General features: G+C 42.9%; 3 protein-coding genes across 6 annotated transcripts; 2 read left to right on the top strand and 1 right to left on the bottom strand.

The window, feature by feature from the left end:
* Positions 1 to 21,122: 21,122 nt before the first annotated feature.
* LOC118228901 (lipoprotein lipase-like) lies at positions 21,123 to 28,763 on the bottom strand. Of its 2 annotated transcripts, XM_035420474.1 has the most exons (7): positions 28,673 to 28,763; positions 26,294 to 26,469; positions 25,320 to 25,499; positions 24,784 to 24,895; positions 23,151 to 23,384; positions 22,041 to 22,283; positions 21,123 to 21,651 (listed from the first exon to the last, which is right to left on the bottom strand). In XM_035420474.1, the coding sequence occupies exons 1-7, from the start codon at positions 28,716 to 28,718 to the stop codon at positions 21,518 to 21,520; spliced, it is 1,125 nt and encodes a 374-aa protein (XP_035276365.1). In that variant the 5' UTR covers positions 28,719 to 28,763; the 3' UTR covers positions 21,123 to 21,517. The 2 variants fall into 2 exon arrangements, with proteins under 2 accessions (XP_035276365.1, XP_035276363.1); XM_035420472.1 differs by lacking the exon at positions 28,673 to 28,763 and having other exon boundaries at positions 26,294 to 26,926.
* Positions 28,764 to 33,218: 4,455 nt separating this feature from the next.
* LOC118228904 lies at positions 33,219 to 45,193 on the top strand. Of its 3 annotated transcripts, XM_035420479.1 has the most exons (9): positions 33,219 to 33,487; positions 37,842 to 37,988; positions 38,146 to 38,256; positions 38,808 to 38,918; positions 39,296 to 39,406; positions 39,958 to 40,068; positions 40,446 to 40,556; positions 41,156 to 41,225; positions 44,461 to 45,193. In XM_035420479.1, exons 2-9 carry the CDS (start codon positions 37,930 to 37,932, stop codon positions 44,836 to 44,838), a joined length of 1,062 nt encoding a protein of 353 aa, XP_035276370.1. In that variant the 5' UTR covers positions 33,219 to 33,487; positions 37,842 to 37,929; the 3' UTR covers positions 44,839 to 45,193. The 3 variants fall into 3 exon arrangements, with proteins under 3 accessions (XP_035276370.1, XP_035276372.1, XP_035276371.1); XM_035420481.1 differs by lacking the exon at positions 38,808 to 38,918 and having other exon boundaries at positions 33,220 to 33,487; positions 44,461 to 45,192; XM_035420480.1 differs by lacking the exon at positions 39,958 to 40,068 and having other exon boundaries at positions 33,220 to 33,487; positions 44,461 to 45,192.
* Positions 45,186 to 63,490, top strand: LOC118229520 (protein NLRC3-like; the record flags this gene model as incomplete). Its single annotated transcript, XM_035421551.1, has 4 exons — positions 45,186 to 45,192; positions 46,871 to 48,737; positions 50,712 to 50,885; positions 63,379 to 63,490. Coding segments are annotated over exons 1-4 (2,160 nt in total), but the record flags the coding sequence as incomplete, so codon positions are not given.
* Between the last annotated feature and the right edge of the window lie 8,599 nt (positions 63,491 to 72,089).

Below are 72,089 nucleotides of genomic sequence, written 5' to 3'. Positions count from 1 at the left end.
CCTGCCAACTTGCTGCCTGGTGACTGTTTCAGTGCAGTGAGCTCCAGATTTGCTGTTTCCAATGCATCCAGCATGCCATTCACAGTCAGGTATTCCCTCTGAACAGCAAGACTGAGATTTGAGATGACATGCAGCAGGTCTCTGAGGAAATGGAGAAAATGTACAATTCTGTAGTCTCTCAGGAATGCTGTTCTTCCACGAACTTCAGCTGTTGCCTGGCCAGGACTGGCTTCTGCCACATGCTCAGAATGAGCCAGAAGTACCTCATATGATGTGGCAAGGACTTCCAAAGCACGTTGCATATGAGGAGTCCAGCGTGTGCCATCCACCCTGTTTGGTTTTAAGACTTTTGTCTCCAGTGAAGTGGCATCTCTGTCCCCTCCCTCCGAGCTTTCAGCGAGTACTGGTAATGTTTGTGGATCTTCTTCAGGATATCTTTCAGATCATCCAGAAGACGGTTGTCTTTGATAGTCTGATTGACCTCCAGGCGATGTGCCACACAGTGTACACTCACACACATTCTGCGTTTTCCTTAATTCGGGTGGCCACACTGTTTTTCCATCCTAGGTTTACTGCTGCTCCATCACAGGCCATTCCCACAAGCTTCTCTTTCCAGTTATCAATTTTGTGGTCCACGAAGGCCTGTTCTATGGCTTCATAAATTCCTTGGGCATGCGCGTGTTTGACAGGTTGGAGGCTGAAGTACACTGTCTTGGGTTCCCCATCACTAACATATCTTACATAAACCACCTCTACCTCCTGGACACTTATCCGTTGCCCCATCAAATAAAACTGACATTGCTGTTGGATTTTCTAGGCAGGTGATGATTGATTGCCGGATGTGTTCCACAATGTATGGAGTAAGCCTGCAGAAATCACATATGAAACAATGTAAAGATTAATCCTACACAATAAATTACTGTTTAAAAGTGAACTAGGTGTGCATATCTCTTTTAGCTACAATACAACGCAGTTCCTGTATCAGTGCACCTTATCTTTTCATAGGCTATTGCTACAAAACATATCGATTCCAAATCTCACTCACGCACTCACTCTCACACACACACAGCAGGTAGACTCATTAATGAAAAAAAACTTTTAACAATACACTAACGTTACAGCATTAAGATTGCACATTTATTTGCAAGGTTATACATTTAGTAGATTAAATTCTAATAAATACCTTCTGCAAGCCTGATCAGATTTGTAGCTTGTCAGTCGCGTCAGATCAGAGCCGATCTTGATTTGGAGATCCAGCAGACGAGGTAAAGAGCTAAAGGGGTCTTTGCTTTTGAGAACGTAGTAAACTGTGTTGGAAAGTTTGATCAGGATTGCCCGATTTGCGGCGTTCATCTTCCGAATGGCGGTGTCCATGGAATGCAAAGAGAAAATTTCATAACATGTATGAAGGATTTTTTAACAGCCGTTCGGGTTCGGCTGTGTCAGTATCAGCAGGCCTGCGGTCATCCTGTGGATTATTTTGTGATGTTGACGGGTTATCGTTTGACTTATTTACTCCACAGGAAAACAATTTCATTTGTTTCGCCATTGCAACAGGCTGGCCGTGCGCGTGTGTGGAAGGTGGCCGTGCGCGTGTGTGGAAGGTGGCCGCGCGCGCGTGTGTGGAAGGTGGCCGCGCGCGTGTGTGGAAGGTGGCCGCGCGCGTGTGTGGAAGGTGGCCGCGCGCGTGTGTGGAAGGTGGCCGCGCGCGTGTGTGGAAGGTGGCCGCGCGTGTGTGTGGAAGGTGGCCGCTCGCGCGCGCGTGTGTGGGGAAGGTGGCCGCGCGCGTGTGTGGAAGGTGGCCGCGCGCGTGTGTGGAAGGTGGCCGCGCGCGTGTGTGGAAAGGGGCCGCGCGCGTGTGTGGAAAGGGGCCGCACGCGCGTGTGTGTGGAAAGTGCCCGCACGCGTGTGTAGAAGGTGGCCGTGCGCGTGTGTGGAAAGTGGCCGCGCGCGTGTGTGGAAGGTGGCCGCGCGCGTGTGTGGAAGGTGGCCGCGCGCGTGTGTGGAAGGTGGCCGCGCGCGTGTGTGGGAAGTGGCCGCGTGTGTGTGTGGAAGGTGGCCGCGTGTGTGTGTGGAAGGTGGCCGCGCGCGCGTGTGTGGAAGGTGGCCGCGCGCGTGTGTGGAAGGTGGCCGCACAATGGCTGAAATGTCGTGTTGCGCACGAACGTAATGTTAGCGCAGTAGAAACTTTACGGAGGCAACCAAATAAATGTTGACTTCTTTTGAAATGAGATTTTCCAGTTTTGTAGGTTTTTATTCATTGTTATATATTAAACAATAAAAGAACTGAACAGGTGGTTGCCAAAAGGGGGAACCAGAGGCCACGAAATGGCTGCCAATTGACTCAATCTGGTTGCCGAGGGCAACCGGGCAATCGTTTCCGTCGAGCCCTGATTATTTGATAACAGAATAGTTTTAAGATTCTGAAGAAAATAGTTAGATAACAGTATTGTATTTAGCTAATGGGTTTTACGTTGACAGTTTTATTAATCAATTCATAGTGATGGATATTGAATGTGTTTAAAATGTATAGGTGATTGTGGCACGAAGAACATGTCAGGTGAGGTAAAGTGCCCACAAAAATTCTGTCTCTTGTGTTTGCAGATTAAATTAATGTTTGAAAATCGTCATATGGAAAGGGTCTGGCAATGAAATCCTAGCAGTAGGCACCCAACCTTGATTTTTAGTTATTTTTGTTGGTTAATGGAGCCCAGCAATGGCCTTAGACTTTTGTGGAATAGTTGGAATACTTTATGAGCCTGATTTACACAATCCCCTCTCTGTTTTTGTGTACATCTCAGGAATGCATAAGCAATTGAGAAATTACATAGTGACTGCCACTGTGCACAGTGTCACAATCAGCAGTGAATTTCAGCTGTGTGTGTGTACGGCTGTGTGTGTGCCTGTGTGTTGTGCGTCCGTGTATTTGTGTGTGTGTGTGGTCTCTCCACAGGCTGGGTTGGTGTAATCTCACAGAGGGCTGCTGTGATGTTCTGGCCTCAGTCCTGCATTCTCCTCACTCAGAGCTGAGAGATCTGGAGCTCAGAGACAACGAGCTGCAGGATTCAGGAGTGAGAGCGCTCTCTGCTGGACTGGAGGACCCACACTGTAAACTGCAGAGACTGGGGTGAGTACAAGATATATAGATCGATAGATAGATAGGTACTTTATTAATCCCGAGGGAAACTCAGGTGTCCAAGAGCTCACGCTACAAAGCATAGTGCAGCAATGCACAAGGAAGTAAGAAATAAAAGAGTAACAGGGCTCCAGACTAACATTTTACATTTACCATTACCAAAATGGTCGCACTCTGGAGCCTTGAGTAAGTAAGTAAAATTCAAAAACAAAATCATTCTTGGAGGTAAAGATACAAAATAAATAAAATAAAAATAAAAAGGCAAAAATAAAAAGGCACTGTAGAACCAAGCCATAAACATAAACAGAGCCCTAGGAAAAACAAAAACTGGTGTTATGTACAGTATGAACAGTCTTGACATAAATAAGTAAATATTGACAGATGTACAGCTAAATTAATAATGGGTAAGGGATATAAAAGTTACAGAAGTTAAAAATGGTATGAGTTAAGCAGTTAAACCAGTAGGATAAACAGTATGTACACATGCAAAGTACAGCATATAAGTACAGCGAATAAGTACCAAAAATAAAGTGTGCAAGAAATATCAGCATGCAAACAGTGAGTGACCTTGGCCACTCAGTCATACCCCTTTTCCACCAACGTGAACCTAGTTCTGGTTCTGGGCTGGTGCTAGTTCTGGTTCTGGGCTGGTGCTAGTTCTGGTTCTGGGCTGGTGCTAGTGCCGGTTCTGGGCTGGTGCTAGTGCCGGTTCTGGGCTGGTGCTAGTTCTGGTTCTGGGCTGGTGCTAGTTCTGGTTCTGGGCTCGTGCTAGTTCTGGTTCTGGGCTGGTGCTAGTGCCGGTTCGCAGTTGGTTCAACTTGCGAACCTTCTAAGAAACGCTTTGCTTTTCCACGGGCTAGAGAACCACGTCATTACGATACGATACGATATACTTTATTGTCCCCTTAGGGAAATTTTTCTTGGGCTCAGTATCGCTGCATTTAACAAATGTCATTCTACACTTTACATTATTCATGTGTACATACATTCAAGTGCCGTTAATAAATAAATGAATAAATGTAAAAAATAAAATAAAAATAATAAAAAACTTTAAAACAACATATTGCACAACCTGTCCATACTAACAAAGTCCCTTTGGGGACTATGGCCTCTATGGCTCATACTATGTCCTTACTGTTTAAGATGTTAATGGAAGAAGGCACAAATGAGTTTTTAAAATTGAGTCTCCACTTGGGTAGTCTGTATCGTCTGCCAGAGGGTAAAAGCTTGTACTCAGAGTGGAACCAGTGGATCAGCCAGTGTTCTCTGTGCTCCTTTGAGCACAGACTGCTCGTATACAGATTGAAGGGACTGGTGTTCTCCCTGTGACCTTCATGGCGGTCTGAACAAGATGGGCAAGCCTAGATTTTAACTGTACTGAGAGGTTACCATACCATGCCTGTATTCCATACCTGATTAGACTCTCCAAGACTGTCTGGTAGAACAGATACATATGTTTCTGGTCAACCCCACACTCTGAGCCTTCTCAAAAAGTACAACCTCTGCTGTAGCCTGGAGCATGGGCTGTCAACATGGGCTTGCCAGGTAAACATGTTGTAAATATGGACACCAAGGTACTTATGAGAGCATACCTGATTAATGGGAGTGTTGTGGACGTCACTGTATACGTCTGTATACGTCTCCGCTTTCCCAGCAACATCGTTACCTATTAAAATGTATGTCCTGCAAAAATACAGATGATAAACTGTCTAAATGTAAAAAAACAACTTCATACATATACATTTAGTTATGTTACTACAACCTTATTTTAGTGTTGTCACAGTACCAAAATTTTGACTTCAATACCGATACCAGGTTTAGTATCACAATACTGGACACTGAAATGATACCTGAAACTTAAATGATACTGATTCGATACTCGGTACCTAACAATACTGAAATCACCTTAAAGAGCATCTTGCAGGTTAATTTTTTTAACGAAATGTATACTTAACCTTTCCTGAAAATGACCATTTGAAAAGTTAATGCAGGATTTAATTATTTTTACAAGACATAAGGGCACAAATTCAGAGGAGCTAGTGGCCGTTTTGAGCAAAGCTCCTAAAAACTCAATTTTTCCCCCAACATCGCGTCATATTACGTAACAGAAGGGCGTGGCTCACTGCCTCTGCCTTAGCCCAATGTGCAGTAGTGGTAGTGAGTCTGAGCGGTCGTGATATAGCTAGTGTGTTGGTCTTTTTTCAGTAGTTTTATATTGCATTTCACCGTGTATCATCATGGTAAATTACTGTGTTCTTGCAGGTTGCACAAACTCCAGCCTGTCAGGACATTGAGTACACAATTTTCCTAACAGGAAAAGGAACGGTGCTAGCTTTCGTGCCTGGGTGCGTTTTGTGCAGGTGAAGAGACGGGACTTTGCTGCTGCATCTGTTACAAAAAATGCGGTTGTGTGGGGCGCTCATTTTAGACCCCCACCCATGACATAATGGACAATATTGTCTATCTGGGCATTCATAAAAAATATTCTTTCACCACTCAAAAATCGTATTCTGTCATAGCAACAAGATAAACCCGACAACAGCCCTAATATACCAATACAGCAGTGAAAACGCTGCTCACTGAATAATGAACAATTTTAAAACATTTTACAAAATGATACCATGTCATTCTGCAGTCAATATTTGTGACTAAATGTTGAATAAATATACAACCTTACCATTGGTTTTACGCGTAGAGATGTCGCTTTTGAGACTGAGTGGTCATATATTGTCTTGGACAATCCGTTTGTGAAATATACGCGCATGTGTGATGCGTGGGTACCTTTCAAATTAGCTGTGCGTAATACCACACCTGTTTTTACGGCGTCGTCGCCCTTTTTAGTACGGTCTGGCTTGAATGACAATTCATGTATTCAGTAGGTGAGAGTATTATCTTTCTAACGATGTATAACATGTCTATTTTTGCTTTTGGAATAGCGTTTTATAGGTCAGCGTAACCAAAGTTTTTCACATCATCGCATTCACCTACGCATAGGCTACTCTGTAGCAGTAAAAGACGCTGCACTTAAAGAAACGTTGTCAATGATTTCTCATAATTTCTTGGAAAATACTATTATTATTGAGGTCACGAAAAACTAGTAGCGTCCTAGAAATGCGGTCCTGAAACTGCAGCCTCCGCTACTGCAGGAACATGCTACTCTCTCAATCAGTAATGCGGGAGACAAATTTCCCTGGCTTTTACATTTGACCTAAAAGTCGGAAAATTCTATTACCGAACCGTTTTTTTCTTTTAAGTACCGAAAAAGTACCGAAGTTTCGGTATACCGTGTAACACTATCTTATTTACTATATCAGCTTTAAGACGAGCAGCACGCTCGGAATGACCTCATCGTGACCCATGAAATCCAATGGCGCAGACGTTGCTCCATAATTTCAAACTTTAAAGCCTGCTGATCTGACATGAATTAGACAAAACATCTTTTTGAGAAGCATCAAATCAAATAGTTTAAATTTATACATTCCTCAAAATGAAGTGAATTAAATACATTGTCCTTTTGGGTTATCTTTACCTGTGTAAGGTGTGTAACACACTGCTATGTGTTTGACACACACAGCCCTGTTAGTTTATATTAATGTGTGTAAGGTGTGTAACACACTGCTATTTGTTCAATACACTCAGCCCTGTTAGTTTATATTAATGTGTGTAAGGTGTGTAACTTTCTGCGATGTGTTTGACACACAGCCCTGTTAGTTTATATTAATGTGTGTAAGGTGTGTATCTCACTGCTATGTGTTTGACACACACAGCCTTGTTAGTTTATATTAATGTGCTGTACGGTGTGTAACACACTGCTATGTGTTTGACACAAACAGGCCTGTTTATATTAATGTGTGTAAGGTGTGTAACACACTGCTATGTGTTTGACACACCGCCCTGTTAGTTTATATTAAAGTGTGTAAGGTGTGTAACACACTGCTATGTGTTTGACACACCGCCCTGTTAGTTTATATTAAAGTGTGTAAGGTGTGTAACACACTGCTATGTGTTTGACACACACAGTCCCGTTAGTTTATATTAATGTGTGTAAGGTGTGTAACACACTGCTATGTGTCTAACACACACAGCCCTGTTAGTTTATATTAATGTGTGTAAGGTGTGTAACTTTCTGCGATGTGTTTGACACACAGCCCTGTTAGTTTATATTAATGTGTGTAAGGTGTGTATCTCACTGCTATGTGTTTGACACACACAGCCTTGTTAGTTTATATTAATGTGCTGTACGGTGTGTAACACACTGCTATGTGTTTGACACAAACAGGCCTGTTTATATTAATGTGTGTAAGGTGTGTAACACACTGCTATGTGTTTGACACACCGCCCTGTTAGTTTATATTAAAGTGTGTAAGGTGTGTAACACACTGCTATGTGTTTGACACACACAGTCCCGTTAGTTTATATTAATGTGTGTAAGGTGTGTAACACACTGCTATGTGTCTAACACACACAGCCCTGTTAGTTTATATTAATGTGTGTAAGGTGTGTAATACACTGCTAGGTGTTTGACACACAGCCCTGTTAATTTATACTAATGTGTGTAAGGTGTGTAACACACAGCTATGTGTTTGACACACACAGCCTTCTTAGTTTATATTAATGTGTGTAAGGTGTGTAACACACTGCTATGTGTTTGCCACACACAGCCCTGTTAGTTTATGTTAATGTGTGTAAGGTGTGTAGCACACTGCTATGTGTTTGCCACACACAGCCCTGTTAGTTTATATTAATGTGTGTAAGGTGTGTAGCACACAGTGTATGTGTTGTTGTCACTCTTCACATGAGTCAGTTCAACACCTCTGTAAGTGGCTTTAAGACCAGTTGGCTCTCGCTGGAGAGCAGCAGTGAATCCTGCCAACTTGCTGCCTGGTGACTGTTTCAGTGCAGTGAGCTCCAGATTTGCTGTTTCCAATGCATCCAGCATGCCATTCACAGTCAGGCATTCCCTCTGAAGAGCAAGACTGAGATTTGAGATGACATGCAGCAGGTCTCTGAGGAAATGGAGAAAATGTACAATTCTGTAGTCTCTCAGGAATGCTGTTCTTCCACGAACTTCAGCTGTTGCCTGGCCAGGACTGGCTTCTGCCACATGCTCAGAATGAGCCAGAAGTACCTCATATGATGTGGCAAGGACTTCCAAAGCATGTTGCATTTGAGGAGTCCAGCGTGTTCCATCCACCCTGTTTGGTTTTAAGACTTTTGTCTCCAGTGAAGTGGCATCTCTGTCCCCTCCCTCCGAGCTTTCAGCGAGTACTGGTAATGTTTGTGGATCTTCTTCAGGATGTCTTTCAGATCATCCAGAAGACGGTTGTCTTTGATAGTCTGATTGACCTCCAGGCGATGTGCCACACAGTGTACACTCACACATATTCTGCGTTTTCCTTAATTCGGGTGGCCACACTGTTTTTCCATCCTAGGTTTACTGCTGCTCCATCACAGGCCATTCCCACAAGCTTCTCTTTCCAGTTATCAATTTTGTGGTCCACGAAGGCCTGTTCTATGGCTTCATAAATTCCTTGGGCATGTGTGTTTGACAGGTTGGAGGCTGAAGTACACTGTCTTGGGTTCCCCATCACTAACATATCTTACATAAACCACCTCTACCTCCTGGACACTTATCCGTTGCCCCATCAAATAAAACTGACATTGCTGTTGTATTTTCTAGGCAGGTGATGATTGATTGCCGGATGTGTTCCACAATGTATGGAGTAAGCCTGCAGAAATCACATATGAAACAATGTAAAGATTAATCCTACACAATAAATTACTGTTTAAAAGTAAACTAGGTGTGCATATCTCTTTTAGCTACAATACAACGCAGTTCCTGTATCAGTGCACCTTATCTTTTCATAGGCTATTGCTACAAAACATATCGATTCCAAATCTCACTCACGCACTCACTCTCACACACACACAGCAGGTAGACTCATTAATGAAAAAAAACTTTTAACAATACACTAACGTTACAGCATTAAGATTGCACATTTATTTGCAAGGTTATACATTTAGTAGATTCAATTCTAATAAATACCTTCTGCATGCCTGATCAGATTTGTAGCTTGTCAGTCGCATCAGATCAGAGCCGATCTTGATTTGGAGATCCAGCAGACGAGGTAAAGAGCTAAAGGGGTCTTTGCTTTTGAGAACGTAGTAAACTGTGTTGGAAAGTTTGATCAGGATTGCCCGATTTGCGGCGTTCATCTTCCGAATGGCGGTGTCCATGGAATGCAAAGAGAAAATTTCATAACGTATGAAGGATTTTTTAACAGCCGTTCGGGTTCGGCTGTGTCAGTATCGGCAGGCCTGCGGTCATCCTGTGGATTATTTTGTGATGTTGACGGGTCATCGTTTGACTTATTTACTCCACAGGCAAACAATTTCATTTGTTTCGCCATTGCAACAGGCTGGCCGCGCGCGTGTGTGGAAGGTGGCCGCGCGCGTGTGTGGAAGGTGGCCGCGCGCGTGTGTGGAAGGTGGCCGCGCGCGTGTGTGGAAGGTGGCCGTGCGCGTGTGTGGGAAGTGGCCGCGTGTGTGTGTGGAAGGTGGCCGCGTGTGTGTGTGGAAGGTGGCCGCGCGCGTGTGTGGAAGGTGGCCGCACAATGGCTGAAATGTCGTGTTGCGCACGAACGTAATGTTAGCGCAGTAGAAACTTTACGGAGGCAACCAAATAAATGTTGACTTCTTTTGAAATGAGATTTTCCAGTTTTGTAGGTTTTTATTCATTGTTATATATTAAACAATAAAAGAACTGAACAGGTGGTTGCCAAAAGGGGGAACCAGAGGCCACGAAATGGCTGCCAATTGACTCAATCTGGTTGCCGAGGGCAACCGGGCAATCGTTTCCGTCGAGCCCTGATTATTTGATAACAGAATAGTTTCAAGATTCTGAAGAAAATAGTTAGATAACAGTATTGTATTTAGCTAATGGGTTTTACGTTGACAGTTTTATTAATCAATTCATAGTGATGGATATTGAATGTGTTTAAAATGTATAGGTGATTGTGGCACGAAGTACATGTCAGGTGAGGTAAAGTGCCCACAAAAATTCTGTCTCTTGTGTTTGCAGATTAAATTAATGTTTGAAAATCGTCATATGGAAAGGGTCTGGCAATGAAATCCTAGCAGTAGGCACCCAACCTCGATTTTTAGTTATTTTTGTTGGTTAATGGAGCCCAGCAATGGCCTTAGACTTTTGTGGAATAGTTGGAATACCTTATGAGCCTGATTTACACAATCCCCTCTCAGTTTTTGTGTACATCTCAGGAATGCATAAGCAACTGAGAAATAACATAGTGACTGCCAATGTGTACAGTGTCACAATCAACAGTGAATTTCAGTTGTGTGTGTGTGTGGCTGTGTGTGGCTGTGTGTATTTGTGTGTGTGTGTGGTCTCTCCACAGGCTGGGTTGGTGTAATCTCACAGAGGGCTGCTGTGATGTTCTGGCCTCAGTCCTGCGTTCTCCTCACTCAGAGCTGAGAGATCTGGAGCTCAGAGACAACGAGCTGCAGGATTCAGGAGTGAGAGCGCTCTCTGCTGGACTGGAGGACCCACACTGTAAACTGCAGAGACTGGGGTGAGTACAAGATAGATAGATCGATAGATAGATAGGTACTTTATTAATCCCGAGGGAAATTCAGGTGTCCAATAGCTCACGTTACAAAGCATAGTGCAACAATGCACAAGGAAGTAAGAAATAAAAAAGTAACAGGGCTCCAGACTAACTTTTTACATTTACCATTACCAAAATGGTCGCACTCTGGAGCCTTGAGAAAGTAAGTAAAATTCAAAAACAAAATCACCCTTGGAGGTAAAGATACAAAATAAATAAAATAAAAATAACAAGGCAAAAATAAAAAGGCACTGTAGAACCAAGCCATAAACATAAACAGAGCCCTAGGAAAAACAAAAACTGACGTCTAACTACACCAGGTGTTATGTACAGTATGAACAGTCTCAACATAAATAAGTAAATATTGACAGATGTACAGTTAAATAAATAATGGGTAAGGGATATAAAAGTTACAGAAGTTAAAAATGGTATGAGTTAAGCAGTTAAACCAGTAGGATTAACAGTATGTACTCGTGCAAAGTACAGCATATAAGTACAGCGAATAAGTACCAAAAATAAAGTGTGCAAAAAATACCAGCGTGCAAACAGTGAGTGACCTTGGCCACTCAGTCATACCCCTTTTCCACCAACGCGAACCTAGTTCTGGTTCTGGGCTGGTGCTAGTGCTGGTTCTGGGCTGGTGCTAGTTCTGGTTCTGGGCTGGTGCTAGTTCTGGTTCTGGGCTGGTGCTAGTTCTGGTTCTGGGCTGGTTCTAGTGCCGGTTCTGGGCTGGTGCTAGTGCCGGTTCTGGGCTGGTGCTAGTTCTGGTTCTGGGCTGGTGCTAGTTCTGGTTCTGGGCTGGTGCTAGTGCCGGTTCTGGGCTGGTGCTAGTTCTGGTTCTGGGCTGGTGCTAGTGCCGGTTCTGGGCTGGTGCTAGTTCTGGTTCTGGGCTGGTGCTAGTGCCGGTTCTGGCCTGGTGCTAGTTCTGGTTCTGGGCTGGTGCTAGTGCCGGTTCGCAGTTGGTTCAACTTGCGAACCTTCAACGAACCGGTTTGCTTTTCCACGGGCTAGAGAGCCACGTCATTACGATACGATACGATACGATATACTTTATTGCCCCTTTAGGGAAATTTTTCTTGGGCTCAGTATCGCTGCATTTAACAAATGTCATTCTACATTTTATATTATTCATATGTACATACATTCAAGTGCCGTTAATAAATAAATGAATAAATGTAAAAAAAATAAAAATAATAAAAAACTTTAAAACAACATATTGCACAACCCGTCCATACTAACAAAGTCCCTTTGGGGACTATGGCCTCTGTGGCTCATACTATGTCCTTACTGTTTAATATGTTAATGGAAGAAGGCACAAATGAGTTTTTAAAATGATTGAGTCTCCACTTGGGTACTCTATATCGTCTGCCAGAGGGTAAAAGGTTGTACTCAGAGTGGAGGACATGGGATGGATCAGCCAGTGTTCTCTGTGCTCCTCTGAGCACAGACTGCTCGTATATAGATTGAAGGGACTGGTGTTCTCCCTGTGAGCTTCATGGCGGTCTGAACAAGGTGGGCAAGCCTAGATTTTAACTGTACTGAGAGGTTACCATGCCATGCCTGTATCCCATACCTGATTAGACTCTCCAAGACTGCCTGGTAGAACAGATACATAAGTTTCTGGACAACCCCACACTCTGAGCCTTCTCAAAAAGTACAACCTCTGCTGTAGCCCGGAGCATAGGCTGTCAACATGGGCTTGCCAGGTAAACATGTTGTAAATATGGACAGAAAGGTACTTATGAGAGCATACCTGATTAATGGGAGTGTTGTGGACGTCACTGTATACGTCTGTATACGTCTCCACTTTCCCAGCAACATCGTTACCTATTAAAATGTATGTCCTGTTAAATACAGATGATAAACTGTCTAAATGTTAAAAAAACGACTTCATACATATACATTTAGTTATGTTACTACAACCTTATTTTAGTGTTGTCACGGTACCAAAATTTTGACTTTGATGCCGATACCAGGTTTAGTATCACGATACTGGATACTGAAACAATACTCGAAACTTAAAGGATACTGATTCGATACTCGGTACCTAACGATACTGAAATCACCTTAAAGAGCATCTAGCAGGTTAAATTTTTTACGAAATGAATACTTAACCTTGTCTGAAGATGACCATTTGAAAAGTTAATGCAGGATTTAATTATTTTTACAAGACATAAGGGCACAAATTCAGAGGAACTAGTGGCCGTTTTGAGCAAAGCTCCTAAAAACTCATTTTTTCCCCCCAACATCGCGTCATATTATGTAACAGAAGGGAGTGGCTCACTGCCTCTGCCTTAGCCCAATGTGCAGTAGTGGTAGTGAGTCTGAGCGGTCGTGATATAGCTAGTGAGTTGGTCTTTTTTCAGTAGTTTTATATTGCATTTCACCGTGTATCATCATGGTAAATTACTGTGTTCTTGCAGGTTACACAAACTCCAGCCTGTCAGGACATTGAAAATCACAATTTTCTTAAGAGGAAAAGGAGCGGTGCTAGCTTTCGTGCCTCGGTGCGTTTTGTGCAGGTGAAGAGACGGGACTTCACTGCTGCATCTGTTACCAAAAATGCGGTCGTGTGGGGCACTCATTGTAGACCCCCACCCATGACATAATGGACAATATTGTCTATCTGGGCATTCATAAAAATATTCTTTCACCACTCAAAAATCGTATTCTGTCATAGCAACAAGATAAACCCGACAACAGCCCTAAGATATGCCAATACAGCAGTCAAAACGCTGCTCACTGAATAACGAAATAAACCATTTTAAAACATTTTACAAAATGATACCATGTCATTCTGCAGTCAATATCTGCGACTAAATGTTAAATAAATATACAACCTTACCATTGGATTTACGCGTAGAGATGTTGCTTTTGAGACTGCGTGGTCATATATTGTTTTGGACAATCCGTTTGGGAAGTATACGTGCATGTGTGATGCGTGGGTACCTTACAAAATAGGTGTGCGTAATACCACACGTGTCGTTTACGGCGTTGTCGCCCTTTTTAGTACAGTCTTGCTTGATTTACAATACATTTATTCAGTAGGTGAAAGTATAAGCTTTCTAACGATGTATAACATCTATTTTTGCTTTTGGAATAGCGTTTTATTGGTCAACGTAACCAAAATTGTTCTCATCATCGCATTCACCTACACATAGGCTACGCTGTAGCAGTAAAAGACGCTGCACCTAATGAAACGTTGTCAACGATTTCTCATAATTTCTTGGAAAATACTATTATTATTGAGGTCACGAAAAACTAGTAGCGTCCTAGAAGTGCGGTCCTGAAACTGCAGCCTCCACTACTGCAAGAACATGCTACTCTCTCAATCAGTAATGCGGGAGACACATTTCCCTGGCTTTTACATTTAACCTAAAGTCGGAAAATTCTAATACCGAACCGTTTTTCGAAAAAGTACCGAAGTTTCGGTATACCGTGTAACAATATCTTATTTACTATATCAACTTTAAGATAAGCAACACGCTCAGAATTACCTCATTGTGACCCATGAAATCCAATGACGCAGACGTTGCTTCATAATTTCAAACTTTAAAGCCTGTTGATCTGACATGAATTAGTCAAAACATCTTTTTGAGAAGCATCAAATCAAATAGTTTAAATTTATACATCCCCCCCCAAAAAAGGGAATTAAATACATTGTCCTTTTGGGTTATCTTTACCTGTGTTTGGTGTGTAACACACTGCTATGTGTTTGTCACACGCAGTCCTGTTAGTTTATATTAATGTGTGTAAGGTGTGTAACTCACTGCTATGTGTTTGACACACACAGCCCTGTTAGTTTATATTAATGTGTGTAAGGTGTGTAACACACTGCTATGTGTTTGACACACACAGCCCTGTTAGTTCATATTAATGTGTGTAAGGTGTGTAACACACTGCTATGTGTTTGACACACACAGCCCTGTTAGTTCATATTAATGTGTGTAAGGTGTGTAACACACTGCTATGTGTTTGACACACACAGCCCTGTTAGTTTATATTAATGTGTTTAAGGTGTGTAACACACTGCTATGTGTTTGACACACACAGCCCTGTTAGTTTATATTAATGTGTGTAAGGTGTGTGTGTCCTTCTCTCTGCAGGCTGTCAGGCTGTAGAGTCACACAGAGAGGCTGTGATTCTCTGGCTTCGGCTCTGCGTTCAAACCCCTCACACATGAGAGAGCTGGACCTGAGATACAATCACCCCGGAGACTCAGGAGTGAGAGCGCTGTCTGCTGCTAAACTGGACACACTCACACTGCTGTAAGTACTGAGAGTTTCCACACTGCACCTCACACACAGACACACACACACACACACTCTTACACACACACACCTGAGAGAGCTGGACCTGAGATACAATCACCCAGGAGACTCAGGAGTGAGAGCGCTGTCTGCTGCTAAACTGGACACACTCACACTGCTGTAAGTACAGAGAGTTTCCACACTGCACCTCACACACACACACACTCTCACACACTCACATACACACGCACACTCACTCACACTCACTCACACACACACACACACACACACACACACGCTGGATGACACTGTACAAACTGCCGTTAGTCTAGAAGGTTGGGGATCTACAGTGGAGGGTGCTGCACAGGATCACTGCAGTAAATAGTTTTATTTCTGTGATGAACCCGGCAGGATCCCGCCATTGTCCATTCTGCATGGAGAGAGAAACTGTTTATTATTCTTTTTCGGGGTGTGCCAGATTTCAGCCTCTCTTCTTTTTTGGGAGGTTTATTTTGGTTTCTGGGGGAAACATTTAAAGTGAGATTTTTATCCTTTCCCATACAAAGACATATCAGTGCCAGCTCATTAATTTCATTTTGGGGTGAAAATGGCAGTTTCATCAAGTGGGACAAATCTGATTGGTGGAGGGGACAGGCAAGATGTGGTTGTTGTAGTTGGGGGTCTGATCAGGGATACAGTGATGATGGAGTTTCGGTATTACAAAGCAATGGAGAGCTTGAGTGTGTTTCACAGTGTGTGTGTGTTATAAGGGTGTTTTATGTTCAGTGGAGGGAGGGGAGCTATATTTGCACATGGAATAGGGTGAGGGAATGGAATAGGTTTTCTTTGTGACAGATTTGTGTTTTTCATATGATATTGGTTTTGTGTTTTATTGTGTCTTTGTTTTATTTATGTGATGTCATTGGTGTGTTAAGAGTGGAAATAAAGGATGGTTAAAATTCAGAATTCTGTTCTGCTGTTCTTACAGTGTGGACCATGGAGGAGAGAACAGGACCAAATCAGGACCCAGGAAATGTGAGTGTGTATCGACACAGAACACTTTCCATAGATAAACACACTGCTCTGTGTGTGTGAGAGACTTTACACACAAACAGAAACACATGTACACAGACACACACACACACACACACACAGGTACTGTCCCAGCTCTTTGTCTCTCACAAACATAATGAGGTGAATATTAATAATGATCATTAATCTCATTAATGTCTCTGATGTGCAGACGGCTGTCAGCTCACACTGGATCCAAACACAGCGTACAGAGAGCTGTCTCTGTCTGAGGGGAACAGGAGGGTGACACACACACCGGGGAGAGAGGAGCCATATCCTGATCATCCAGAGAGATTTGAGTTACGGCCCCAGGTTTTGTGCAGAGAGAGTGTGTGTGAGCGCTGTTACTGGGAGGCTGAGTTCAGTGTGTCTGAGAGGGGAGAGGTTGATATAGCAGTGACAGATAAAGGAATCAGCAGGAAAGGATTTTATGCTGACTCTACGTTTACATGTAAAAATGCCTGTTGTCTCCTGTTCCGTAAACGCTTTAATGGACTCAGATACATTTTCTACCACAATGACAACAAGACAGACATACCTGCCCCCTCCCCCTACCGCAGAGCAGGAGTGGGTGATGATGATGATGGTAGAGGAGTGTGTGTGTACAGGGTAGGAGTGTGTGTGGACCCTCCGGCCGGCACTCTGTCCTTCTACAGCGTCTCTGACACTAACACACTGACCGTCCTGCACAGAACCCACACACATTTCCCTGAACACACACCCCTCTGTGCTGGATTTGCAGTGTATGACTCCTCATCAGTGTCCCTCTGCCAACTGGAGTAGAGACACAGACACACACATATATACACACACACACACACACTCATGAGCACGCACCCAAACACTCACAAACACGCACACGGACTCTCATACGCATACACACAAAGACACTCACACATACGGACACACACTCCCACATGTATGCACACACACATACCCACAAACATGCACACACACTCTCATGTTCACCCACACATGCACACACACACACCCTCCCATTCACGCACATACATACTAATACCCATACACTCTCACTCTTACACCAACTCACACACGCGCACATGCAGGCAAACAAACACTCAAACAAGCACACATGCACAGTCTCTCTTATACACACACACACTCTCTCACGCACACACACACACACACAATCTCATACACACATACTCTCTCTTGCACGCACACGCACGCACTCTCTCACACACACACATACATTCTCACACAAAATGCACGCACACTCTCTCATGCACACACACACACGCGCAATCACTCTCACACACACTGTCTCGCACACACTCTCTTACAAACATGCACACACAATCTCAAACCCACGCACACACTTTTCATCACCTACATATATAAACACACACACACTCATAAAATGCGCACACACTCCCACACACTTGCACCCAAGCACTCAATCCCACTCATGAACATTCTTATACACACACCTTCACAGTCTCATGCACTCATACACACTCACAGATACACACACACACACACACACACACACATTCTCTAACTTCCACACACGTTCTCTCTCATACCCACACGCAACCCACACACACACACATCCCCACAGACACACACACACACACACATCCCCATACACACACACACACATCCCCACACACAGACACACAGACACACACACATCCCCGCACACACTCACACACACACATCCCCCCCCCACACACACACACACACACAGACACACACACATATTTCAGCACACTTGTATGTACACCCAGCCACCATTGGCCGATGCCTAACCACTACAATTTCTGCTGTACCCAATATTAACCTCAGTGCAGCTTAAAGCCTTAATATAACCTTTTAGCAGGTACCAGCAAAGCACTTTTAGCTATACGAATATGATTTTTTTGCATTATAATAAAATTATATTGTAAATGTACAATGAATGTATAGCCGCGTTTCCACCGCAGGAACTATACCCCGGAACTAGGAACCTTTTGAGGAACTCAGTGCGTTTCCACCGCAGGAACTAGGGTCTAAATTTAGTTCTGGGGGCTTTGTTTTACCCCCCAAAACGTTCCTGCTCGGGGGGTAGTACTTTCCGAAAGTACAGGAACCTTTTGGGTGGAGCTTGCAGCGCTGAACATTTCTGATTGGTCGAGTACTCGTAGCATTTGTGTTGTATTTATTTTCCGCCATTACCCGCCATGTTTGAAAATATGCAGCGGCAAACCAATTTATTTTCATAATAACTTCAAATCAAACTTGTATGTTATGCGGCGCAGTAGCCTACTTTTGGTTATAGCCTGTCAACGTCTTGGAATTATAACGTGTGCTCTTCTGTTCTTTTCTTGCTTTAGTATTCGTTTTATAAAATGCTAAGCATTCGTGCTGGGGCAGCATATTACGTAGGCTACCAAAACATTCAAACGGATTAATTCGGTTGCTGAATATTTTCTTCCGGATTTTCTTTGTTAGCCCGTTGTAATTGACTCAAAACGTTTGATACAGTTATGTGAGGTATGCGGTAGCTCTGCATAATTAACATTGGTGATACAGTACAAGCAAACTGGAAATCACCTTCCGCACTTTTTATCCGGGTAAAATAACAGGTTAATTCTAGTAATCTTCCCTTTAGCTTTTTCAGACTGCCGTAATTTTACTCAATTTTACTGCCATTTTTCAATTCCACGAAAAGACCAGGAAGACTATGGACTCATTTATGGTGCATGGTTCGCATCTGGAGGGCACACTTCGCTGCTCGGCTAGCAGTAACTTCGAAGGAAAGCAAACGGTGGCTGTACCACTACTAATTTACATTTTCACGCAAGTCCGAGTTTTCGTTCTATTCTTGTCATTTTGCGATTAGCCTATATGGAATTGACGACGAGAAAGTAATAAAACAGCAAATTGTTTACAACGTGTGCATGTTTTCTGCTGTTAATGAATGTGTTTGACAGGATATATGAAAATCAATAAATACAAAAGTAACCATATATAGTCATTGTTGGTAACCCGTTGTATATAAGTGGAATAAACCCCTCCGGGCTGTCCCGGTTATTAGAAAATAATGTAGGCTACTTCGGTGGTAGTATGGGGTTACAGAAGAAATCATATGACAGATGGACCGACGACAACGTCAGTGGGCTAATTTGCCTAATCTTCGCGGTACTTTAGACCCCGGTGGAAACGCAGACAACCATTGGCTGAAGGAACCTTTTAGTTCCTGGTAAAGTCGTTCCTGGGACTGAAAGTTCCGGGTAATTTTGGTGGAAACGCGGCTTATGTGACCTTTTGATGAATAAAACATGAATATGACATTAAGAGTGTGATACTGGCAGAAGATGGCCAGGTAAAATGCTTTTGAAATAATAATTATGTCTCCTGTATCTGCATCTTTGTATAAAAGAAGCCAGTGGCAAACTCCTCAAGTTAATTGTGTATTTTACTAGTTCTTACAGTTGCTTTCATTAATTTTCAAATGTGAAATTTCTGTGGGGAAATGCAGCTGATAGGGAGAATGCAGAATGATCACTGCAGTGTACTTATTTACTTTCATTATGGTAAACAATGATGGGTTCAGTTTCCTTATTTTGTTTTATCGTGATTGTTTTGTTTGAACCTGTTGCTACATTTCTTTTGTATTTTCAGACAATATTCAGTGTGAATTAAACCTGAATTATGAAAACATCAGATGTTTTGCTGTTGTCATTTATTGTTTTGTGATGCTGAACTCCTGTGACCCAGCAGTACTTATTTCATATTCTGTATGGGATTATGTTTGGGCTCAATATTAGCAGATCAGAATGGGGCTAAAATATGCACAGTTGAAGCAATGACATTCATCTGCAGTAGTGTAGATGAAATACAGTATGAGACACAAGTTCTGCACTGTCTGCTGAGTGGTTTCTTCTTGTTTCTGTGCCCAACACAACTATCTGATAATAAATATTAACGTGAAATTAGCTAATATCATTCGTTTGCCATTTTCATCCAACAACGTGACCCTCAAGGTAACAGTTTTGGAAGTTTAGCTTTGGCTTTGAACCAAAGCCGCGAGTTAGCTAGCTGACCTAACCCAACTTAATGTTACCTCACGAGCTGGCAGAGCCAAGAACTTAAGCAGCTTACTGTCACAGAGAACCTAAATAAACACACCGGTATATAAAATAAATACCAGTCAACACCAGGAAAGTTGTAACTTGCTATCCACTAATGATATTATTGGTCAGACCAGCGATACTTCGGCCAGTGAACGATGGGCTCCTCCCTATAGCTGGGTTCCCAGCTGAAAATTACAGCAAAACTCTAAGCTGGTTTAAGGTGGTTTAAGATTTAAGGTTTAAGTGTTTTCGACACATCTAGCTGTTCATAGCTGGTCTGTGGCTGGTCAAAGCTGGTCTCTAGCTTGACGAAGCTGGTCTCTAGCTTGTCAAAGCTGGTTAAGCTGGTACAGCAAGCTGGTGGTCAAACTGGTGGACCTGCTGACCATATAGGCAGGTCAGCGGGTGAACAGCTGGATGACCAGCTAAAAGTGTCTAAAACACAGCTTAGACCAGCTTAACCAGTTTAGGCCGGTTTAAGCTGGATTTTTCAGCAGGGTTCCTCCCGAGTCCCGAGATTTCTTCCCATCAGGGAGTTTTTTCTCGCCATCGTTTGAGGGTTTTTGTCCCCACTCATGTGCTTGCTTTTGGGGGTTCAGGCCTGGTTTTTGCTCTTCTGCTCGGTTTCTGCCTCTCCGTTGAGCCTCTTTCTGACAGTTCTCTGCATTAAAGGGATAAACACATAAAATTGATTTAATCTGAGTCGACGCCATGCCAGAAACATGTACGAACTGTGCTGCAGTTCACTTTATGTGACACGATCTCCCAGCAATGCAACCGCGACGCTAAACTGAATTACCCTGCAGCGCCCTCTAGTGGCTGTATGAGAACACCACAACTGATTATTGCCAACGACTGTTACTGCACACGGACACTTGATTTTTTTATAACCCAAAATCCATCCATTCATTTAATTCTGGCACGCTTTTGCGATTATTGTGTTAAACTTCATTATTGTAACAATTATAATAATAGCCTAATATATTAAGTTGTTTGGTGTAGCATAATAATTTAGATTTTCCATCCGGAACCATTCTCATGCTGGCTGGCATGCAGCAGGAGAACGCTGGTACCAATTCTTGCACCACATCTACAGCACCTGCTTGTCACTGAAGTGACTTTGCACTATCAGTGCATATTTAACATTTCTAATAAAGAATCACCAGCTCATTGTTCAATGACAGAATGGTCCTCAAGCTTTTACAGTTTTTTCTGATTGCTTAGGCACTATCTTTGAAACTATAGGCTATTTTTGCAAAACTCTGCGCACTAACCACAAAACCTTACACCAAACCAGCAAAACATTATACATCTCTTGCAAAAGCAAACAATTCTTGCAAAACTCTTCAAACTCTTTTAAAAAATTGTTTTTGCGTCAATACAGTACACACAAACCATCATTTGAATAAGCACACGAGTATTGAATAGGTGTGTTTGGTACCTCTCAAAGAAATGGCTGAAGAAATGTACTTTCACCTGGAAGTGAAAAACTGACAGAGGCAGAGAAAGAGGGGGGGAGAGAGAGAGAGAGAGAAATAAACATGAAAATCAGACCACTGGGCCACTAGTCAAAACACTAAAAGAAAAACTCTAGCAATGGCAATACAGCCATTTTTTTGTCCCCTTGTCATTTTATGTGTTTGCAATCTTTTCTTTCGCAGATTATCAGAAGCGCAGGGTTCTATGTGTCTGTGAAGCTCAGTGTTGCCACGGTGACGTTCTGACTGACAGCCGGGCTCACCTTTGTAGGGCATGACTCCGCCCGCGGCTCACCTTTGTAGGGCGTGACCCCGCCCACGGCTCACCTTTGTAGGGCATGACCCCGCCCAGCCCCGCCCACGGCTCACCTTTGTAGGGCATGACCCCGCCCGTGGCTCACCTTTGTAGGGCATGACCCCGCGGGTGTGCAGGTACATGGTGAGGCTCCGGCGGGCGCGGACCGGCCGGGCGCCGTAGCCCAGCTTGGCGCAGCGGTTGCCACGGCAGCTGAGACACAGGCCGCGGCTGAAGGTCTCCCTGGAGCTGCAGAGGAACGCCGTGCTCTGCTGCTCAGAGTTCAGCAGCGAGTCGAAAAACAGGAGCACTGAGCGCTCATGGGAACACTTCATTAACTGATTCACATCTGCAGAGAGAGGGGGAGGGAGGGCAGAGAGGGAGGGAGGGAGGGAGGGAAGGGAGGGAGGGAGGGAGGGAAGGGAGGGAGGGCAGAGAGGGAGGGAGAGAGGGAGGGAGAGGGGGAGAGAGGGAGGGAGGGAGAGGGAATGGAGGCAGAAAGAGGGAAAGAGGGGGAGAGAGATGGATGGAGAGAAAGAGAGGAAGCGAGGGAGGGACGGAGAGGGAGGGAGGGCGAGAGGGGGAGAGGGAGAAGGGAAGTAAGAGAGACAAAGAGAGGGAAGCCATGATTTAAACTGTGCACTTCACAACTGACAGAGAAATGAGCCCTGCTTGACCTGCACACTGTTCTGCCTCACACTGCAGCCCTGAGCACTCCTCACACTGCACCCCTGAGCACTCCTCACACTGCAGCTCTGAGCACTCCTCACACTGCAGCCCTGAGCATTCCTCACACTGCAGCCCTGAGCACTCCTCACACTGCACCCCTGAGCACTCCTCACACTGCAGCCCTGAGCACTCCTCACACTGCAGCCCTGAGCACTCCTCACACTGCACCCCTGAGCACTCCTCACACTGCAGCCCTGAGCACTCCTCACACTGCAGCCCTGAGCACTCCTCACACTGCAGCCCCAAGCACTCCTCACACTGCAGCTCTGAGCACTCCTCACACTGCAGCCCTGAGCACTCCTCACACTGCAGCCCTGAGCACTCCTCACACTGCAGCCCTGAGCACTCCTCACACTGCAGCCCTGAGCGCTGCTTCATAACACCGTTCAGTCCGTTTAGCTAAAGACAATAAAACCAGGCGCATGAGGAAGTGGTGGCGCTGCAGGAGGAGGAGGAGGGGGCTGGGATGAAGGTGGCGGAGGCTCACTCTGGATGCCGGACATGGCGATCTTCAGCATGGCGCTTTGTAGATCGCAGCCAGGCTGGGACGTCCCGCCGTTGGGGTAGATGTCCACGTGCCCCACGGGCCGCTGGATCCCGATGCTGCGCCCGGGGGACCCCCTCGTGTTCGTGTGCAGGACGTCCACAAATTCGGCATCATCCGGGGAGAGGGAGCTCTGCGCGTCAGCATGCTCGAACCCCGGGCCAGCAGGGTCCAGACCTGGCAACAGGGCACAGAGAAGAGGGCATCGCAACCATGGATACAGCATCGCAACCATGGAAACAGCATCGCAACCATGGAAACAGCATCGCAACCATGGAAACGGTGTCTAAAGGCATGGAAACAGCATCTACAATTAGGCTGGGTCACATGCTAAATCAGAAGCACTTAAGCAGAGCAACCAGCATGTGTTAATACTTTCACATTCCCCCCAAAATTGGGGACAGGTGAAACATATACTTACGTGTTATGTCAATACAACGTTACGCACGGACTAATTTCAAAGCGATGGGAGAACAGTCCAGGTCCAGCGCTCCCGTTCTGCACGCGCGCACAGGCACCCGTACTCCAGTAAAGCCTGTTTCTACAAGCCGCCTCGCAAAGCTACCTGTACCTGCCCACGCCACACTGTTCAAATCTGATGGGTTAATCGCAGTTTTATTCAGTAAGGCTGTCTGAATTCACCCGGCCAGACTGAATACAGGGGTGTATTTTTGTATGTCTTTTGGTTTTATTTCCCCCCTGGCGATCTGATATATTCGTAAAACAGTTGTCATAATTATTGTAAGGATTATTGTAAGGATTCACTTCTAAAAACTTGAAGACAGAAAACAGACGCTGGCCGGTTAGGCAGGTAGGCAGTCGAGCACATGTTAGTAACTTCCACTTATAAACGTGTTATATCGATAACCGTTAGCGTATGGTCAGTGCAAACTATGCAGTGTAAAGCCTGCTCTCGCGTCGCTGTACTGTGTTCAGCCCTGCTGCCGTTAGGTGCTGACTGTAGCTGTAGCTGATTAAGCCAGTGGCCAGGGAAAGCTCGGGCTCATGTCTGTTGCGTGCTGAACAGCTGCATTTTCTGTTAAATCTGTGCAATTGATATCATGCCGCGGTTGCATTCTGGAATGGATGTATTTCCTTTATGGGTTCATTAAATGTTTAGCTAGGGTAACCAAAGATACTAATGTTTTAATTTAGTTTGCCAGCTAGGTAGCTAGAAGGTTAGCAAGGCTTAAAAGAGCTTCTTGCATGTGCAAAAGTTGCATTAGCTGTTATATATGTATTGAATGTGTGTCCTCTTGGTGAAGCCGAAAACACATTTCCAAAATGTACTGTAAAGGGTAGTCTGATCTTATCTCATTTTTTCTAACTTTAAATGATCTAATCTTGTATACTGACCACTGTACAGACTGCAGTACCACGATTGGCCGCTGGCCTGTGCCTGTGCAGCAGTGATTGGTGGTTGTGTAATTCTAGCACAGTGATTGGCTGCTGGCCTGTGCCAGTGGTGCAGTGATTGTTGGTTGTGTAAATCATGCACAGTGATTGGCCACTGGCCTGCAGCTGTGGTGCAGTGATTGGTGGTTGTGTAATTCTAGCGCAGTGATTGGCTGCTGACCTGTGATCCTGTAGACCTTGTTTTTGGAGAGATCTCCAGCGATGCCGGCCACATGGGCCCCCAGACTGTACCCCAGCAGGTGCACCATCTCCAGGGGGTACTGTAGCTCCACCTACAGGTGCAGATCCAGCACAGCAACATCACTTCTTCCTGACTTATTAAAGCAAAAAAAAAAAATCATCTCCATTTATATATAAACAAAAAGCTTTTCCTGCCTGTGTCGCTTAAATGTACCGCAAAACAAAACCGTTTACATTCACCCCACTCTCGTACTGGGAACAATTCAGGCCTCGCTCTTAAATTGGGGGTCATTCCCAAACGACCGCACACGCGACGAGAGGTCAGCTTAGTGATTGGTTGTTGGAATGGATTTTGCAGGCTGCTGTACAGTGATTGGTTGTTGGAATGGATTTTACAGACTACTGTACAGCAATTTGTTGTTGGACTGGATTTTGCAGGCTGCTGTACAGTGATTGGTCGTTGGAATGGATTTTACAGACTGCTGTACAGTGATTGGTTGCTGGCGGCGTGCTCACCTCCATCCAGTTGATGAACTTGGCGACGTCGCGGCCCACCAGCTTGGTGTTGGCGGCGGAGGTGGGGTAGTGCTGACGGGCTCGGTCCAGCCAGTCCACCACCAGCACGTTAGCGTGGGGCTCCCGCTCGTACAGAGCCTGCACCAGCATGGACACCCAGCTCTCAAACATCCCCGTTACCTGCAGCACAGCCGCCATGTTATAGCCTGCAGCAGCACAGCCGCCATGTTACAGGCTGCACCAGCACAGCCGCCATGTTACAGCCTCCACCAGCACAGCTGCCATATTACAGCCTGCACCAGCACAGCCGCCATGTTACAGCCTGCACCAGCACAGCCGCCATGTTACAGCCTGCACCAGCACAGCTGCTATGTTATAGCCTGCACCAGCACAGCCGCCATGTTGCAGCCTGCACCAGCACAGCCGCCATGTTACAGCCTCCACCAGCACAGCCGCCATGTTACAGCCTCCACCAGCACAGCTGCCATGTTACAGCCTGCACCAGCACAGCCGCCATGTTACAGCCTGCACCAGCACAGCCGCCATGTTACAGCCTGCACCAGCACAGCCGCCATGTTACAGCCTCCACCAGCACAGCCGCCATGCTACAGCCTTCTTCCTTCCAAGTTGCCCATAAACTTAACTGAAAACTGAAAGAAAGCCGCATATTTTTTAACTGGTGAAAAAGAGGAGGCAGGGGCATGGACACCCCCTCTGACACATACATATACAGGCAGACACGCCCACACGCACATACACACACAGACACACACACACACACACCCACACACACGCACACACACACACACACACACACACACACAGATTCACCCTACAGATACTAACCCCCCAGGTCCTGCTTTGTCTTATCTCCAGGCTATGCTGGCTGAGCTCTTTGAAGCTTCCTATGGCTGAGAAGGGCCAACTGGTGAATTTTAGTGTAATGAGTGAGTCAACAGCGAGGGGATTTTTACCGTCCAGCCGTGAATTATCATGAAGGTCCGTGCGTGGGCGTGGAACTGGCACTCGTGGGCGGTGTGTGGGTGACCAGGTACCAGGTAGCACAGGTCCTCATCCGGACCGTCACAGGTGCGCAGGGAGAACTTTGATTGGATGTCGCTGTAGTCCCTCAGCCAGTCTGTGCCGTTGCCTGGAAGTGCAAAAAATATGGGTGACAAATGTTTAAAAATAAGATGCATAATTTATTGTTCATTTTGTCTCATTTGACTGTATATGGAAGCAGTGCCTGGTCCTGCCGTGCCCGCTGCACTTTCTCCAGCCGAGAGATGAGTTGTGTGAGTCACACTGAATTGTGCACAAAATATAAGTCATATGTTGTGTGTTACCTTTTGGGTTCGTTTAGGTTAGTTTGAACTTTACTTATTCCGGAAGGCAAATTCGCTTATCACCTTGACCATGAAATAATAAATAATGCACACGTTCAAAAGAAGGAAAAAACGCAGACAAGTATTTTGCGTAATTTGAATTTGAATTTATTGAAAGGATAGCCCCTTGAGATGTGGCATCTCATTTTCAAGGGGGTCCTTCTGGAGTAATAGTACACTTGAAAAGCATTGATCTTCCTAAAATTTATAAAGCACTGAAGTTATGAATAAGTAACTAAATACACATTTTTATGGCTTAAGAGGAAGTCGTGACAGGGCATGTATCAGGTATGGGATGCCAGTTAAAATCTAATGACCTGAGGTGACCTCCAGATTTGTGCTTGGATAGTGCAATACTGCCCTCTATTGGTAATAAATAATATGAAGCGGCAGAACAAGGCCAGCACATCTCCAGCCGCTGCACCGTCTGGGAGAAATAACTGATCGACTAGTCTGACTCACAGGATGTAGACTGTGCGTATGAGCCTGCCATTGGCCGACTATTTCAGTCGGAATTTTCCTCCCCTTCCGGTATCTGCGTGTTGCCATTTTCACGGCCTCCGTTGCTAAACCCTGCAGTCAATGCAGGTAGCAGCAGCGTACGCCGAGCAAGATCCAGACACGGACGAGAAAACAGCTGCTCCCCGACACTACTCTGCAAGGGCACCGTTGCTGCATCCTGGGCTTAGCGCCGCCCAAGACGATTGTGATTGGTTTAAAGAAATACAAACAAGCCAGAGCATTTTTTTCCTCTATAGGGGAATGACAATGGGTTGAGCCAGACCTTTCTCCAGCGCTGGCACAGCGCTGAAACAAAGTGTGGAGACGGGTCTGGCTACGCGAGACTGCTGATCCACGGCGCTGAAACGAAGTGTGGAGATGGGTCTGGCTACGCGAGACTGCTGATCCACGGACACAGGTATTCTGTTATTCAGCCGCTTTATTTAACTTCATTATTTTCATTCAGTTTCTTTATTTTATTTTGGCTACTCGTAAAGTCATTAATAGCTGCTGCCCAGCTTGTCTTCAACCTTCCCAAGTTCTCCCACATCACTCCCATGCTGAGGTCACTCCACTGGCTAGCGGTCGCTGCCAGGATCAGATTCAAAGTCCTGACCCTCGCCTACACTGCAGCCAACAGGACAGTCCCCGCCTACTTATAGGACATGATTCAATCCTACACGCCAGCTCGACCACTCTGCTCTGCGACTTGCACCCGCTGCCATCCGGGTAAAGGGTTCTCACTCCTCCCTACCATGGAGCTTCTCCACCCTAGCTCCCCAGTGGCGGAACGAACTCCCTGTTCCTCTACGAACCACTCCCTCATTGCCCATCTTCAGCCGTGGTCTGAAGACTCATCTCTTCAGACTATACCTGGACTAACTGTAACCACTATGCAGGGCACTCCCAATCTGGGATCATTTTTATCACTGAAATCCCTCTCCTTTGTTCCTATAGCACATTCATGTTACACATCTACCACCTGTGCCACTTTCTTGCGACATGTACCTCCATCCAGCACTTATATTGTACTTCCTATCATTATCTTGATGTTGTAGCTTGTCATGCCTCCTGGTTTGACTTAACTTAGGCTAGGTCAGAGAGTAATGTTTACTGTGTGAACTGGACTTAATGTGTTCATGGCTGTGAACAACTGTTACAAAATGAGTATTGTACCTTATCGGACCTGTGTTTTGTAGTTCCGGTGACCTTCTGTATTCACTTATTGTACGTCACTTTGGATAAAAGCATCTCTTAAATAAATGTAATGCAATAGAAATGGTAGCTTCCCACGTTAACGAGGCCAACGTCAGACTGACTGAGCAGTGTTAACGTTTTACCGCTCGAGGGCGTACAAATCAAGAAAACCGTTGTAGTTACAGCCTTCGAATCGCGCTTTTGCACAGTAACAATCTGCACTGAATTCTGACGTCGTCCAAATCTTAGACAGTGTAATCGTGTACTTACTGAATGAAGTTTCATCAGTGGCGGTTGTTGAAAAACGTGCGCACATTTTTACAAAATAAATTGAAATGATAAGCGTCCCGATGTTTGCTTTGCCCATATTACAGTTTCCCAGTAAAATAAATAACAAAGATTTTAAAGTTATTTCGGTGATTATCCAAATGCTGAAATTTTCAGTGAAGTCTGCTGTAAGAAAAAAAAAATACTCTTGATTTTAAAAGAACATGTCCAGAATTAAAATGGACTGGAATTCATCTGTAATGGTTTTGTAATTGTTACCTAAATTGTTGTTTTGTTCATTTTATTTTTTATAATTCTTGCAAAATGAAAATTGATTTAATTAAGCTCTTTAAAAACCTAAGCACTCTATCGCATCCCCTAAATTCTTCCCCACACGGGCTTCCAAATGTGGTTTTATGCTAAACCTGAAGCTTCATGCAAATTACTCACTGTTTATTGGTCCGAGGCACGTGGCTTGGGAGTCCACGTACCTTCTCTAGAAAAAAACAGTCGAGTCAAGAAAACCCACGCGCTATTCCGAACCATTACCAGTTTTATTTACCCACTGCGTGCGGATCCCGCTTCATTTACAAGTTCAGTCAGTATGATGGCACACAAAGCCAGTATGAACACAGCCTGCGTGTGCCTTGTACTGTAATTCTTTTGGAACTGGCTTCCAGTCTTTGGAAGGCAGTTAAAATAAATTAATTAATTAATTAAAAAAAAAAATTTTTTAATTACAAAACAAAGAATTGCACCAAAAGAGGTGTACCCCGTGTGGGATTAACTGTAGAATTTCTTCTAATATATCTGTGGATATTTTGTTGATATTAAACATGTAAGCTAATGTGTGTGTGTGTGTGTGTGTGTATATATATATATATATATATATATATATGTATATATATATATATATATATATATGTATATATATATATATATATATATAAGAATCTGCGTAATTATGCATATATATAATATTCATAATTATGCATGTTCTTCTTTTTATTATTATTATTATTATCATTATTATTATTAGCCTACTGTACGCTAATATTTAATAATATGTCCAAATGTGTTCTTAGCACAGGAATTTAAGGCTCATGTGATTGTTTTTACGCGCGTAAACTGTGCACTGCTCACGAAAGCTTTTGTCCTCTCTGGCTGACGTTTTTGCGATTTAAAAAAAAACCTTGATGCATTTTGAATCATAACGATACAATCTCTGAATAATTGATTAACTGTAAACCCTTATAGAAGAGGACAGCAAAGGGAATTGGAAGTGTTTGTAACCGGGGCAGACGGCGAAAAAAAAATGACATTACGCAGCAGAAATGACCGTAGCCCAATATTTCATCTAATATTCAGCCGCGGATCTTGGCCCTCCGTCACACGCGTGGGTATCCATGTTTAGGTAATGTTCTCTATGCCATGCGCAGCGGGACCACCTTTCACGCTTCAATAACTCTGGAGTTGCGCAGTTATTGGTCCCCGGAGTTCCACCGCACGTGAACGTGCCTTCTACAGACCACTGCCTCCGCAAGTCTTGCCTTCAGTGGATAATGAATTATGGAGGTTTAGATGAAGGACGGGGGCGTATAGCTGAACTCCACAGAGCACTCCGGTCCATATATATTGTCTTCGTTTTCATTTGTAAATCGTAAGTCTTATTTACATTATATATGAACAAATCTGCCGGAGGTCCCAATCCCAGAAATAGAAACGCCGGTTGAGTAACAAAGGACATTAGAATTCCAAGAAAACGGTCAAATCAATCCACATGCGTCTCCAAACGCCGACCTCTCTCTCTCTCTCTCGAACCACAATTTCTTACGCCATACTTCACAGAGACCTCTATTTTCATTACTCGGTTAACATATGTTATGTCCATATGTCCAAAACACATGGCAGGGTTATATATAAATACATTGTGTTCATAACAGGGATATGTTTCAGTCCTGTTGGCGATTTCCTCTCACGTGACCAATGGGAATCATAAGGCTTGAAGGCTCGTGCGTCACTGTTATTGTGAGAGAGACATTGTCCGTGTCCGACTGCTGTTAGGACACATTCCTTTCTATCCAATCGCAAATCGCGTGTTGTCCGTTCATCCAAACCGACCAATTGAGTGAAGGAAGGGACTCCCCGCCCATCAACCGCCCCCTTTTCCCAAAAAATGTGTTCTTTTCAAGACTGTTTCATTTTGTTGAAGATACACAATTCTAAGAAGTTACGGACCCTTTCTGGGGGAGAATTTCTCCGAATTGGAGAGAGGTGGAAACACTGAGCTTCTCCCTCTTTTATGAACAATTCCTATATTTATTCAGAGAAAGTTACAGTTAAGAAATAAAAAACTTAATTCCAATGTATACAGCTGAATATGTACTGAAGGAATTAGACAAAAAACCCAAAGGTGCTTAATGATGCAACTATAGCACTATAGCAGAAATCAAACCTGCAACTTCTCAACCTCTAAACATTACTTTACCTTAACCAGTAATACTGCACTGCCTCTCCCTAATTAGACTGGGATATATTTACAGTAAGAAATGCATCCTTATATCAGTGCAAACTGCACCCTTATATCTGTGCAAGATGTACATGTATCAATAACAAATGCACCATTATATCAGTGCAAAATGAGTTCTGATATCAGTGTGAAATATACCCTTAACTCAACTAATATTCAGTTCTTAAATTCACTTTAAAGAGCACATTCAGAACCTTTCTGTTTTGGCGCCCCCTGGTGGTGGATTTTCCCACAGAGGTCGGAACAGCAGAGACGCTGAAAACACTCATTGGATTAGTGGTGAGCCATTAGCATTAGTATGTTAAACAGTTCTGTATGACTGAGTAGTGCTCCTTTACGCTGTTAAATTTGCTCGCCTCCTGCAGGTGTGCTGCATTTTGACTATGACTTTTGATGCACGTTGCAGCTTAAATGTCGTACTGCTTTGGAGCTGCATGGAGTGTGTTCACTTGCTTTAGACCAGGAGGCGCTGCATACGCGTACACCACCCACTGCAAACATTACAGGTCATCATCGTTGGTAAATATCAAAAATGCCCTTCACTGAACAAAAAAGTGCCTGGGCCAATCAAAAACATTCACTCGAACCTGAAATAATTTTTTATTTTTAATTTTTTTAACATGGAAGGTGGATTATGTCATTAATACTCCCGGGATATCATCGCCCTTCAACTGGAATGCATGCTGGCATGCTCCCCACCAAACACACACATCGTTGTTGTTGTTGTTCCATTTGGGGGAGCTTGGGTTGTAATGCTGTTGTGGTTATATGCCATTTAGCTGAGGTTAGTGCTTTTGTGGTTATATTCCAGTTAGCTGAGGTTAGCACTGTTGTGGTTATTTTCCAGGTATATCAGGGAGAAACTTAGAGTGCTCAGACATGCTTTAATAATAACACCAGGGAGAATCTAAAGACCGTATATAAAACATCTCAGTACAACTACATTACCAAAAGTATATGGACACTCAAACATCACACCCATATGTGCTCGTTGAACATCACAGTCAAAACCCTGCGTATTAATATGGAGTTGCCCCTCCACCCCCTTTGCTGCTGTAACACTGCGCTCCGCTCTTCTGGGAAGGCTTTCCACTGGATTTAGGAACATGGCTGCAGGGATTCGCATCCATTCAGCCACAAGAGCATTCATGAGGTCTGGCACTGATACTCCTCTTTCACCAAACTTGGCGGCACTATGCATTTCGACCATCGGACTGCCAGATAGTGAAGCGTGATGCATCACTCCGTGTTTCCACTGCTCCAGAGTCCAATGGCGGTGTGCTGTACAGCACTGCAGCTGAGGCTTGGTGTTGCGCACAGTGATCTTAGGCTTGTGTGGAAACCCATTTAGTGACGGTTCATGTGCTGACGTTACTTCCACAGGCAGTCTGGAACTCGGTAGCGAGTGTTGCAACCCAGGACAGATGATTTTTACGCACTTCAGTACTCCGCAGTTCCGCCCTGTAAGCTTGTGTGGCCTAACGCTTCACGGCTGAGCTGTTGCTGCTCCTAGACGTTTCCACTTCACAAAAACAGCACTTACAGTTGACTGGGGCAGCTCTAGCAGGGCACAAATGTGACAAACTGACTGGTATCCTATGACAGTGCCACGTTCAAAGTCACTGAGCACTTCATTCTATTCTCAGTGTGTGTCTATGGGGAGTGGCTGTATGCTTGATTCTGTGCACTTGCCAGCAATGGGTGCGGCTGAAGTAGCCAAACCCAGTAATTAGAAACGGTGTTTGCCCACATACCTTTGGCCATGTAGTGTATCTTTAATTTTCGGTTTTAGGCGCCCTGCGTTATTCTGGCACTCTTATCCTTACGCAGCTTCTTTATTTTCCTTCTGCGATTTCAGGACTTATTTATTTATTTATTTATTGTACATTTTTACGGACATTCGTTTCACTTAAAAAGGGCTTGTGGGTTTAGCCAGCAGATAGTTGGCCTATACTGATATATCACAAAAATATAATTATGCTATTTTAGATTGGGGTACCTAAAGTCCCGATGTCTAAATAATTCGCAAGTTGTTGAATATACGTATAAGTTCATTTAAAAGATATCTATATGCATGGAATGTTTGTTTCGTCTGAATAACTAATTAAATAGGCGTACGATAAATGACACCGCCAAGAAAAATAACAAGGCTTACTTCAGCCAAGTAAACAAGTAAAAAAAAAAAGTGCATAACGAAACTGAAAGTGTTCAAGGGCGTACGCAATTTTACAGGCGGAGGGGAACGAAGAGGGACTAAAAGAAGGAATAAAACCGAATAAAAGAACGGAGTAAGTAGCCTGTTGTGGGGTGGGATGGAGGGTATAGAAGCTAAAGGTGAAAGGGTGTGGGGACGAGTGGGAATATGCAGCTATAATCGCCGCAGCGCGCTTAATTTAGTAAAACAAAACTGACAAAGTGCGCGGTGAAATAGACTCCAGATTTCCCATCTGGGATTAAAACAAAAATTAAGGTTTTACGTCAAATAAACGATTAATTGGTATATTTTTGACATTTTAATGACATTCTTTCCTTTGGATATGATGTAGCTATTTACAGTCCAACTCGAACTAGTTTCAAATTACTCCGATTTCGAAGCATTTCAGTCCTAACTATCCACACACACGGACTTCCGTAGGCTATGCTTCGCACTGTGGCTTTCTCATGGAATCCTGTTGAATTCGTATTATTAATTCAACAACATTAGATTTAGCGAATACTTAGCAGCAAGAATTTAACTGAATTGCGGCTAACTGCATTAAGACTTCGCAGGTAGTTTCTTACGAGTCTGTGCATAGCATGTTTGTTAAATGTGATGTACGGAGGATTGTTTTCGAAATGCGTAGTACTTGGGTACTTAACCCTCCTGTTATGTTGCGGGTCAAATTGACCCTTTTTAAAGTTTGAAAATCTAGGAAAAATACTTAAAATTATTTTTTCAGTATGAAACTTCTTCTACTGGCCTTAATTAGTGTAATCAACATTTTAAATGAAAATGGTTCATTTCATGTATTTGCAAACCCCCCCTGTATGGGGATTGACCCGGGAACATTTTTGCTGTACCTAAAAAATGAACAGAACAGGAGGGTTAAGTTAATGCTGCAAAATTTTCTGTTACAGTTTTTTTAATGAAATACAATAACATGTATGTTAGTATAAATTGTAGCTAGCCAGAGTGAATTCAGGTATTATGCGATATCGGGTAATATTGGATACTTCAAATAAGTTTAGTTTATTTTTTGGTGTGAACAATGGCCGCTGGGCCATTGCGGAGAAACTTTATACTGCAGTTCTTCATGCGTCACACGGTCACACCCGGAGGGGTGAGCATCAAACAGGAAACTCCCAAACAGAGGACGTGGTACATATTAAGGTTATAAAATTATTCAATGAAACCAAGTATTATTATATAACATGAATGTGATGTGCTGTTGCAACAAAATGAATCAGTTGTCCATTTTATGTGAAGTTTTATTTTTGAGTCATTTTTAAGTTGTTCTATATCCCCTAACATAGTTGGAGAATATGGAACAGCATGATTTCAGATAATACAGGACACCATTTTGATTCTGTGTTTTTAAATTTCTTCTTTCAAGCTACGTTTTGTGAACTGCTTTGTCAGCATTGTTTTCAGAATGGTGCTATATAAATAAAATTATTATTATTATTATTATTGCCTTTTAAGCCTTTTACAATGGAAGAGATCCAGCTTATATTAGGGAACCTTGTGCTTATTACACCTACTCCACCCCAACTACACCTGTCAGATTTTTTGGCCTTACACCCTTCATGAAGTGAGTGTTCCTGTTGGCTGCAGAAAAGTTATTAAAGTTCACGTAATGTTTATGACATCATTTACTCTGACACAATAAAAGTGTACATTTTTAAAGCTTATTAGATTACTTCAGCTTTAGATATGACTGTGTTTAAAAAAATAAATAAACACATGTGTTCTAATGTAGGTTATTATGAATGACTTGAATTTATTTTTGATCTCAGGCCAAAAAAGGCCTGCTTGGTACAAGGCAACAAGCCAAATTTGGACATACAAAAGTGCGGAAAATTAGTTTAAACTATCACTATTTGTCATAAAAATTGATGACGAAATTAAGGAGAATATTAAAAGTCACACTGTGTAGGCCTTTGTGAGAAATAGCAAAGTTTAGTTTTAGTTGGAATTGTCATTTAGACCTACTGTATGGAAAGTGTCCCATATTACCCAGTGTCATAGAAAAAATCTGGTTTAGACTCGATGTACAAAAAAGCGTATACAATGTCTCCATGGAAAATGGAATCAGTATTTTTCCTTCTTAGATAGTTTGGAAGCATCTTGAGGATTTCAGAAATGTATAATGTGTTGGATTATGATTTATGTTGGTTGTGACAGGCTGTTAAAGACGAATTGGGAAAAGTGTACCATAATTCTTGAATTCACTCTGCATAAATTTATACAACAACAAACTTGAATCTCAGGTACTGACTGGCTAATAATTAGTTACCTGGATAATAATACACTATTTACTATTTTAACCTAACTGAGTTAACATCATGTGGCAGCTATTTGGTGCTTACTTGTGGACTCATGGCTTGTTAGCATGGAGTTGGTCTCTAATTGTACAGTTGGAGACTTGGATGCAAACAACTTCAGCAATTTTCCAACTGTGATCCTGGGAGAAACTTTTGCCTCTTGAATCGGCCTCCTCACCGTGCGGGGGAAAATACACCCGTGTCCTCTCCCAGGCAGGGGCAACACAGCACCAGCTGCTTTAAACCTTATTATTGCCCTAATAATGGAGGCAGGTATTTTCAGACATGTACCTATTTTTATAGCCATTGCGTGATTTATTAAGATCAACAGCCTTTTGTCTCATTCTCTGATCTTCCCCACTCTGAGGGGGTTTGACTTGTGTGTTTCTTCATACTTATTCCCCAGTGAAATGGATGACCACTTGAGTTCCTAAAGACTCTGGTGTGCTTAAATTAATCGTTTAAAAAAAAAAAAAGTTTTTTATTTGAACAATTTTACCTAAATTAAAACCTTTTTTGCTCATATTTGCTGAGGGTCCTGATAATTCTGGAGGGCACTGCAATGTTCATTTCTGTTACAGCCATAGCACAAAGAGTTTTGCATTTTCCTCCCAAATGTTCCTCCCAGTGTGTAAAAAATATATATATATATATATATAGGCTATATAGGCTATGTATATTCAGCAACATTTTCTCCATATATTCATTACTCTGTCATTGTGAAGTTTAGTTTCCCAGTTAAGAGCAAATATCACACCCATGACACTGGATTAACTGTAAAATGAATGGGAAACAAAAAAATAAAATTAACACAATGAGCTGTCTTGAATACAAAGAAATTGGGAAATCTATTTTCTTTTTTACAAAGACAATTTCTAAGAGAAAAAGTTTTTTAAGGGAAGTGAATTTTAATTTTTGTATAATTGGGTGTCTAAGTTATTGACACCCCTAAATATTCTTATGAATAAAATCTAACAAAGAGAAGCATCGCCATGTAGATATGAGAAAAGTAAATCTGAATCTGAAGGAACTGTGTTGTGGACTTCCATGGCTTCCTGCTTTATTGGCACGTTACTGAGGTAACATGCTTGTAAATTTCCATTTTTCATCAAAAGCAACAAACTTGCCAATGAAAGGAGACAATTGTTAACAAAGAAAAATTTGGCAATAGATCAAAAAATAAATAAACAAAATATATGGCTTACTACTATGAGGGGAATACTTAAGAAGGTTAAAACCACTAATTATAGTGTAGTAGTGTAATTGTGTTACGCCTGCCCAGTAGAGGGCGCTAGTGTATCTTGGCCCCATGTACAGTGAGGTAGATGGGTCAGGGAGTAAAGAAAATTGCAAGGGGGGGGGGGGGGGAAAGCTATTTTGACTGGTTTCAGGAGCAACAACAAATTCAAGCACCTGTAATTTGCTAAAAGACGCCAATCTACTGCAGTGAGATGAGAGGACACCAGAGCTCCTTGGCCAGGCATAGCTTTGGGTGTTGAAAGAAAGATGCACAGAACAGAGCCTCATACAAACTGTTAAATACAGTGTTGGATCTTTAATGTTATGGGGCTGTTTTGCTCCCACTGGTCCTGGGGCCCTAGGTAAGAACAACAGCATCACGGATGCTGCAGTCTCCACACTTAAACTCCATTGAACATCTGTGATTTGAACTGAACAGGACAGTCCATAAGCGCAGAACAAAGGATATTAAGGGCATGGAAAGATTCTGGATGGAGGAAGGGTCTAAGATTAGAAAGGGGAGGGTGAGCAAAGTACTGAATAGAGGGGTGCCAATAATTGTGACGCCCAATTTCTGGAAATAAATGTGAATGTATAATCTGTGTCATTTTGGTTGATTCAATTGAATGATTAATAAAATATGTTCAGCTTGTTGGAATATCAATGTATAGCTTAGCACTGGCATCATTTAAATAATGAAGTCATCCATCATTATCAAGGCTCTGAAAACTTTGGAGGGAACTGTATTGTACATGTTTTGAGCCCATTTCAATTACAGACTTCTTCCAGTCGACAGTAAAGTATAGAGTGTATGTGTGTGTCACTGTGTGTATTAGTGTGTCTGTGTGTTCAACTTGTTCTCATTTTGTGTGTTTACAGGTCAGCTAATTTGTATTAAAACCCAATTGCAGTCAAAACTGGTCTCAAGTGTTCCAGTCTCCTGAGGTAGGGGGCGCTGTTTCTAAAAATGAGTCTCTCGGGGGAGCCAGAGGCCAAAAGAAGAAAACTCAGCACTGACAGAAACAGGTATAAATGCATGAATCAGACGTTTAATGTGATATGAGTTAGAGCTGCAGTAAGAGGATGAGTTTAACTGGAAGCTCATTCTCCATGTGCTGTGAGTTAGAGCTGCAGTAAGAGGATGAATTTAACTGGAAGCTCTGTCTCTATGTTTTGTTCACAGGGTCCAGGTAGAAAGAGCAGAGTCACCTGTACCCAGCTGCGTGTCTGTGAAGAGTGCTCGTTCAATTGAACATCCAATCAACTTTAGAGTAGAGTTCACAGGTGATCAAAGGTAATTAATAGGCTCAAACTGACTCTACTGTTTAGGCTAATTATACATCCATGTCCCTGGTACCTTCCAGGTGCTGGTGGGTGTATTTATACACAATGAGGTGTAGGTGAGATATTTATGTCATATTCAGATGTGCTGTGAGTTAGAGCTGCAGTAAGAGGATGAGTTTAACTGGAAGCTCTGTCTCCATGTGCTGTGAGTTAGAGCTGCAGTAAGAGGATGAGTTTAACTGGAAGCTCTGTCTCCATGTGCTGTGAGTTAGAGCTGCAGTAAGAGGATGAGTTTAACTGGAAGCTCTGTCTCCATGTACTGTGAGTTAGAGCTGCAGTAAGAGGATGAGTTTAACTGGAATCTCTGTCTCCATGTACTGTGAGTTAGAGCTGTATTAAGAGGATGAGTTTGTCTGGAAGCTCTGTCTCCATGTACTGTGAGTTAGAGCTGCAGTAAGAGGATGAGTTTAACTGGAATCTCTGTCTCCGTGTACTGTGAGTTAGAGCTGCAGTAAGAGGATGAGTTTAACTGGAAGCTCTGTCTCTATGTTTTGTTCACAGGGTCCAGGTAGAAAGAGCAGAGTCACCTGTACCCAGCTGCGTGTCTGTGAAGAGTGCTCGTTCAATTGAACATCCAATCAACTTTAGAGTAGAGTTCACAGGTGATCAAAGGTAATTAATAGGCTCAAACTGACTCTACTGTTTAGGCTAATTATACATCTATGTCCTTGGTACCTTTCAGGTGCTGGTGGGTGTATTTAGACACAATGAGGTGTAGGTGAGATATTTATGTCATATTCAGATGTGCTGTGAGTTAGAGCTGCAGTAAGAGGATGAGTTTAACTGGAAGCTCTGTCTCCATGTGCTGTGAGTTAGAGCTGCAGTAAGAGGATGAGTTTAACTGGAATCTCTGTCTCCGTGTACTGTGAGTTAGAGCTGTAGTAAGAGGATGAGTTTAACTGGAAGCTCTGTCTCCACGTACTGTGAGTTATAGCTGCAGTAAGAGGATGAGTTTAACTGGAAGCTCTGTCTCCATGTTTTGTTCACAGGGTCCAGGTAGAGAGAGCAGGGTCACCTGTACCCAGCTGCGTGTCTGTGAAGAGTGCTCGTTCAATTGAACATCCAATCAACTTTAGAGTAGAGTTCACAGGTGATCAAAGGTAATTAATTGGCTCAAACTGACTCTACTGTTTAGGCTAATTATACATCCATGTCCCTGGTACCTTCCAGGTGCTGGTGGGTGTATTTATACACAATGAGGTGTAGGTGAGATATTTATGTCATATTCAGATGTGCTGTGAGTTAGAGCTGCAGTAAGAGGATGAGTTTAACTGGAAGCTCTGTCTCCATGTGCTGTGAGTTAGAGCTGCAGTAAGAGGATGAGTTTAACTGGAAGCTCTGTCTCCATGTGCTGTGAGTTAGAGCTGCAGTAAGAGGATGAGTTTAACTGGAAGCTCTGTCTCCATGTACTGTGAGTTAGAGCTGCAGTAAGAGGATGAGTTTAACTGGAATCTCTGTCTCCATGTACTGTGAGTTAGAGCTGTATTAAGAGGATGAGTTTGTCTGGAAGCTCTGTCTCCATGTACTGTGAGTCAGAGCTGCAGTAAGAGGATGAGTTTAACTGGAATCTCTGTCTCCGTGTACTGTGAGTTAGAGCTGCAGTAAGAGGATGAGTTTAACTGGAAGCTCTGTCTCTATGTTTTGTTCACAGGGTCCAGGTAGAAAGAGCAGAGTCACCTGTACCCAGCTGCGTGTCTGTGAAGAGTGCTCGTTCAATTGAACATCCAATCAACTTTAGAGTAGAGTTCACAGGTGATCAAAGGTAATTAATAGGCTCAAACTGACTCTACTGTTTAGGCTAATTATACATCTATGTCCTTGGTACCTTTCAGGTGCTGGTGGGTGTATTTAGACACAATGAGGTGTAGGTGAGATATTTATGTCATATTCAGATGTGCTGTGAGTTAGAGCTGCAGTAAGAGGATGAGTTTAACTGGAAGCTCTGTCTCCATGTGCTGTGAGTTAGAGCTGCAGTAAGAGGATGAGTTTAACTGGAATCTCTGTCTCCGTGTACTGTGAGTTAGAGCTGTAGTAAGAGGATGAGTTTAACTGGAAGCTCTGTCTCCACGTACTGTGAGTTATAGCTGCAGTAAGAGGATGAGTTTAACTGGAAGCTCTGTCTCCATGTTTTGTTCACAGGGTCCAGGTAGAGAGAGCAGGGTCACCTGTACCCAGCTGCGTGTCTGTGAAGAGTGCTCGTTCAATTGAACATCCAATCAACTTTAGAGTAGAGTTCACAGGTGATCAAAGGTAATTAATTGGCTCAAACTGACTCTACTGTTTAGGCTAATTATACATCCATGTCCCTGGTACCTTCCAGGTGCTGGTGGGTGTATTTATACACAATGAGGTGTAGGTGAGATATTTATGTCATATTCAGATGTGCTGTGAGTTAGAGCTGCAGTAAGAGGATGAGTTTAACTGGAAGCTCTGTCTCCATGTACTGTGAGTTAGAGCTGCAGTAAGAGAATGAGTTTAACTGGAAGCTCTGTCTCCATGTACTGTGAGTTAGAGCTGCAGTAAGAGAATGAGTTTACCTGGAAGCTCTGTCTCCATGTACTGTGAGTTAGAGCTGCAGTAAGAGGATGAGTTTAACTGGAAGCTCTGTCTCCATGTACTGTGAGTTAGAGCTGCAGTATGAGAATGAGTTTAACTGGAAGCTCTGTCTCCATGTACTGTGAGTTAGAGCTGCAGTAAGAGGATGAGTTTAACTGGAAGCTCTGCCTCCACGTGCTGTGAGTTAGAGCTGCAGTAAGAGGATGAGTTTAACTGGAAGCTCTGTCTCCATGTGCTGTGAGTTAGAGCTGCAGTAAGCAGATGAGTTTAACCGAAAGCTGTTTTGTTTACAGGGTAGAGCAGTCACTGGAGTCTAGCTCTTCAGCAGCGAAGAGTTCAGAGAAATCATCTTACCTAAAACAGGTTTTTGATCTTCTTTTTCTATTTTTTTTACAATAGGTTGTTATATGTTTTCTTAATCCTATAAATGAATTCAAACTTCATTTTTAAACGTATGCATATATTCACGGACGGAGTGTAGCACAGTGGGTAAGGAACTAGACTTGCAACCAAAAGGTCGCAGGTTCGATTCCCGTGTAGGACACTGCCGTTGTACCCTTGAGCAAGGTACTTAACCTGCATTGCTTCAGTATATATCCAGCTGTATAAATGGATACAATGTAAAATGCTATGTAAAAAAAAGTTGTGTAAGTTGCTCTGGATAAGAGCGTCTGCTAAATGCCTGTAATGTAATGTAATGTAATTCAGAAGTGCCTAATATTTCACTTAATTTTGATAAGATATTGTACCTTTGCCAAATATTACTCGTAACCATGCACTGTTTAACATCACATGAACACAACACATTTCAGACATGCTTAAAAAATTTTTTTGTGGTTTATTTGGGGCCAAGAGGTGTAAAAAATTCCCCATATTTTTAAATTGGAAATATTTGGGAAGAAGGGAATCCTGAGTGGAAACAGGAAGTGAAGCTCGTGGCTGTGCAAAGGAAGCATTAGTGTGAATGCTAACGTGCTACATTTAACCCCTCAAAAGACACAACTTAACATCTAATCATGCTCTGGAGTGCTGCCTGGTCCCCACTCACAGGAAGTCCAGATTCCATCTGCAGGTCCCACACACAGCAGGAGAGGAAGAGTCCTAACAGAGACTTTTAAACAGGAAGCACTCAGCTCACAGTTAGCATTTACTAAATGTATTACGCAGAGCAACTGAATTATTCTACTGAACTGCAGGTCTTATCACACACAGTGTCTCTACAAAGCCATCAATCAGGAGCACAGCCTGCAGTTAGAATCTGAGCGTGTAGCACTGCTGCATGTTTGGTGTCTGAAAGTATCTGCCCTTGTTCTGGCAGGGTCAGACAAGTATTGTCTTATCTGACAATGAGTAAGTTTACCTATTAAAGTGGCCTTATGTTGTTGGAAGCAGGGCTAAGCCCTATGATATTATTATCAAAATATTAATTGTCTTACGATCTTTATAAAGAGACCAAACGTGAATATGTTAGGAGGTAATCCAGCTCAGCTTTTGAATATCTCTTGAATATCAAATGGATGTTTACTTCTGCTTCTTAAAATAAGGGTGATATTATATCAACAAATAATTGTAAAATCAGACCAGCTGTAATCTCCACCTTCTGGCAAAATAATTCCCACGTAACGAAACCAAATTACACTGCATTAGTTTCCACTTGAAACTGGAACCGCTCCAAAAATGTATATATGTTGCCCTCAACAACCATTATCTATAGACATTGTGATTTTCACTCGGTGATTTCAATTAAGTGTCACAGATTGCATTCATACTTAAAATGAAAAGGAACATGTAATTTGTACATCTGTAGCCACGCAGGCCTCCAGAAGGTAATAAAGCCGTAAAACTTTCAAAGGAGAAGAACCTCCAGGACGTGTAGGTTTGTGTGTCGTGAGGACGAGGAGAAAAACAGAAAAACAGACCCCTCCACATGACTAGTTGCTACAGGCAGCTTTGATGTTTGAGGAGCAGAGAGCAGGGAGAGAGAGAGTAAACGGATCCATTCATGCAAATTATATTGTCTGTTTCTCAAAGGTGGTAATCTAAATACTAGATGTCCGACAACACTGATACACCTCTGTGTGTTTATTTCACACTGATACAGTACACCTCCTTGTGTGTTTATTTCACACTGATACAGTACACCTCTTCATGTGTTTATTTCACACTGATACAATCAAATCAATCAATCAAATTTTATTTGTATAGCGTATTTTACAGCAGTTGTCACAATACGCTTTACAGACAACCCTAGCCTAAACCCCCACAGGAGCAAGCCTATGTCAACAGTGGCAAGGAAAAACTCCCTGTGGCAGATGGGAAGAAACCTTTGAAGGAACCAGGCTCAAGGGGGAAACCCATCCTCCTCTGGTCGGCTCAGGGTGCCGACTGGTGACCAGCATGTCAGCCAGTTTTATAAGATATGTGATGTGGCTCAGATGATGGGTGGGGCCGGGTGGCGGTGATGGGGAACAGCAGGTGGTGGCAGATGTGGGCAGGGTGGAGGCAATGATGAAGGAGGGCCTGGACCGCAGAGGTGGGGGAGATCAGACGACTCTCAAAGCACTCTCGAGGGTTGGGGCAAGAGCCCCGCCGGCAGCGTGGGGAAGAGGGTAGAGACGGCAATTAGGGAATTTGCAATATAGCAGACAGTGAGTAAGGTGGCAGTGGTATGTATTGGGGGGACCCCGCCAGGAGTAGAATATGGCTGCATATCTACTAGGACAGGGATGGAGAGCCCATGCAGTCATGAGGGGTAGATAACCATACAGCACACCTCTTCATGAGTTTCACACTGATACAGCACACCTCTTCATGAGTTTCACACTGATATAGCACACCTCTTCATGAGTTTATTTCACATTGATACAGCACACCTCTTCATGAGTTTATTTCACACTGATACAGCACACCTCTTCATGAGTTTCACACTGATACAGCACACCTCTTCATGAGTTTCACACTGATATAGCACACCTCTTCATGAGTTTATTTCACATTGATACAGCACACCTCTTCATGAGTTTATTTCACACTGATACAGCACACCTCTTCATGAGTTTATTTCACACTGATACAGCACACCTCTTCATGTGTTTTTCACACACTGATACAGCACACCTCTTCATGTGTTTCACACTCTGATGCAGCACACCTCCTCATGAGTTTCACACTGATACAGCACACCTCTTCATGTGTTTCACACTCTGATGCAGCACACCTCCTCATGAGTTTCACATTGATACAGCACACCTCTTCATGTGTTTCACACTGATACAGCACACCTCTTCATGAGTTTCACACTGATACAGAACACCTCTTCATGTGTTTCACACTGATACAGCACACCTCTTCATGTGTTTCACACTGATACAGCACACCTCTTCATGAGTTTCACACTGATACAGAACACCTCTTCATGTGTTTCACACTGATACAGCACACCTCTTCATGAGTTTCACACTGATAGAGCACACCTCCTCATGTGTTTATTTCACACTGATACAGCACACCTCTTCATGAGTTTCACACTGATAGAGCACACCTCCTCATGTATTTATTTCACTCTGATACAGCACACCTCTTCATGTGTTTATTTCAGTCTCTCCTGCGCACTCTGCTGAAGCTGAAGAAGGATGAGAAGTTGAAACTGTTTCAGAGCCATCTGAGTCAGGATTGCCCAGAATGCTTGCAGAGTCTGTCTGAAAGTCCTTCCGTGCTGGATAAGTTTATGAAGATGAAGGAATTGTTCAAGAGTCATCAAATTGCTGATTACCCAGAATGCACTGAGAGAGAGCCGGAGGATCCTGAGGCCCTGTACATAGTTGAGAAGATGCTGGAGAACTGTGGCAGTGAGGGGTCTCTGAAGATCACACTCCACATCCTGAGGAACATGAAGCAGAAGGATCTCGCCGACTCACTGGAGAGAGATGAGCAGTACAGTAAGAGTTCTCTCTCATTGCTACTGTGTGTCCATTAGAATACTGAAATTAGTTTAGATAGCAAATCTAACCATGAACAATGTTCTGATTTATAGCATCTACACTTTCCTAATAATGTTTTTCACTGACAATCTTACAGACAGAAAACATAAACAACATGCACACAGAGGCATTTATATTTAAATACAGCCAACAGGGATTCAGAGCAGGAACCTTGTGCTCAAAAGCCAATAACTAAACCACTGTCCCATCAGACAGACAGCCTTGAGTGTATATCCAGAACTAAAGAGCACTCAGGATAAAAATATTAGATTTTAAAATTTACTGTGAGACCTGAGATGACAGTATTTACCACAAGGACATGTCCACAACATAAACCTGAGAAATGAAATGTAAAAGGATAATTGAGCCATTGTCGGTTTTAAAAAAAGATCTTTCTTTCATCTTTATGGTACAAATGCAACAATCTGCACTTTATTTCTGATTTCTTTTGTTAGTGATGGATTATAATTGAGAGATATGTAAAGCCGCGTTTCCACCGCAGGAACTATACCCCGGAACTAGGAACCTTTTGAGGAACTCATTCAGCGTTTCCACCGCAGGAACAGGAACTATTTTACCCCCCCAAAAGGTTTCTGCTCGGGGGGTAGTACTTTCCGAAAGTAAAGGAACCATTTGGGTGGAGCTTGCAGCGCTGAACATTTCTGATTGGTCGAGTACTCGCAGCATTTTTTTTGTGTTTTTTGTTTTCAGGCGCCATGTTTAAAAATATGCAGGCGCAAACCGATTTATTTTCATAATAACTTCAAATCAAAACTTGTATGTTATGCGGCGCAGTAGCCTACTTTTGGTTATAGCCTGCCAACGTCTTGGAATTATAACGTGTGCTCTTCTGCTCTTTTCTTGCTTTAGTATTCGTTTTATAAAATGCTAAGCATTCGTGCTGGGACAGCATATTACGTACTAAAACATTCAAACGGATTAATTCGGTTGCTGAATATTTTCTTCCGGATTTTCTTTGTTAGCCCGTTGTAATTGACTCAAAACGTTTGATACAGTTATGTGAGGTATGCGGTAGTTCTGCATAATTAACATTGGTGATACAGTACAAGCAAACTGGAAATCACCTTCCGCACTTTTTGTCAGGGTAAAATAACAGGTTAATTCTAGTAATCGTACCTTTAGCTTTTTCAGACTGCCGTAATTTTACTCTGCCATTCTTCAATTCCACAAAAAGACCAGGAAGACTATGGACTAATTTATGGTGCGTGGTTCGCATCTGGAGGGCACACTTCGCTGCTCGGCTAGCAGTAACTTCGAAGGAAAGCAAACGGTGGCTGTACCACTACTAATTTAAATTTTCACGCAAGTCCGAGTTTTCGTTCTATTCTTGTCATTTTGCGATTAGCCTATATGGAATTGACGATGAGAAAGTAATCAAACAGCAAATTGTTTGAATGCATTCTGTCGTTTCGGATGTCAAGACATGAAAGCGAAAGTTCGCATAAAAACATAATGAATGTGTTTGAGAGGATATATGAAAATCAATAAATACAAAAGTAACCATATATAGTCATTGTTGGTAACCTGTTGTATATAAGTGGAATAAACCCCTCCGGGCTGTCCCGGTTATTAGAAAATAATGTAGGCTACTTCGGTGGTAGTATGGGGTTACAGAAGAAATCATAGGACAGATGGACCGACGACAACGTTGCTTTTTTATACGTCAGTGGGCTAATTTGCCTAATCTTCGCGGTACTTTAGACCCCGGTGGAAACGCAGGCAACCATTGGCTGAAGGAACCTTTTAGTTCCTGGTAAAGTACTTCCTGGGACTGAAAGTTCCGGGTAATTTTGGTGGAAACGCGGCTTAATACTGTGTGAGGTGTGTAACACACAGAGAGGTGTGTAACAGTGTTAGTGGAATGTAACACGGATGTGTGTAAAATACTGTGAAAACGGAACGCATTAATATTCTATTTACTGTTTCTTTTTAAAATATGTAATTGAATCAATGAAAATGTTTATCTCATTGTAAACATAATTTATTCGTCATTTTTCCTCTCTTCAGATGCATCCATAAAACGAGCCCAGCTAGCACTGAAAACTCATCTGAAGAGGAAGTTTGAATGCATATTTGAAGGTTCAGCAAAGCAGGGCCACCCACCCCTCCTCAATGAGCTCTATACAGAGCTCTACATCACAGAGGGGGGAAGTGGGGGGGTCAATAATGAACATGAGGTCAGACAGATTGAGACAGCGGCTAAGAGACAAACCACACAGGAGACTGCAATCCTCTGCAATCACATATTTAAGCCTTTACCTGGACAAGATAAACCCATCAGAACTGTGCTTACAAAGGGCATCGCTGGCATTGGGAAAACCGTCTCTGTGCAGAAGTTCATTCTGGACTGGGCAGAAGGAAAAGCCAATCAGGATGTTGATTTCATCTTCACTCTTCCTTTCCGAGATCTGAATTTGAAGAAGGATAGAGCATTCAGTCTGATGCAACTTCTGCAGCACTACTTTCCACAACTGAAAGAGATCAGAAGTATTGATGGTGACAAAGTCAAAGTTGTGTTTATCTTTGATGGTCTGGATGAGTGTCGACTTCCTCTACATTTCCAAAGAAATGGGAACTGCAGTGATATAACAGAGTCATCATCAGTGGATGTGCTGCTGACCAACCTCATTAAGGGGAATCTGCTTCCCTCTGCTCTCCTCTGGATCACCTCCCGACCAGCAGCAGCCAATCAGATCCCTTCTGAGTGCATCCACCGGGTGACAGAGATAGGAGGGTTCAATGATCCACAGAAGGAGGAGTACTTCAGGAAGAGAATCAGAGATCAGAAAATGGCCAGCAGAATTATCTCACACATAAAGTCATCCAGGAGTCTCTACATCATGTGTCACATACCAGTCTTTTGCTGGATTTCTGCTACTGTTCTGGACATAATGTTGGGTAAAGTAGAGAGTGGAGATCTCCCCAAAACTCTGACTGAAATGTACACACACTTCATAGTCATTCAGACTAATGTGAAGAATGAAAAATATCATGGCACCAATGAGACTAACCTGAAGATGTCAAATATAGAAATCATCCTGAAACTGGGGCAGCTGGCTTTTCTACAGCTGGAAAAGGGCAATCTGATATTCTATGAAGAGGACCTGAAAGAGAGTGGCATTGATGTCAGTGATGCTTCAGTGTACTCTGGGGTGTGCACAGAGATCTTCAAAGAGGAGTGTGGGTTGTATCAGGAGAAGGTCTACTGCTTTGTGCATCTGAGCATTCAGGAGTATCTGGCTGCCTTGTTTGTGTTTCATTCATGTGTAAATGAGAACAGAAAGGTACTCAGAGCAGTAGAGTCATATAATCACAGATACTTACAGATACGTCGGATATGCAGCGAGCCACTGTCTGAGTTACACGGGACTGCAGTGCATCAGGCCTTAGAGAGTAAGAATGGACACCTGGACCTTTTCCTCAGATTCCTTCTTGGCCTCTCTCTGGACTCCATTCAAACTTTCTTAGGAGGACTACTGACACAGAAAGCAAGCAGATCACCTGTACCAGACCTACAGGCACAGACAGAAAGCAGATCACAGAGCATTAAGGAAACAGTCCAGTACATTAAGGAGAGGATCAGTGGGGATCCTTCAATACCGAGGATCATGGAGGAGTCTTACACAGAGAGGATCATCAATCTGTTTCACTGTCTCAATGAACTGAATGACAGCTCTCTAGTGGAGGAAATCCAGAATTCACTGAGATCAGGAAAACTTTCTGATAAAGAGCTGGAACCTCACCAGTGTTCAGCTCTGGCCTTTGTGTTACTGACGTCAGAGGAGGTCCTGGATGAGTTTGACCTGAAGACCTACAACACATCAGCAGGTCGTCAGAGACTGGTACCAGTAGTCAGGAACTGCAGGAAGGCCATGTGAGTATTATGTCATTAATAATGTAGATGATTGACAGCATATTTTCAGACTTTCTTTTTAAAAGTGTGATTTCTGAATCATTTTGACAGCTAGTGCGCTCATTTAATGTTCTGAATCCAGAACATAAGCAGCATCAAATGAAGGGGTCGATTGGCTTTTGAATGGGTTATGATCATGGGAGCATTATGCTGGGTTGTGACTTCCTGGTCTGAGCAGGCAGGCAGCACAGGAGCGAATCACAGACTACGCTCACACCAGGAGCAAATCACAGACTACGCTCACACCAGGAGCGAATCACAGACTACGCTCACACCAAGAGCGAATCACAGACTACGCTGGCACCAAAATTGCCAACCGCACCTCTCCTCCCACGTTAACACATGGCTAGTCCCATAATTATCACCAAAAAAAAGGCCATGTCTGAAATGAATGACACTTGAATTGAATTAGCGAAATCTTTTATTTATTAATTTATTTGTGTTTGGTATTAAAGGTCCAGGAAACGGAAATCTGTGAATTATTTGTTGGTGTTGTTTTAATACTTTTTTGCATTTACAAAATGCCAAATAAAAATGTTTAAATGATACTTGCAACAAAAAAAACCGTATAAAAGCCTGTGCTGAAAATGGTTTGCTCGTAACAGAACCTCTTATAATGTGCTTTCTCTTCCCCATGATGAAATTAGCAGTTGGCTGTGGCACTAACTGTTTTAAAGGGATGGAAATGGGGCGATCTGATTGGCAGTCATGAAACCACACAGCCACCCCACGCACAGTTATTTTGTTCTTATCATACAGTTGTGCAAATGCCCGGAGTCACAAGATTAGCTAAATTGGGCTTGACACTAATTCACCAGGGCACTGCATGACCGCTAGCATTGGACAGTTGCCTTGGCTGTGAAAATAGGGCCCAAGGACCCACTATTAAAAATGTAATTTAATAACACAGGCCAAACTGCATTAACACAATATTAAACTGATATGGAAATTGAGTGATTGTGCAAAATCACAGCTTGGCTCTCCCATAGTAAAACCAGGCAAAATCAGCAGCAATAGAACCACAACCAGAGATCCAAGACTGGGATCAGACCAAAGACCAAAACACAGCTGAGAAGCAGGACTAATGACCCAAGACCAAAGGCTCATGTGTGCTTTACAGGCCAACACTTTATGGCCTGTATTCAATCAACATTTGCCCTTAACTTGGACTCTGAGAAGTAAATGCACATGTTACGCTTCTTTTCCACAAACTGAATTAGTTCTACTTATTGCTGTACTTGCTGAAATATCTATGAAGATAAAACAATCCTTGCTTTTAATTGTAAGTTGAGAACAAATCTTTGAATCCCAGCCATGTGTTTGAAAGACTGGGTAATCCAGCTTTTTCCTTTTTCCAATGCATAATTAATGATTATAAAATGGCAAAAGATAATGCTCTGTACCCCTTTTTAAATTTTTAGTTTGGGGTATCTTGAGAGCATAATGCATCTTTTCAATATTATGATTAAAATAATGCTACATTTTATTTGGGAGAGATAAGTTTGGTTATGAATTAAATGTTTGTGTTGCTAATTTGGGAGACTACATCAGGCAGTAAATGCACCATGTTACAAGGCCAATAATACCACCCTGGCCTCTGCTTTATTCTGGTGTAGGCTGACCCAGAATCTCCACCATAGTGCCTGTAGATAGTGAATTCTGAAGTGACCTCAGCCCTGGGTGCCTGTTCTTGAGTGAATTCTGAAGACGACAGGCCTTTTGGGTCAGAATTACATTTGTAGAACTGTCAGAGCAGGACGTCTAATTCTCGGGTCCAAAGTGCTGCAGTTTGAGCGTGTAGCACAGACATCTTCCTCAGAGAATCATCAACCTTAAAATCCTCAATTTCACTCTTCATCACTGAACACTATCATAGTTTAATTACAAATATTACAGTTTTTTGTGTACCTAATATAGTATCTTAACTCTTTGCAGACTGAACAGCTGTCACCTCTCAGGGAAGTCCTGTGATATTGTGGCCTCAGCTCTCCAGTCATCAAACTCACCCCTGAGAGATCTGGACCTCAGCTACAATAACCTGGGAGATTCACAAGTGAAGCTGCTCTGTGCTGGACTGATGAGTCCAAACTGTAAACTACAGAGACTGGGGTGAGTAGTACTGTGTACTGTGTGACCTTAACTAAATAGAATGAGTGCTTATAGGTCATTGAAATGTTCAAAGCTTTCTCTCTCAATTTACTCCTCTCTCCCCATGAGCATTCTTTCTTTGTTTACAGTATTCTCATCCCTCTCTTCTTACTCTTCTATCACAGCAAAGAAAAACAGGATAAAACCCTAGGAGTCTTAGGGTTACCAGGTTTGTGGTTCCTGAGCAGAATGTAAGCTTTCAATGGAGTCTGTAGTATCAGGTCACAGGTGATGACTGGATGCTGATTGTCTGATTGACATGGTAAAAGATTGACCACCTGGACAGTAAAATGTTTCAGGTCTGTCACACATTGCAGTCTTCATTCATCTCCATTATTCACTACCTGCTATGAATTCTAATAAAATCCTTACTTTTACCCCTCTCTCTTTCACACACTGGCCCTGTGATGAAGGTGAGTTGTACTCACAATGAAGTACATCTCATTCCCACCTACAAAACTGGGCTTTTCTGCTGAGTGCAGAAGTGCTACAGTTCATCTCTGTTACTGTGCAGGATGCACGGTTGGGGATTGAGCCTCATAAGGTTCAGTCACTTTTTAGACAAATGTGTTCAAAGAAAATGAAAGGGCCAAATCTGCACTTCTTTTAAGGACATGTTCAGAGAATTAACACTACATGTTCTGATGTGTTTGATAAGGATTATGGTGTGCTTGCTTAAAAAGGAGGTAAAACCTTTCCCAGATCCCTTTCAGTTTTCTCACGCACAGGGGAGGTACAGACGATGCCATCACTAGTATTGCACGCTTACTGTTTGATTTTGGCTCAGATTTTAATACTTCACTTTTGAATGCAAAACTGAAACAAATGGGTGTTAATCCTTCTATAACAAGAGGGTAATTTTATTTAAATAATCCTGTCCAGTATATGAAGGTCAGTGATGCTCTCTGAGCCTGGATCAGTCAGCACAGAGACCCATCAGGTTGTGTTAGCTGCCCCGTTTCATTCACACCAGATAAAATGAGTGCACCAGCAGCCAACCTGGGAACTGTGTCATCACGCTCTCTGAGCTTAATGCACAGGGGCAGTAGCCTAGTAGCATAGCATTCTGAAATAGGCAGGTTTGTGCAGTGGTGTTACTCAAAGCGTCTGATTTTAAATGTGAAGAAGACAGAGGAGGTGGTGTTTGACTGTAGATCAGTGGGAGATCCCAGGCCTGTCTTCTATACCCAAGCCATCGCACAGGTCTGCTCGAATAAATATCTTGGGGTCCACATTGGTGACTCACTCAGTTGGAGTCTCTGCTCTAGATTACTACAGCGAATGTGCTTTTTACTGGGACTCAGGGTTCATAGAGTTGAGCAAAAGTTCATGTTTCTCTTTACCGTGCAGTTTTAGAGAGCATAATCAGATGTGGCATAATCAGCATGGTTTGGTAACTTGTCTGTACAAATGAAATGTCAGATTTCTCGTCTGGTGCTGACTGCTATGAATATTATTGTGGTTATGCCTTGTGCGCATTACATGTTTTTAGCCAGGAGTTTGTAGTTTCAGACTAATTTTCAAGGTCTTAAGACAATCTCAACAAAAATCCTGTCTTTGCTTGATCAGTGCGTTCACCCTTGACCAACAGTCTCCTGATCTGACACGGTCAGAGACTCACCCAATCCAGCCACAAGCCCGTCTGCAGCTCTTGCGAGAATATCTAACTGGTTTCATTTTATCTTAAGTCTTTAGGAATGGTTTGTGTAGTGTGTGATACACAAACACTCGTATTTCCACATGGAACAGTACAGAATTGGCACTTAACTACCCAAAGTAGGCTAGAATATAAAACCCAGTTCTACACCAAGTAAACCATAGGTAGCAATAACCCGCAGGGGAATTTATTTACAGTAAAATTACTACTTGTATTTGGGAGAAGGGGGTTGAGCCAGCAGCTATGTGTTGTAGCCTGTAGTTATCGGGTTATTTAGTGGACACTGTGAATCAACTAGAGGCATAACTATTTTTGCCATGTGGAATGATTTTATTGAGCTTTAATATAGTGATTCTTGTGTCTGAGCACATTGTGCACATTTGCTGCACGTGTTCTTGCAACAACACAGCACACCGAGATCTAGTTTATTACGATCATGAATCCTGTAGTGTGTGACCACCTGTGATTACCAGTCTTTTGGAAGTCGGGTAGTGTGAGCGTTTCTAGGATGAAAATACCAATGCCTTGTGTACACTACACAACTTACAAAAGACTGGTTATCACAGGAGGTCACACACTACAATCAACATTTGCCCTTAACTTGGACTAGTAAATGCACCTTTTCTTCACGGACTCAGTTTGATGAAGTTCTAGTTATTGCTGTACTCGCCAAACTGTTTATGAAGATAAAACGATCTTGCTTTTAATTGTAAGTTGAGAACAAATCTTTGAATCCCAGCCATGTGTTTGAAAGATGGGGGAATCCCGCTTTTTCCTTTTTTCAATGCATAAATAATTATTATAAAACGGCAAGAGATAATGCTCGGTACCCCTTTTTAAATTTTTAGTTTGGGCTATCTTGAGAGCATAATGCATCTTTTCAAAATTATGATTAAAATAATGCTGAGTTTGATTTGGGAGAGATAAGTTTGGTTATGAATTAAATGTTTGTGTTTCTATGTTAGGACACTAAGTCAGGCAGTAAATGCACCATGTTACAAGGCCAATAATACCACCCTGGCCTCTGTTTTATTCTGGTGTAGCCTGACCCAGAATCTCCACCTTAAGCCATTTTTCCACCGCATGGTACCGGCTCGACTCGACTCTACTCACTTTGGTACCAGGCACTTCGTTTTCCACTGCAGATAGTACCCCCGTCAATGTAGCTGGTCGTCATAGCGACGCCGCATGAAACTGCCGTGACACCATCTTCACCGCGACACACACAGGAACAATGGAGGATATCGAAGGGATGGTGTTCTTGATTCTCGTATGGACGGCCATTTGAGCAAATAACGAGACGTTAATGTCATGTTAACGGGACATTAAAATGCGTGTTAACATAGAAAGAAAAAAACAGGAGAGTTTGGGAAATTCTAATTCTCAGAGGTGACATAGCTCAGGAGGTAAGAGCGGTTGTCTGGCAGTTGGAGGGTTGCCGGTTCGATCCCCCATTAAAGTGTGACCTCTACCCCCAGTGCCTGTTCTTGAGTGCATTCTGAAGAAGACGGGCCATTTGGCTCAGAATCACATCTGCAGAACTGTCAGAGTTTAGTCCGGCAGGATGTCTGATTCTGAGGTCCAAAGTGCTGCAGCTGGAGTGTGTGGCACAGACATCTTCCTCAGAGCATCACTGACCTTAAAATCCTCAATTCTACTCTTCATCACTCAAAACTATCATTGCCACATTTCAGATATTACATGTTTTATATATACTGATATTATTAAACTATCTGAACTCTTTGCAGACTGAGCAGCTGTAACCTCTCATGGAAGTCCTGTGAAATTGTGGCCTCAGCTCTCCAGTCATCAAATTCACCCCTGAGAGATCTGGACCTCAGCTACAATAACCTGGGAGATTCAGGAGTGGAGCTGCTCAGTGCTGGACTGATAAGTCCAAAGTGTAAACTACAGAGACTGGACCTCAGCTACAATAACCTGGGAGATTCAGGAGTGAAGCTGCTCTGTGCTGGACTGATAAGTCCAAAGTGTAAACTACAGAGACTGGACCTCAGCTACAATAACCTGGGAGATTCAGGAATCAAGCTGCTCTGTGCTGGACTGATGAGTCCAAACTGTAAACTACAGAGACTGGGGTGAGTAGTGCTGTGTACTGTGTGACCTTAACTAAAAAGAATTTGTGCTTGTAGCTCATTGAAATGTTCAAAGCTCTTTCTCCCTCAATTATTCTTCCTGGTCAATGTATAATTAATGATTAGAAAATGATACAATGAAATGAGTGCTCTGTACCCCTTTTTATATTATAGTATAAATAGTGCTAAACTAATGCTAAGTTTGATTTGAGAGAGATACATTTTGTATTGAATAAAATGTTTGTGTTTCTAATTTTCTGTAACTGATCCTGTCCAGTATATGAAGGTCAGTGATGCTGTCTGAGCCTGCTGGATAGGTATGGGCATGCCACCACGCCATGGCGTAACTTGGCGGGATGGCATACCTGCCATCCCAATGCAGTTCAGTTGCGTACACACATCTGGTGGTGCTTCAGCTGTTGGCAGATACATTATTACAGGTCTGACCAATACCGGTCAGGAAGTTAGATACAACATTCTTACGTCAACTAGTATTTTATTGGCTGGACCGCAACAGCGGGGCCAGCCCTACAAACGGGAGTGTCTGTGACTGAGTGACTGAGTGATGAAGTTACACCATTGGTCGGCCGGTCCAGCCACATACTAGGTTTTTACCTGGTCTTCTTTTATATATTGGTGTACACATTTAGAAAATAAGTTGCTTAGTTCCTCACTGGCTTCGCTGGCTAGGCTGGTTCATGGGGTAAGTTAGACTAAGTTTGGTCAGGTTGGCTATCTAACTAGGGCCTTTTGGGTCAAAGCCAAAGCTAAACTTACAGCAGCAGCAGCAAGTGTCAACTTGAGCGTAACGTTGTTTAATGAAAATTGTAAGAAAATGATACAAGAAGTCTTAATAGTTATCAGATTTTATAACAAATAACTGTGTTTTGTAACTGTGTAATTATGAACTAAACTATGGTAACTAATAGGGATGAGCAAGTACACCATTGTCTGTATCTGTATCTCTATCTGTTCAACCAGCTAAATTACCTGTGTCTGTATCTCTATCTGTTCAACCAACTATATTACCTGTATCTGTATCTCTGTCTGTTCAACCAACTAAATTACCTGTATCTGTATCTCTATCTGTTCAACCAACTAATTTACCTGTTATCTGTATCTCTATCTCTATCTGTTCAACCAACTAAATTCCCTGTATCTGTATCTCTATCTGTTCAACCAACTAAATTACCTGTATCTGTATCTCTGTCTGTTCAACCAACTAAATTACCTGTATCTGTATCTCTATCTGTTCAACCAACTAAATTACCTGTATCTGTATCTCTATCTGTTCAACCAACTAAATTACCTGTATCTGTATCTCTATCTGTTCAACCAACTAAATTACCTGTATCTGTATCTCTGTCTGTTCAACCAGCTAAATTACCTGTATCTGTATCTCTATCTGTTCAACCAACTAAATTACCTGTATCTGTATCTCTATCTGTTCAACCAACTAAATTACCTGTATCTGTATCTCTATCTGTTCAACCAACTAAATTACCTGTATCCGTAGCCGTACTTGGAATGGGCGGGGCCCACACAGCCCTGTTAGTTTATATTAATGTGTGTAAGGTGTGTAACACACTGCTATGTGTTTGACACACACAGGCCTGTTAGTTTATATTAATGTGTGTAAGGTGTGTAACACACTGCTATGTGTTTGACACACACAGTCCTGTTAGTTTATATTAATGTGTGTAAGGTGTATAACACACTGCTATGTGTTTGACACACAGCCCTGTTAGTTTATATTAATGTGTGTAAGGTGTGTAACACACTGCTATGTGTTTGATACACACAGCCCTGTTAGTTTATATTAATGTGTGTAAGGTGTGTAACACACTGCTATGTGTTTGACACACAGCCCTGTTAGTTTATATTAATGTGTGTAAGGTGTGTAACACACTGCTATGTGTTTGACACACAGCCCTGTTAGTTTATATTAATGTGTGTAAGGTGTGTAGCACACAGTGTATGTGTTGTCGTCACTCTTCCCATGAGTCAGCTCAACACCGCTGTAAGTGGCTTTAAGACCAGTTGGCTCTCGCTGGAGAGCAGCAGTGAATCCTGCCCACTTGCTGCCTGGTGACTGTTTCAGTGCAGTGAGCTACAGATTTGCTGTTTCCAATGCATCCAGCATGCCATTCACAGTCAGGTATTCCCTTTGAAGAGCAAGACTGAGATTTGAGATGACATGCAGCAAGTCTCTGAGGAAATTGAGAAAATGTACAATTCTGTAGTCTCTCAGGAATGCTGTTCTTCCACAAACTTCAGCTGTTGCCTGGCCAGGCCTGGCTTCTGCCACATGCTCAAAATGAGCCAGAAGTACCTCATATGATGTGGCAAGGACTTCCAAAGCACGTTTCATATGAGGAGTCCAGCATGTGCCATCCACCCTGTTTGGTTTTAAGAGTTTTGTCTCCAGTGAAGTGGCAATCTCTGTCCCCTCCCTCCGAGCTTTCATGTTTGTGGATCTTCTTCAGGATGTCTTTCAGATCATCCAGAAGACGGTTGTCTTTGATAGCCTGATTGACCCCCAGCTCCAGGCGATGTGCCACACAATGTACACTCACCACATATTCTGCGTTTTCCTCAATTCGGGTGGCCACACTGTTTTTCCATCCTAGGTTTCCTGCTGCTCCATCGCAGGCCATTCCCACAAGCTTCTCTTTGCAGTCATCAATTTTGTGGTCCACGAAGGCCTGCTCTATGGCTTCATAAATTCCTTGGGCATGTGTGTGTTTGGAGGTTGGAGGCTGAAGTACACTGTCTTGGGTTCCCCATCACTAACATATCTTACATAAACCACCTCTACCTCCTGGACACTCTACCTCCGTTGCCCCATCAAATAAAACAGACATTGCTGTTGTATTTTCTAGGCAGGTGACGATTGATTGCCAGATGTGTTCCACAATGTATGGAGTAAGCCTGCAGAAATCACATATGAAACAATGTAAAAATGAATCCTACACAATAAATTACTGTTTAAAAGTAAACTAGGTGTGTGTATCTCTTTTAGCTACAATACAACGCAGTTCCTATATCAGTGCACCTTATTTTTTCATAGGCTATTGCTACAAAACACATTGATTACAAATCTCACTCGCTCTCATACACACACAGCAGGTAGACTCATTAATGAAAAAAAACTTTTAACAATACACTAACGTTACAACATTAAGATTGCACATTTATTTGCAAGGTTATTCATTTACTAGATTAACTTCTAATAAATACCTTCTGCAAGCCTGATCAGATCTGTAGCTTGTCAATCGCGTCAGATCAGAGCCGATCTTGATTTGGAGATCCAGCAGACGAGGTAAAGAGCTGAAGGGGTCTTTGCTTTTGAGAACGTAGTAAACTGAGTTGAATAGTTTGATCAGGATTGCCCGATTTGCGGCGTTCATCTTCCGAATGGTGGTGTCCATCGCTCCTTGTATGGGTGTGCCTGTTCGCAGGGCCGGCCGCTGGCATAAACGCTCTATGCAGTTGTTTAGGGCCACAACCGTGGGGGGGGGGGGCACACAATCCTTTTTTTGTTGTTGAGGTAAATAACGTCATTATTTTAATTATGTTATTCATCCCGTATCGCAAAACAAGCGTTATTAATTTAATATGGAATGCAAAGAGAAAATTTCATAACATGTATGAAGGACTTTTTAACAGCCGTTCGGGTTCGGCTGTGTCAGTTTCGGCAGGCCTGCGGTCATCCTGTGGATTATTTTGTGATGTTGACGGGTTATCGTTTGACTTTTTTACTCCACAGGCAAACAATTTCATTTGTTTCGCCACTGCAACAGGCTGGCCGCGCGTGTGTGGAAGGTGGCCGCACAATGGCTGAAATGTCGTGTTGCGCACGAACGTAATGTTAGCGCAGTAGAAACTTTACGGAGGCAACCAAATAAATGTTGACTTCTTTTGAAATGAGATTTTACAGTTTTGTAGGTTTTTATTTATTGTTAAATATAAAAAAATAAAGAAACTGAACAGGTGGTTGCCAAAAGGGGGAACCAGAGGCCACAAAATGGCTGCCAATTGACTCAATCTGGTTGCCGAGGGCAACCGGGCAACCGTTTCCATCGAGCCCTGATTATTTAATAACAGAATAATAAGATAACAGTATTGTATTTAGCTAATGGGTTTTACGTTGACAGTTTTATTAATCAATTCATAGTGATGAATATTGAATGTGTTTAAAATGTATAGGTGATTGTGGCACGAAGAACATGTCAGGTGAGGTAAAGTGCCCGCAAAAATTCTCTTGTGTTTGCAGATTAAATTAATGTTTGAAAATCATCATATGGAAAGGGTCTGGCAATGAAATCCTAGCAGTAGGCACCCAACCTTGATTTTTAGTTATTTTTGTTGGTTAATGGAGCCCAGCAATGGCCTTAGACTTTTGTGGAATAGTTGGAATACTTTATGAGCCTGATTTACACAATCCCCTCTAAGTTTTTGTGTACATCTCAGGAATGCATAAGCAACTGAGAAATGACATAGTGACTGCCAATGTGCACAGTGTCACAATCAGCAGTGAATTTCAGCTGTGTGTGTGTGTGGCTGTGTGTGTGCCTGTGTGTTGTGCATGCGTGTGTATTTGTCTGTGTGTGTGGTCTCTCCACAGGCTCTGTTGGTGTAATCTTACAGAGGGCTGCTGTGATGTTCTGGCCTCAGTCCTGCGTTCTCCTCACTCAGAGCTGAGAGATCTGGAGCTCAGAGACAACGAGCTGCAGGATTCAGGAGTGAGAGCGCTCTCTGCTGGACTGGAGGACCCACACTGTAAACTGCAGAGACTGGGGTGAGTACAAGATAGATAGATCGATAGATAGATAGGTACTTTATTAATCCTGAGGGAAATTCAGGTGTCCAATAGCTCACGTTACAAAGCATAGTGCAACAATGCACAAGGAAGTAAGAAATAAAAAAGTAACAGGGCTCCAGACTAACTTTTTACATTTGCCATTACCAAAATTGTCGCACTCTGAAGCCTTGAGTTAGTAAGTAAAATTCAAAAACAAAATCACTCTTGGAGGTAAAGATACAAAATAAATAAAATAAAAATAAAAAGGCAAAAATAAAAAGGCACTGTAGAACCAAGCCATAAACATTAACAGAGCCCTAGGAAAAACAAAAACTGACGTCTAACTACACCAGGTGTTATGTACAGTATGAACAGTCTCGACATAAATAAGTAAATATTGACAGATGTACATCTAAATAAATAATGGGTAAGGGATATAAAAATTACAGAAGTTAAAAATGGTATGAGTTAAGCAGTTAAACCAGTAGGATAAACAGTATGTACACGTGCAAAGTACAGCATATAAGTACAGCGAATAAGTACCAAAAATAAAGTGTGCAAGAAATACCAGCGTGCAAACAGTGAGTGACCTTGGCCACTCAATCATACCCCTTTTCCACCAACGTGAACCTAGTGCCGGTTCTGGGCTGGTGCTAGTGTTGGTTCTGGGCTGGTGCTAGTTCTGGTTCTGGGCTGGTGCTAGTGCCGGTTCTGGGCTGGTGCTAGTGCCGGTTCTGGGCTGGTGCTAGTTCCGGTTCTGGGCTGGTGCTAGTTCTGGTTCTGGGCTGGTGCTAGTGCTGGTTCTGGGCTGGTGCTAGTTCTGGTTCTGGGCTGGTGCTAGTGCCGGTTCTGGGCTGGTGCTAGTTCTGGTTCTGGGCTGGTTCTAGTGCCGGTTCTGGGCTGGTGCTAGTTCTGGTTCTGGGCTGGTGCTAGTGCTGGTTCTGGGCTGGTGCTAGTGCCGGTTCTGGGCTGGTGCTAGTGCCGGTTCTGGGCTGGTGCTAGTGCTGGTTCTGGGCTGGTGCTAGTTCTGGTTCGCAGTTGGTTCAACTTGCGAACCTTCAAAGAACCGGTTTGCTTTTCCATTGGCTAGAGAGCCACGTCATTACGATACGATACAATATACTTTATTGTCCCCTTAGGGAAATTTTTCTTGGGCTTAGTATCGCTGCATTTAACAAATGTCATTCTACATTTTACATTATTCATATGTACATACATTCAAGTGCTGTTAATAAATAAATAAATAAATAAATGTAAAAAAAATAAAAAACTTTAAAACAACATATTGCACAACCCGTCCATACTAGCAAAGTCCCTTTGGGGACTATGGCCTCTATGGCTCATACTATGTCCTTACTGTTTAAGATGTTAATGGAAGAAGGCACAAATGAGTTTTTAAAATGATTGAGTCGCCACTTGGGTACTCTATATCGTCTGCCAGAGGGTAAAAACTTGTACTCAGAGTGGAGGACGTGGGATGGATCAGCCAGTGTTCTCTGTGCTCCTCTGAGCACAGACTGCTCGTATACAGATTGAAGGGACTGGTGTTCTCCCTGTGACCTTCATGGCAGTCTGAACAAGATGGGCAAGCCTAGATTTTAACTGTACTGAGAGGTTACCATACCATGCCTGTATCCCATACCTGATTAGACTCTCCATGACTGCCTGGTAGAACAGATACATATGTTTCTGGTCAACCCCACACTCTGAGCCTTCTCAAAAAGCCTGGAGCATAGGCTGTCAACATGGGCTTGCCAGGTAAACATGTTGTAAATATGGACACCAAGGTACTTATAAGAGCATACCTGAGTAATGGGAGTGTTGTGGACGTCACTGTATACGTCTGTATATGTCTCCGCTTTCCCAGCAACATCGTTACCTATTAAAATGTATGTCCTGTAAAAATACAGATGATAAACTGTCTAAATGTAAAGAAACAACTTCATACATATACATTTAGTTATGTTACTACAACCTTATTTTAGTGTTGTCACGGTACCAAAATTTTGACTTTGATACCAATACCAGGTTTAGTATCACGATACTGGATACTGAAATGATACCTGAAACTTAAAGGATACTGATTTGATACTCGGTACCTAACGATACTGAAATCACCTTAAAGAGCATCTTGCAGGTTAATTTTTTTTTAACGCAATGTATACTTAACCTTTCCTGAAATTGACCATTTGAAAAGTTAATGCAGGATTTAATAATTTTTACAAGACATAAGGGCACAAATTCAGAGGAACTAGTGGCCGTTTTGAGCAAAGCTCCTAAAAACACCTTTTTTCCCCCCAACATCTCCTCATATTACGTAACAGAAGGGAGTGGCTCACTGCCTCTGCCTTAGCCCAATGTGCAGTAGTGGTAGTGAGTCTGAGCGGTCGTGATATAGCTAGTGAGTTGGTCTTTTTTCAGTAGTTTTATATTGCATTTCACCGTGTATCATCATGGTAAATTACTGTGTTCTTGCAGGTTGCACAAACTCCAGCCTGTCAGGACATCGAGTACACAATGTTACAGGAAAAGGAACGGTGCTAGCTTTCGTGCCTGGGTGCGTTTTGTGCAGGTGAAGAGACGGGACTTCACTGCTGCATGTTACCAAAAACGCGGTCGTGTGTGACGCTCATTTTAGACCCCCACCCATGACATAATGGACAATATTGTCTATCTGGGCATTCATAAAGAATATTCTTTCACCACTCAAAAATTGTATTCCGTCATAGCAACAAGATAAACTCGACAATAGCCCTAAGATATGCCAATACAGCAGTGAAAACGTTGCTCACTGAATAATGAAATAAACAATTTTAAAACATTTTACAAAATGATACCATGTCATTCTGCAGTCAATATCTGTGACTAAATGTTGAATAAATATAAAACCTTACCATTGGTTTTACGCGTAGAGATGTCGCTTTTGAGACTGAGTGGTCATATATTGTCTTGGGCAATCCGTTTGTGAAATATACGCGCATGTGTGATGCGTGGGAACCTTTCAAATTAGCTGTGCGTAATACCACACGTGTTGTTTATGGCGTCGTTGCCCTTTTAGAACAGTCTGGCTTTATTGACAATTCATTTATTCAGTAGGTGAGAGTATAAGCTTTCTAACGATGTATAACATGTCTATTTTTGCTTTAGGAATAGCGTTTTATAGGTCAGCGTAACCAAACTTTTTCTCATCATTGCATTCACCTACACATAGGCTACTCTGTAGCAGTAAAAGATGCTGCACCTGACGAAACGTTGTCAACGATTTCTCATAATTTCTTGGAAAATACTATTATTATTGAGGTCACGAAAAAGTAGTAGCTTCCTAGAAATGCGGTCCTGAAACTGCAGCCTTCGCTACTGCAGAAACATGCTACTCTCTCAATCAGTAATGCGGGAGACACATTTTACATTTGACCTAAAAGTCGGAAAATTCTGATACCGAACCGTTTTTTCTTTTAAGTACCGAAAAAGTACAGAAGTTTCGGTATACCGTGTAACACTACCTTATTTACTATATCAGCTTTAAGATGAGCAACACGCTCGGAATGACCTCATCGTGACCCATGAAATCCAATGGCGCACACGTTGCTTTATAATTTCAAACTTTAAAGCCTGTTGATCTGACATGAATTAGACAAAACATCTTTTTGAGAAGCATCAAATCAAATAGGTTGAATTTATACATTCCTCAAAATGAAGTGAATTAAATACATTGTCCTTTTGGGTTATCTTTACCTGTGTGTAAGGTGTGTAACACACTGCTATGTGTTTGACACACACAGCTCTGTTTGTTTATATTAATGTGCGTAAGGTGTGTAGCACACTGCTTTGTGTTTGCCACACACAGCCCTGTTAGTTTATATTAATGTGTGTAAGGTGTGTGTGTCCTTCTCTCTGCAGGCTGTCAGGCTGTAGAGTCACACAGAGAGGCTGTGATTCTCTGGCTTCAGCTCTGTGTTCAAACCCCTCACACCTGCGAGAGCTGGACCTGAGATACAATCACCCAGGAGACTCAGGAGTGAGAGCGCTGTCTGCTGCTAAACTGGACACACTCACACTGCTGTAAGTACGGAGAGTTTACACACTGCACCTCACTCACACACACACACACCTGCTCACACACACACACACACACTCTCACACACACACACACACACACACACATGCTCACACACACACACACACACACACACACACTCACACACCCACACACAGGATGACACTGTACAAACTGCCGTTAGTCTAGAAGGTTGGGGATCTACAGTGGAGGGTGCTGCAGGGGATCACTGCAGTAAATAGTTTTATTTCTGTGATGATCCTGGCAGGATCCCGCCATTGTCCATTCTGCATGGAGAGAGAAACTGATTATTCTTTTTCGGGGTGTGCCAGATTTCAGCCTCTCTTCTTTTTTGGGAGGTTTATTTTGGTTTCTGGGGGAAACATTTACAAGTGAGATTTTTATCCTCGGTTTCCCATACAAAGACAGATAAGTGCCAGCTCATTAATTTCATTTTGGGGTGAAAATGGCAGTTTCATCAAGTGGGAAAAATCTGATTAGTGGAGGGGACAGGCAAGACGTGGTTGTTGTAGTTGGGGGTCTGATCAGGGATACAGTGATAATGGAGTTTTGGTATTGCAAAGCAATGGAGAGCTTGAGTGTGTTTCAGTGTGTGTGTATGTGTTATAAGGGTGTTTTATGTTCAGTGGAGGGAGGGGAGCTATTTTTGCACATGGAATAGGGTGAGGGAATGGAATAAGTTTTCTTTGTGACAGATTTGTGTTTTTCATATGATCTTGGTTTTGTGTTTTATTGTGTCTTTGTTTTATTTATGTGATGTCATTGGTGTGTTGAGAGTGGAAATAAAGGATGGTTAAAATTCAGAATTCTGTTCTGCTGTTCTTACAGTGTGGACCATGGAGGAGAGAACAGGACCAAACCAGGACCCAGGAAATGTGAGTGTGTATCGACACAGAACACTTTCCATAGATACACACACTGCTCTGTGTGTGTGAGAGAGACTTTACACACAAACAGACACATATGTACACACACACACACACACACACACACAGTTACTATCACAGCTCTTTCTCTCTCACACACGTAATGAGGTGAATATTAATAATGATAATTAATTTCATTAATGTCTCTGGTGTGCAGACGGCTGTCAGCTCACACTGGATCCAAACACAGCGAACAAAGAGCTGTCTCTGTCTGAGGGGAACAGGAAGATGACACACACACCGGGGAGAGAGAAGCAGCCATACCCTGATCATCCAGAGAGATTTGACCCCAGGCTCCAGGTTTTGTGCAGAGAGAGTGTGTGTGAGCGCTGTTACTGGGAGACTGAGATCAGTCTGTCTGAGAAAAAATGGGTTTATATAGCAGCAACAGATAAAGGAATCAGCAGGAAAGGACAGGGTTTTGACTCTATGTTTGGATTTTATAAAAACTCCTGGATAGTGTCGTTCCGTAACGGCGGATCCTACTCTTCTGAACCAGATAGATACATTTTCTACCACAATGGCAACCAAAAAGAAATATGGGTCCCCCACTCCCCCTACCGCAGAGCAGGAGTGGGTGATGATGATGGTAGAAGAGTGTGTGTGTACAGGGTAGGAGTGTGTGTGGACCGTCCGGCCGGCATGCTGTCCTTCTACACAGTCTCTGACTCTGACACACTGACCGTCCTGCACAGAACCCACACACATTTCCCTGAACACACACCCCTCTATGCTGGATTTGGAGTGTGTAAGGACTCCTCCTCAGTGTCCCTCCGCCTACTGGAGTAGAGACACAGACGCACACGTATATACACACACACACACACTCATGAGCACGCACCCAAACACTCACAAACACGCACACGGACTCTCATATGCATACACACAAAGACACTCACACATACGGACACACACTCCCACATGTATGCACACACACATACCCACAAACATGCACACACACTCTCATGTTCACCCACACATACACATGCACACACACACACCCTCCCATTCACGCACATACATACTAATACCCATACACTCTCACTCTTACACCAACTCACACGCGCACATGCAGGCAAACAAACAAACTCACACACGCACACATGCACAGTCTCTCTTATACACACACACTCTCTCTTGCACACACACGCACGCACTCTCTCACACACACACACTTTCTCACACAAAATGCGCACACACTCTCTCATGCACACACACACGCACACTCACTCACTCTAACACACTCTCTCGCACACACTCTCTTACAAACATGCACACACAATCTCAAACCCACGCACACACTTTTCATCACCTACATATATAAACACACACACACTCATAAAATGCTCGCACACACTCCCACACACTTGCACCCAAGCACTCAATCCCACTCATGAACATTCTTATACACACACCTTCACACACACATGCATTCATACACACTCACAGATACACACACACACACACACATTCTCTAACTTCCACACACGTTCTCTCTCATACCCACACGCAACCCACAGACTCACACACATATCCCCACACATACACACTCCCACACACATACATCCCCACACACACACACACACACACACACGCACTCACATACACACACGCACTCACACTCACATACACACGCACACACACACACACACTCACACTCACACACACGCACGCACACACGCACGCACACACACACACACACACACACACACACACACACACACATACACTCCCACACACTTGCACCCAAGCATTCACTCCCACTCATGAACATTCTTATACACACACACACACGCACATGCACTCGTGCACTCATACACGCTCACAGATACACACACACACATTCTCAAACTTCCATACACGTTCTCTCTCATACCCACACGCAACGCGCACAGACACACACACACACATATTTCAGCACACTTGTATGTACACCCAACCATCATTGGCCGATGCCTAACCACTACAATTTCAGCTCTACCCAGTATTAACCTCAGTACAGCTTAAACCCTTAATATAACCTTTTAGCAGGTTCAGGCAAAGCACTTATAGCTATACGAATATGATTTTTTTTGCATTATAATAAAATTATATTGTAAATGTACAATGCATGTATGTGACTTTCTGATGATTAAAACATGAATTTAACATTACGAGTGTGATACTGGCAGGAGATGGCCAGGTAAAATGCTTTTGAAATAATAATTATGTCTCCCTCTGCATCTTTGTTTAAAAGAAGTCAGTCACAAACTCCTCAAGTTAATTGTGTATTTCACTAGTTTTTATAGTTGCTTTCATTAATTTTCACAAGAGTTCCAACGTGAAATTTCTGTAGGGAAATGCAGCTGATAGGGAGAATGCAGAATGATCACTGCAGTGTCCTTATTTACTTTCATTACGGTAAACAATGATGGGTCCAGTGTCCTTATTTTGTTGTATCATGATTGTTTTGTTTGAACCTGTTGCTACAATGTTTTGTATTTTCAGACAATATTCAGTGTGAATTTAACCTGAATTATGAAAACATCAGATGTTTTGCTGTTGTCATTTATTGTTTTGTGATGTGCTGAACTCCTGTGACCCAGCAGTACTTATTTCATATTCTGTATGGGATTATGTTTGGGCTCAATATTAGCAGATCAGAATGGGTCTAAAATATGCACAGTTGAAGCAATGACATTCATCTGCAGTCGTGTAAATGAAATACAGTATGAGACACAAGTTATGCACTGTCTGCTGAGTGGTTTCTTCTTGTTTCTGTGCATAATACAACTATCTGATAATAAATATTAATGTGAAATGAGCTAATATCATTCGTTTGCCATTTTCATCAAACAACGTGACCCTCAAGGTAACACTTTTGGAAGTTTAGCTTTGGCTTGCTTAGCTAGCCGACCTAACCCAACTTAACGTTACCTCACAAGCTGGCAGAGCCAAGAACTTAAGCAGCTTACTGTCACAGAGAACCTAAATAAACACACCAGTATATAAAATAAATACCAGTCAACACCAGGAAAGTTGTAACTTGCTATCCACTAATGATATTATTGGTCAGACCAGCGATACTTCGGCCAGGGAACGATGGGCTCCTCCCTATAGCCGGGTTCCCAGCTGAAAATTACAGCAAAACTCTAAGCTGGTTCAAGATGGTTTCAGATTTGAGGTTTAAGTGTTTTCGACACCTCTAGCTGTTCATAGCTGGTCTGTGGCTGGTCAAAGCTGGTCTCTAGCTTGATGAAGCTGGACAAAGCTGGTCAAAGCTGGTTAAGCTGGTACAGTAAGCTGGTGGTCAAACTGGTGGACCTGCTGACCATATAGGCAGGTCAGCGGGTGAACAGCTGGATGACCAGCTAAAAGTGTCGAAAACACAGCTTAGACCAGCTTGACCAGTTTAGGCCGGTTTAAGCTGGATTTTTCAGCAGGGTTCCTTCCGAGTCTCGAAATTTCTTCCCATCAGGGAGTTTTTTTCTTGCCATCGTTTGAGGGTTTTTGTCCCCACTCATGTGCTTGCTTTTTGGGGGCTCAGGCCAGGTTTTTGCTCTTCTGCTCAGTTTCTGCCTCTCCGTTGAGCCTCTTTCTGACAGTTCTCTGTATTAAAGGGCTAAACACATAAAATTGATTTGATTCGAGTTGACGCCGTGCCAGAAACATGTACAAACTGCGCTGCAGTTCACTTTATGTGGCACGATCTCCCAGCAATGCAACCGCGACGCTAAACTGAATTACACTGCACCGCCATCTAGTGGCTGTATGAGAACACCACAACTGATTATTGCCAATGACCGTTACTGCACACGGACACTTGATATTTTTATAACCCAAAATCCATCCATTCATTTAATTCTGGCACGCGTTTGCGATTATTGTGTTAAACTTTATTATTGTAACAATTATAATAATAGCCTAATATATTAAGTTGTTTGGTGTAGCATAATAATTTAGATTTTCCATCCGGAACCATTCTCATGCTGGCTGGCATGCAGCAGGAGAACGCTGGTACCAATTCTTGCACCACTACATCTACAGCACCTGCTTGTCACTGAAGTGGCTTTGCACTATCAGTGCATATTTAACATTTCTAATAAAGAATTACCAGCTCACTGTTCAATGACAGAATGGTCCTCAAGCTTTTACAGTTTTTTTCTGATTGCTTAGGCACTATCTTTGAAACTATAGACTATTTTTGCAAAACTCTGCGCACTAACCACAAAACCTTACACCAAACCAGCAAGACATTATAAATCTCTTGCAAAAGCAAACAATTCTTGCAAAACTCTTCAAACTCTTTTAAAAAATTGTGTTTTTGCGTCAATACAGTACACACAAACCATCATTTGAATAAGCACACTCAGCACCAACTACGCACTGATAGTATAAATGTAAAACACTTGTGGCTTTTGCTTTTTCTGTGTAGTGAACACACATACACATAGGTATCCAAATGTGTAAAGTATGGATGTGTATTCTGAACATAACACACTATCAATACAAATAAGGGGAAAAAGTTATATTTTTTTCCCTCAAAATGTTCTAACACTCCTCAAACAACAAAAGCGTAGTAGAAGAAAACAAAAACATTTGTGTTAGAAAAAAAGAACAGAAATAAATTAGTGCTCAAGCTCTGATTTGTAAGTGAGAGGAGGGGGTTCTGACCGTGGGTTTGGATTCAATAAAAACTCCTGGAGTCTGCTGTGCACTAAACTCAGTCACTCTGATAAACTCAGTTACCATGTCTGGCACAATAAGAACCAACCACCCACACCTGCCTCCCCCTCCCCCTACCGCAGAGCAGGAGCGTGTGATGATGATGATGGTAGAGGAGTGTGTGTGTGTACAGGGTGGGATTGTGTGTGGACCGTCCGGCTGGCATTCTGTCCTACAGCGTCTCTGACTCTGACACACTGACCCTCCTGCACAGATTCAACACACACTTCACTCAACACATACCCCTCTGTGCTGGATTTTCAGTGTATAACTCCTCAGTGTCCCTCTGCTAATTGGAGTAGAGACACACACACTCACACACACATATATACACACCTACACACACGCACCCAAACACACACATGTACACACACGTACATACACACACTCTCTCCCTCACACCCACACATGTGCACACATTCACACACACACACAAACATTCACCCACACATATATACACATGCGCATGCGCGCACACACACACACCCACCAACACACGCACATACTCTCACACCCACTCACGCACGCACACGCACACTCTCATGCACACTCACACACACACGCACATTCCCTCACGCACACACACTCTCTCACACACACACACTTTCTCTCTCACTCTCACATGCACACACACTCTCTCACACGCACACACACAGTCTCTAACCCACACACACACACTTTTAGTCACCTACATATACATACACACACACACACTCGCTCTCTCTCATAAAACACACACACCCTTGCACATGCATGCATGCACACACAATCTCTCACAAACAGGCACACTCCCCCACACATGCACTCACACACTCATCCACACTCACAGATACACACACACATTCTCAAACTTCCACACACTTTCTCTCTCACACCCACACACATCCCCACAGACACACATATTTCGACGCACTTATATGTACACCAAACCTTCATTGGCCAAAGCCTAACCACTGCAATTTCACGTTAAAATGTGAAAGGATCTTCAGTGAGAAACTGTCGGACTGTCTAAGGGCTGAAAGGTCGAGAAACAAGAATTTTAAAGAAAACAAACCGAAGAGTGGCTTTTGCAGTTCTGAGTAAATCAAGAGATAAAGGTCTGTTTCTCCAAAAGAAGTACCTGCTTTATTCTTGTTTGATCTCTGTAGACATTCTGTTAAACCTGTTTCATATATTTTCTTGAATCTGCTTTTTATTTTATGTTCTGAAAAGTATGTTTGCCCTGTTTTATCACACTTTTCTGTTTTTAATACACTTTTCTGTACTTTGGAGAGCAGCAGAGGGGAATGTGGAGCCAGACAGTGGAGAAACGGAGATGGCGGCCATATTGGTCCTTTCTCCGTTTGCACACTGTGATTCAATCAAAGCACTCCTGTGACTCAGTTTACAGTAATGTGCTGTGACTCAGTTTACAGTAATGTGCTGTGACTCAGTTTACATTAATGTGCTGTGACTCAGTTTACAGTAATGTGCTGTGACTCAGTTTACAGTAATGTGCTGTGACTCAGGTTACATTAATGTGCTGTGACTCAGTTTACATTAATGTGCTGTGACTCAGTTTACAGTAATGTGCTGTGACTCAGGTTACATTAATGTGCTGTGACTCAGTTTACATTAATGTGCTGTGACTCAGTTTACAGTAATGTGCTTATTAATTAATAACACAGATCATTCGGACACACAGTGGTAATTCACAGTGGTAACTCTTGCGGCTGTAATTTATTTTGCTTGGGTAGAGTGGGGGTGGCGGTCCGACAGCTGTTGGCTGGCCGTCTCTCCGGCTTTATTTGGTTCTTTTGCTCGCTGCTTGGAGCAACGGCAGACAGCGGGGATAGCGGGTTTTCAGGGGAGAGTCGATGGAGGAAGAGGAGGGCGGACGTTCTTGCAGTGGTTTTAAGGGGGATAAAAGGAAGAGATTCAGCGAGAGTGGCAGAGATAGCCCCTAATGTAATGCTAAAGGCAGAAGAGTGGAGGGTGAGGAGTTTAAAGTATTGTTGAAGATATAAGCAAGTGTGATGTTTCTAACCCAATGAGACTGACTAAACTAGTGGGGGAATCTGTGGGGGTGGTGAGATCTGAGAGTTATACAGGCAGGGGCAAGGTGATTAATCTCTGTGTGGATAAGAAGCAGCAGGAGAAGCTCTTAAGATCAGGAAACTCAAAAAGGTGGAGGTGGAGTGTTCAGTGCCAGTGCCAGGAATGGGGTAAGAGGAGCCATTGCAGGTGCTCCCTTCTCAGTCACTGAGGATATGCTGAAATCATGTGTGCAGGGGGGGAAGCTGGTTAAGGCCGCTCACTCTGGAACCACTGGAGAGGGGTAGAAAGGGTCTACTAAGGCTGTCCTCCTTTACCTCCGTGATGCATGACTGCTGGAGAGAGGGAAGATGGGTTATGTCCGTTACCCAGTCAGGCCGTTTGTGCCAGCCCCACTGCGGTGCTCAGGTGTCGGAGGTTGGGTCATGTGACTTCAGTGTGCAGAGAGGCGCTGCTGCAGGTGTGGGGGGAACCATGACTACTCAGTGTGGGAGGGGTTGGGCCTAAATGCTGTAATAATGGGCGGGGTACACTGTCCCATGTTATTTAGGGGACCTCCTCAGTGTTGGACCTGGCCTTAGTGTGCAGCTCTATGGCTGGTGGGTGTGAATGGAGGTCTGGGAGGATTCAGCTGTAGGGACTGACCGTTATCCAATACTGTGTAAAATAGGGGCAGAAGCATCTAGGCAGGAGTGGGTGTCCCAGGGTAGATGGTGCTGGGAAAAAGGAGACTGGGAGGTGTTCAGTCAGGTCTGTGAAACTGAAGCAGCACAGATCCAGGTCGGGAGTGATATATATAATAATAATGATAATTTTTATTAGAATTGTTATTGTTATTATTTATATAGCACATTTCAAAGCACAGTTAC

Source organism: Anguilla anguilla, chromosome 6, assembly GCF_013347855.1.
Source record: "Anguilla anguilla isolate fAngAng1 chromosome 6, fAngAng1.pri, whole genome shotgun sequence".
NCBI classification, from domain to species: Eukaryota; Metazoa; Chordata; class Actinopteri; order Anguilliformes; family Anguillidae; genus Anguilla; species Anguilla anguilla.
The sequence above is the reverse complement of the archived record's forward strand: the minus strand, read 5'-3'. Positions and strand labels throughout refer to the sequence as shown.

What these genes read in the sequence shown, in the direction of transcription:
- LOC118228901 (XM_035420472.1), bottom strand. Translation starts at nt 26,518, where the DNA reads ATGCATCTTATTTTTAAACATTTGTCACCCATATTTTTTGCACTTCCA. An exon ending in AGTTCATCAACTGGATGGAG is followed by an intron (nt 24,896 to 25,319) that starts GTGAGCACGCCG and finishes CTGCACCTGTAG; the next exon opens with GTGGAGCTACAGTACCCCCT. An exon ending in CAAGGTCTACAGGATCACAG is followed by an intron (nt 23,385 to 24,783) that starts GTCAGCAGCCAA and finishes CCCTGTTGCCAG; the next exon opens with GTCTGGACCCTGCTGGCCCG.
- LOC118228904 (XM_035420479.1), top strand. Translation starts at nt 37,930, where the DNA reads ATGAGTCTCTCGGGGGAGCCAGAGGCCAAAAGAAGAAAACTCAGCACT. An exon ending in GAGTTCACAGGTGATCAAAG is followed by an intron (nt 38,257 to 38,807) that starts GTAATTAATAGG and finishes TTTTGTTCACAG; the next exon opens with GGTCCAGGTAGAAAGAGCAG. An exon ending in AATCATCTTACCTAAAACAG is followed by an intron (nt 41,226 to 44,460) that starts GTTTTTGATCTT and finishes TGTTTATTTCAG; the next exon opens with TCTCTCCTGCGCACTCTGCT.